Source organism: Phaseolus vulgaris, chromosome 7, assembly GCF_051622355.1.
Source record: "Phaseolus vulgaris cultivar YP4 chromosome 7, ASM5162235v1, whole genome shotgun sequence".
Lineage (NCBI taxonomy): Eukaryota > Viridiplantae > Streptophyta > Magnoliopsida > Fabales > Fabaceae > Phaseolus > Phaseolus vulgaris.
Window position 1 is genome coordinate 11842159 of NC_143504.1, and position 72089 is coordinate 11914247.

Here is a 72089-nt window from a genome sequence, read left to right on the forward strand (position 1 = left end):
AGTTTTATTCTGACAAGCTGATTTCAATAAATCTTGTTCCTTTGCTTGCATTTAAGTGTAACTTCATAACATTCTGTGAGCGGATCTTGGTTAGGTATTACACACCCACTTGTGCCCGGTTTGTCCACTACCTATTTTTCGTTGTGTGTCTCTTTGTATCAAAGTAGTGCAAGGAATTCTACTTAGTAAGGTTGTGCAAAGGTGAAAGATTGAAAATTACATGTTTCCAAATCTGGGTTTTGCTTAACTCTTGTGCCGGGATTTCTCTTTTTGCTATCCTCTCTTCTGCACCAGTTGTGGATTCTGAGTCATTGGTTTTCACTTTTGAAGCTCCAATGGTTTGAACTTTTCGTTATGAAAATTGGGGGAATGGGTATAGTTAGGACATTGATGCCGCCTCTGGATTCATGATAGTCAGGTTAGGGGTCATAGTTGCTGCTTCCATTGCAGCCCTCACAGTTAAGCAGCTGAAGGTGAATAACTCAAGATCAGGTTCTCGTGCTTATTCACCACTTTTTATTTCTTATTATTTCAAGATTTTGATCAATTCACTTCTCAACATGCAAAATAATCTCATCTTGCTTCATGTTGATGACTGTTCCTATAAATAACGCTGACCCTTTATGTTGAACCTAATTCTCTCATTGTGGCTCACTCAGAACATGGTGAAGCAACGTTTAGAAAACGTCAAGATGAGGGTACAGAACAGGAGCAGGTCACTTATTCTACTGATGACGGTCTCACTGCGAAGGTTGTGAGTATATTCGGCTGAAGTTGTAGAATTTAATTTTCTTTTGTTTGCTTTCTTGTCTTCGTATGAATGGAAAATAATGGGAATATTTATTTACTTTTGTGAGATGATTTGACATTGTTGCAGAGGCAAGAAGAAGAGCAAAAGGAGGTTATGTTAATTAACAGCGTAATCAATCGAACCGATGATTTTGAAGATGATATTCCTCCTGAACTTGAAAGCCTTCTATCTGGAGAGATTGATTTTCCAGCACTTGCTGAGAGGACTGATGAGGAGAAGAAAGACAAAGTTTATGAAACTAATATGGATAACAATGCCAGTGAATTAGAACGGTTGAGGAATCTAGTGAAGGAATTGGAGGAGAGGGAAGTAAAACTTGAAGGTGAATTGCTTGAGTACTATGGTTTGAAGGAGCAGGAAGCGGACTTTGTGGAGTTGCAAAGGCAGTTGAAAAATAAGACTGTGGAAACAGATATGCTTAAAATGGCCATTAATTCCTTGCAGGAAGAGAGGAAGAAGCTTCAAGAAGAGCTCACACATGGAGCTTCGGCAAAGAGAGAACTTGAGGCAGCAAGAAGCAAAATCAAGGAACTGCGAAGGCAGATACAGCTTGAGGCTAACCAGGCAAAAACCCAGTTGTTGTTGCTTAAACAAAAAGTTTCTAGTCTAGTGATAAAGGAAGAAGAGGCTGTCAAGACAGATGCTGAAATTGGAAAGAAATTGAAAGCTCTGAATCACTTGGAGGTTGAAGTTGTGGAGCTTAAGAGAGAAAATAAAGAACTTCAACATGAGAAGCGAGAATTAACAGTTAAACTCAATGCTGCTGAATATAGAATTACAGAACTCTGTAATGAGGTCAGAGTCACAGAGTACATGTTTTTTCTTCTGAGAGTTAAACAGATGCATGAAACCGATATTTTAGAATTGCTCATAGTTGAAAAAGTGTATGATAAGTTTTCAGCTACCTAAAATTAGATTTTTTAATCAATAATTTAACGTCAGTGAGTTCTCGTTGTTTACCTTGTCAATCAACTGAACACTAGTCACACAAGTAAGAAATGATGGTTGAAAGTAATAAAAAACCTCAACGGTTGAAAGTAATCAAACATTAACTACATGAGGTTTATAATATAAAAGAAACTAAATCTCAAGTTTTTTTTCTTTATTTTTAGTTAACATTCCTATGTTCTTTCTGCTGTGATCTATTGTATGTTTATTGGTTAATGGGGATCTAACATTTAGAAGAAAATTCTTTTAAAGATGTATATGGATAACAATTATTTTATTAATTGGAAATTACTTGATAAAAATATATTGGGAAAAGATGTATAGTTCTTTCATGATAGTGATAAATTAGTTATTAGTTTTATATATTTTACACGTAATGAGTATAATTCCATTTTGAGATGCTTTGCCTTGAACTGCAGAATGAAATGGTTTCCAAGGAAAAAGAGGTCAGTAACCTGAGGCATGCGAATGAAGACTTGCTTAAGCAAGTAGAAGGACTCCAGATTAATAGGTTCAGTGAAGTTGAAGAGCTTGTATATCTTCGTTGGGTCAATGCATGCTTAAGGTATGAGCTGAAGAATTACCAGGCACCTCCTGGAAAATTATCAGCCCGTGATCTAAACATAAGTCTCAGCCCAAAATCACAAGAGAAGGCTAAGCAGTTAGTGTTAGAATATGCGGGATCAGAGCATGGACAAGGTGATACAGATCTTGATAGTTACTTCTCTCATACCTCTTCACCAGGCAGTGAAGATTTTGACAATGCTTCTTCAATTGATAGCTTTATGAGTAAACATAGTAGTGTTAGCAAGAAAACTAGTTTAATCCAAAAGTTGAAGAAATGGGGCAAAAGCAAAGATGATTCGAGTGCTCTTTCATCACCAGCCAGATATCTTTCAGGTAGCTCTCCTAGCAGGATGAATATGAGTAATAGACCAAGGGATTCCCAAGAATCCTTGAGGCAAAGGAATGCTGGTGATTCTGTAGCCATCACTACCTTTGGACAGAATGATCAGGAAGTATCTAATTCTCCTGAAATTCTAGCTCTTCCTAGCATAAGAAGAGTTTCATCGTGTGAATCCTTAAATTCTGTTGCATCTTCATTCCAGTTGATGTCTAAGACAGTTGCTGGGCATCTGGATGGAAAATATCCTGCATATAAAGACCGCCATAAATTGGCCTTGGAAAGGGAGAAACAAATTAAGGAAAAGGCTGAGAAAGCAAGAGGGCAAAAGTTTGGTGACAATTCAAATTTGAATATGTCCAAGGCTGAAAGAGAGAGGACAATATCTTTGCCATCAAAACTCACTCAATTTAAGGAGAAGGCATATGTTTCTGGTAGTTCAAATGATCATCCTGACAATGCTAAGAAGAATGTCAATAGTCAAACCATTAGCAAGATGAACCTTGTCAACGTTGAGAAAAGGGCACCTAGGGTGCCTCAGCCACCTCCTAAACCATCTTATTGTGCTCCTGCTTGTACACATTCAAATCCTTCAAATGCAGTATCACGTCCTCCATCTGTGCCTCCTCCTCCTCCACCCCCACCCCCACCAGCACGACCAGGTGGACCACTTCCCACTCCACTAGGAAGCCTATCAGGAGGATCATTAGCTTCTGATAAAGTTCACCGTTTTCCTGAGCTAGTTGAATTTTATCAAACACTGATGAAACAGGAGGAAAAGAATGAAACTTCATCATTATTTTCTTCAACAACTTATGCATCTGATGCTAGGAGCAACATGATTGGGGAGATTGAGAACAGATCATCATTCCTCTTAGCTGTACATTACAAATATACCCCGGCTTTGTTATTTTTTCATAATGGCATTTCTATCATTACAAATTTAGAACCTTATTTTTAATGGATATGGATCTAGGTGAAAGCCGATGTGGAAACACAGGGTGACTTTGTCTTATCCTTGGCAACTGAAGTTCGAGCAGCCTCCTTCTATAATATTGAAGATCTAGTGGCTTTTGTGAACTGGTTAGATGAGGAGCTTTCCTTCTTGGTAGGTGCTTCTGTCATTGCTCCACCATCATTAACAAGTTTCTAGAACCTAATGAATATAAATTGCAGATCTTTTGAGAAAGTATGGAAGTTGATTCTTTGTGCTGTTTTCCCCCATAAATTGCATTCCTCCTTTGCAATTTTACATCCAATGTGCATTTTATTCATCTCAACTTATTTTACAAGGTCGATGAACGAGCTGTTCTCAAGCACTTTGATTGGCCCGAAGGGAAAACAGATGTGCTGAGGGAGGCAGCTTTTGAATATCTGGATCTGATGAAATTGGAAAATCAAGTCTCCACCTTCACTGATGATCCCAAACACCCATGTGAAGCTGCTTTGCAGAAAATGTACTCATTGCTTGAAAAGTAAGCGTCACTGTTTATGTTATAGTTTGATGTATACCATAAATACTAGATTAAGAGGGCAATCGTTGATGGATATTTCTTGAAAATTCAATCTAGAATGACTATTATCCAAATAGAATGTAAACTATTTTCTTATGTCTACATAAATGCTGGAGATTCAGACATTTCAAGTCACAAATATAGAATGCGATAAACTTGTTTATTTTAATGTTTCTTGGTGTACGTGTTCCTTGCTATTCTCTATAGATATAGAATGGAGCTTATTTATTCATTCATTCATCTATTTCCGTCTTGCTCTACTTTTGCTTCTAGAGTGGAGCAAAGCATTTATGCACTCTTACGGACAAGAGATATGGCTATTTCGCGGTACAAAGAGTTTGAAATACCAGTAACTTGGCTATTAGATACGGGAGTTATGGGAAAGGTATGCTTCTAAATTACAGAATCAGTTCGTGTTCCAGTTAACGCACATTCTCCAGTTTATATTATTTTCATTAAAAGTGTTAGGCTCTTTATGAAATTTTGTAAATGTATCTGTTTTTTAACCTTTGTACTCTACTTTTTCTCTCGCACTAAATTTCTGCACTTTTCTTAGAACACGTAGGAAAAACCTCGGAAAATGCAATTCTACAATATCTTCAATAGTATCATGTTTACCAATATTACAGAATTGTTCACGTATTGTAATAGACATGCATCTGGTAACTTAGCAGTTGCTACTGGTAACTCTCTGACTGCAGATCAAGCTTTCCTCTGTGCAACTGGCTAACAAGTACATGAAACGTGTTGCATCTGAACTTGATATATTGTCTGGACCCGACAAGGAACCCAACAGAGAGTTTTTGATTCTGCAAGGAGTGCGTTTTGCTTTTCGTGTTCATCAGGTAATTTTAAGGCTATTGGTTTTGGTGTCCCTTCTTCATCCCTCATGAACATAAAATGATTTTGCATAGATAAACTAATATATATATAAACACACACTAATATACCTGAGACAAATTCTATATATATATTGCATCAGCTAATGTTATATACAAAGCAAGAAAACTAGAGTATCCTTGAGGAATAATGAAATATGGAACTGTCAAAATTTGTCACGGGCCAAGTTGGACCCTAAACTGGACTGCTTCTTCCTGCACCTCCACCATATATGTCACTCCCATATAAAACATGAAAATACATTTTTATTCTTCTTGTGTCATCCCATACAACATGAAAATACCTTTTTATTCTTTTTGTGTCACTCCATAGATTTATAACAATTTTAAAAAAAATTATATATATTCCGGATTACATAATCCAGAAGTTAATCGTGGGTTCAGAAATAGCTTCCGGATTATGTTATTCAGAATATATTTTAAATAATGGTATTCCGAATTACATAATCTGGAAACAGCTTCTTGATTATGTAATCCGGAAGTTAATCTCATATTAGAAAAGACTTCTAGGTTATGTAATCCGGAAACCAATCATGTATTTGAAAAAAAAGCTTTCGAATTACATAATCTGAAAGTTAATCTCATATTAGAAAAGACTTTCAGATTATGTAATCCGAAAACTAATCACACAACTGAAAAAAAGGCTTTCGGATTACATAATCCAGAATATTACAGAAAAACATTTTTGAAATATGAAAGATTATGAAGGTGTCAGAAGAAGAACGTATGGAGGTGCAGGAAGAAGCAGTCCTAAACTGTTGGCCCAAGAAAGAGGCCATGCGTTTTTTTTCCTTTAATAAATTAATGGACTAACTCAACAGGTCAGGAATTTTCTTGCTGCACCCTCAAATAAACAAGTGCAACTCTTTTTTAGTTTGCAGGAGGTTTCGATAGAGAGAGCATGAAGGCTTTTGAAGAACTAAGAAGCCGCATCCATGCTCCAGCAGGTGAAGATAGTAGTAACCAGAAACATAGATAGATGATCAACAAAAGATTTGTTTTTTCTTTTTCACACTACCAATTGCTTCTATAACAGCTGTATATGTCATTCCTCTGCCTCAATTTTCATTCAATATACTAAATGTTAATTTCACTCGGAGAAAGCTAATTAAGTCAACTGGTAAATATTTTATGTAATAATTTTAATTTAAATAGAACAAAATTAAATTTATAGGTATAAATAAAATACATGTGATTAAGTTGATATATTTTAAAATATATTAATTGAAAAATATACCCATTCTGTCCTATTGTCAACAAGATTATTTTCTGTCAAATGTATCAGTATGATTGTTTATATACTTTAGAAAAATTAAGCTTCGAATGAGTGAAATTAATGAAAAAAAATGTTTTAAGTAATTATATAAAGATAAGTGTAAAGCTTACAAATAACCAGTCCTTAATAATCTCAATATTCTAGTAATTTTTTTTGTAAAATGTTTAAATATATGTGGCCTAATTTAATTAATTAGTTTAAAATGAATACACTTTTATTTTATATTAAATATTTTAATTGATTAAAAATAATAATGTGGAGTGAGTTAGGTTGGGTTAAACATTTTAGTCCATCAGCTCATATACGTCCTGCATAGTTAATAGTCTGTGCACGCAAAGTGAAAACAAGTCTCTACTAATTATAAATATAAAAAATAATAAATATTATATTGACTAATTTTTTATATTATTTTGCAAATTAAAAATTTATTATTATTTAGAATAATTAGTATAAATAATAAAATTTATAAAATAGTTTTTAATTTAATATTTAATATTAGTTATTAAAATTTTAACCATTAATTATTTTAAATTATAAATTCATTATTAATTTAGTTAAAGATTAATTTAAAATTTAAAGTAATTAATATTTAAAATTTTAATAACTAATATTAGATATAATTTAAAAATTATTTTATAAATTTTATTAATAGTAAAAACTACTTTAAATATTAATAATTTTTTAATTTATGAAATAGTATCTAATTTAATTAATATAGTTATTAATTATTTTTTATTTTTAAATTTGATTTAATTTTTTTTGATAAACTTTAAAATGTAAACTAATAACATGTACATATTATATTAATATTCAATATGTTAATAATGAAATGGTTTGGACAAAAGAAATAAAATAAATTATGTTGAACCTTTTCATAATTAGTTCATACATAACTTTAAAATAATTAAAAAGAGTTATATGACAGAATTAAGCATGTATAACTTCGTTTTAGTTAATAAAAGATCTAATTTTAATTCCTCTTTCTTTTAAAATGAGGTTATGAACAAACTGGTCCAAACGAGTTAAATCTATGTTAATTTTTATATTAGAATTTTTTTTTATTATAATTACACCTTAGCTAATATTTTGGGTGAAATCACTGGTTTAATCTCATTGTGTTTGTATTAAATATTAATAATTTAACTATTGTTGGATAAATATTCTATAAAAGAAAGATTAATTTCATGTTAAATAGTCAGCAAATGATAATACTTTTTAGTAAGGTGTGATTAAGCTTGGGAGTCCTTGCAATTAGGTTGTTGCTTCAAACTATAATCTACCCGATTGTTCCACCTTAACCAAAGTGAATTATTAATGGTTAACGTTGGATATTAATTAGATGGTAATTAATTACCAAATGGCGAACTTACAATACATTAAAAAGACGTGAAAGCTAATTAATTATATTTGTAGGAGCAAATTTTAATTCATCCTCTCTCTATCTCCCTTTCTGGATATAAAGTGAGTTTCAAAGTAAGCATCGAATCTGTTTCTAATAATTAACAAATTAAATTGATCTGATGGATGGTTTATTTTATTTTATATATAATACATGTATCTTTCCTAAAAACTATTTCACTCAAATCAAATTTATATGAAACATTTATAAAAAATTTCACTAACACAATTATATATTAAAAAAAAGTTAAATATATTTTTCGTCTTTATATTATAACGTGAAATTGATTGTCATCCTTAGTCTAATTTTTAGACATCTTCAATTCTCAAAATAGAAAAATTATTGGAATAGATATTGAGGACATCAACTATTTTAACATCTTAGTTTCCATTAAAGTTTTGTTCGTCAAGTAAAAAAAACTGACAATGACATTAAAAAAAACTTGACAATGACATTCAAATAGTTTTCTTATTATAAGTATCAAAATGTTTAAAGTTTGAACTATACACAAAAATCCATTTTACGTGAAATACAGGATGAAAAAAAACATTTAACGCTTACAAAAATCACTATAAATGAATTTTTTTCTTCTATCAACTTCTAAGGTTTATATATATATATATATGCATATATATTAGTAAATATATATATACATATATATATATATTAAGATTTTTTTTTAATGTGAAATCTCTGACCATATTATAAAAATAGGATTATTAGAAACTTTGAACATCCATTATGAATATTTTGTTTCTAAAAAGATTTATTCCATATTGAAAGTAGCAGTTAAAAGTTGGAGTAAGGTTTTTGATTAGGTAAGGTTCCACATTCAGTTTGTGTGTTGGTAGTTATTGTGTAGGAATTGCAATCATAGTAATTGTCTTTGTCTCCATCTTTGAGTGACAATGGCAGTGGATCCTTAGAAGTGGTAATTAGTATCTAAACTTGAAGATGCAGTTTTGACAAGGACATGGCTGGTTGAATAAGTGCATGAACCCATTATTCTCTATGCGAACCAGTACAGTCGGCAAACCCTTTTTTTTTTAAATTTTCAAACACATTAACAAAACTCATCACTGCTTTTCTTTTCCTTCAAGCCTTTCTAAACTATTAACTTCTCTTCGCCATCTACAATAATATACAAATAAATCATTTAATATTTACCAACAATTCTCCATAACTCTTTTTTATATCTATATAATCTTATTAAATCGATTATTGGATGTTTTCTCACCAACTAACTTGCTATTTACATCAATTTTAGATAAATCAGACATTTATACTCATGTAAATTTATAATTAATATTTTTTTTTATAATTTTAAAAGTGTATCATCTACTAAATTGAATCTAGTTAATGAAATATTTAACACGCTTTAATATTTTTTAAAAATAGACTTTGTATACTCAAACTTTAAGCTTAATGGTTAATAAAATTTAATATAGAGTTATTAGAAATAGTTTTAACCAAATTTACCTTAAGAATAATCTGATATATGTTTTACATGTAAATTATATATTTAATATGGGATAAACTTAATAGAAAGACTTTATGTATGTGACTAGGAGAAAAACATTTCCGACTAAGGATTGTGGACATGATGGAAGAAAGATTTGCGTGGGTGAGATGTGAAAATATTTGTAAGACTAAAGAAAATGGTGGTTTAGGAGTAAATGATCTAAGATGTTTTAACATAACTCTAACTAAATAGAAATGGAGATTACGAAAGAAAAAAAGGGGTTTGTGGACAAATATTTTGAAGTATAAATATGGATGAATGAGAATACTAAATGAGTACAAGGAAAGTAAATCATGCATGATATGGTGGAGGGGATCTTAGGAAAGTCAGTGGGTAGAAAAGGAAATCTAGTTCTATAATAATATCGATCTATATGAAAGTGGAATACTAAAGTCCCCTACCTTCAACCCAATTTTTTGCATAGTGGGTTTTCCAGAATAAAATAGCTACTTTTGATAACCTAACCAAGAGAGGTGTTTAGATAGGTAGAATCAAGTGTGTTATATGTGAAAGTAGTGATGAATCAGTCCACCATTTTTTTTTCACATGCATGGTGGCTAATCTAAACTGGAAGATGTGTGATGTGTGATTTGGGATAATGAAAGTGCATCATAATAGAGCCAAACAACATTTCTTAAGATTTCAACATATATGGCTTAATAGCAAATGACTCTACATTTTTGAAAGGTTGTGTGGGTAGCCATAGTATAGAGTATATGGACACATAGAAACAATATCATTTTTAATAACCTTAAACTAGATGGTGTGGAAGTGTTCATGGTTGTACAAATCAAAACTTGGGCATGAGTAACAAACAAACACTCAAATACAATATTCTCTTATTATTATGGTTGATGTTTGTGTCCAATCACATGCCTGAAATCCTTGTGTTAAAATACCTAATGCTGGAAAGAGACGCCAATGATACACAAATGTTAGCGTATAAACAAGAAATGCATATTGTATAAGCAGAAGATAAGGTAACATATTTTGAATATCTTATGAATTTGTAAATTTTTAATGTTTGTATATTCTACTGTGTCCCAATTAGTTTTTTTAAGGTATTATGGTACAACATTGGTGGTGAAGTTTTGGAGGTCACACTAGCTTCTTTGCTCTATTGATAACTTTGTCCAATCCAATGTTTTAAAATCTTGAACTAAAGACTGATAGAAGCATCAATAAGTAATAAATGGTCGGATCAGATTAGAGATTGGGACTCGGAAGCTATAGGTTGGAGCACATATCTTTTAAGCTTACAGAAATTTAAACTTATTCTAAATAGGGTTCTTTATAACCATTTTAGGCTATCTAGCCTAGAAAATACTTGTTTCAATGTCTATGCAAGTAAATCAAGCAAATACAACAAGCGAGAAGAACTTAAGTAATTAAGGCCAGTTTTATCTCAAATAAATAATTATGATTCTGACATTGCCATTAATAATTGTAATAGTTTATTTTGGTTAAAACATGGTAGTAAGGAAACGATTAGACTTTGGAAATTGGGAAAACAGCTAGGTGCTATGTGTTGGGATGAAGGAAAACTCTTGATAAGTCTAGAAGAACTTGAAACAATGGATATGAATTTAAAGTCAGAAAGGGAAGTAGGGGATAATATGGGTTATTAATGATAATACTATATATGAATGTAAGAGGTTTTGGGAGTACTGTGAAGTGGAGATACATTAAGGATCTAATTAGGAATAATTGTGTTAAAATGGTATGCCTGCAGGAAGTAAAAGTGCAAACTTTTAATATAGAAAAAGGCTGATATTGGGTTTTTGTACAATGAACCAATTAACGGGGGCAGGAGGGATTCTAACAGTATGGCACAATAATTATTTTCAATGTTCTAATCACATCATTAATAGATGGTTCATAGTGTTTATCGAGGTCTTTAAGGAGAATAATATCCCAGTTGTTATTGTGAATGTGTACTCTTAATGTAATTTGCAAGTGAAAATGCAGATGTGGGAAGAATTAAAATTTGTCAAACGAAGGGAAGCTTGTAATTCATGGTGCGTCTTGGGGGATTTAATCTCTATAAGAAACGAAGGTGAATGGAGGGGGATAAACCATGATAGAAGTAATAAGAGGAAAGTGAGGGCTTTAATAACTTCATCGAAAGTTTGGAGATGGTTGATATCCCATGTATTGGTAGAAAATATACCTGGTATAAACCTAATGGTAAGGTGAAGAGTAGGCTTGATAGGTTCTTAACTTCCTTTGAATGGTTGCAACATTGGTTGGGTAGTAAGCAATATGTACAAGACTGACATATATCTGATCACTTGCTTTGGTGCTAAAATCAAAGGTAACGGATTGGGGTCCAAAACCGTTTAGATTTCTTGACATTTGGCAGGAAGATAAGGAGTTTGGTAGTTTTGTAAAAAGTAAATGGGAAAGCTACTTGGTTCAGGGAGATAAATTCCAAGTGCTAAAAGAGAAATTGAAAATGTTAAAGAGTGATCTGAAAGGGTGGAACATAGAGGTTTGGGTAAACAGATAGGATCAAACTTGATATCATGAATAAAATACAAGAGTTTGATATGTTGGATGATGTAGATAACTTGGATGGAAATTAAACCAGGGAAAGAAGAGAAAGAGCTTTTGAGCCAACTACAGGTTATTAACATGAAAATTGAATCCATCCTACAACAGAAGTCAAGAGCATTATGGATTAAACAAGGTGATTCCAACTCCAAGTATTTCCATGCGACAATTAAATGGAGAAGGATGAGAAATGAGATCAAAGGGGTACATTGTCTTAGTTCCGACACATGGATGGAAGATCCAAACACCGTGAAGGAGATGGTTAAAGAGTTTTACAAAACTAAGATGTCGGTTATAGTGGATATAGGTGTCAGGTTGGATAACGTTGAATTTAAAATCCTAACGAATTCAGATAACTTGATGTTGGTTGAACCTTTTGAGGAGAAAGAAATTAAGGATGCTATTTGGGACTGTGATAGTAGTAAGAGCCCTGTCCCAAAAGGAACAACTTTCAGTTTTATTAAGAAGTATTTGGATCAACTACACAAGGATGTGGTTGAAGCAGTAAAATACTTTCACAGATAGGGGAAGATACCGAAGGGCTGTAATGCGTCATTCATAACGATGATTCCAAAATCGGAGAACCCCCAATCTCTAGAAGAGTATAGACCCATCTCACTTGTAGGGTGTTTATACAATCAACTTTTTTTTATATCTAATAGAGGGCTATTAGACAGTGTCCTTGTAGTGAATGAGGTTGTGGATGAGTTGAGAAGGGAAAGGAGAAGTGGGGTGATTGTTAAGCTCGACTACGAAAACACGTATGAATCGGTAAATTGCCAATTCTTATTCGACATGATGGGAAGATTAGGGTTTTGGGGAAAAGATACAGTGGATTAGAGCTTGCTTAGAACAAAAAAGTTCAAACCCTCTAGAGACCTTAGGCAGGGGGACCCGATGGCACCTTTTTTGTTACTGACTGTGGCGCAAGGTCTAGTTGGGTTGGTAAGACAAGCGACAAGAAAAAACCTGTTTTTGGGAATAAAAGTTGGGAACAAGAATATATATGTGAATTTACTATAGTTTGTTGATGACACCCTTTTCGTCTGTGAATCCAGTGTGTGAAACATCATGACTATTAAGGTTATGCTAAGATGTTTTGAATTAAGTTTCGGCCTAAGAGTAAACTTCCATAAGAGTAAAATAGGTGCAATTGGAGTACATAGGAATGTGGTGAATATGTACTCTGAAATAATCCACTGCAGCCTAATGGATTTACCCTTCACCTACTTAGGCCTACCTGTTAGTGGTAATCCATCTAGAAGTTCCTTCTGGGAGCTTGTGCTATCAAAGATCAGAAAGAAACTTTCGGTGTGGAAAGGGAGGGACTTATCCTTCACGGGAAGAGTTTGTCTTATAAAATCTGTTATTAATGACATACCGTTGTTTTTCTTATCTTTTTTTAAAGCCCTAGTAGGAGTATGTAAGAAAATTACAAAACTACAGAGAAAGTTCATGTGGGGTTGGGGTGAGGAAGGAAGAAAAATCGCATGGATTAGCTGGGATAACATTTGTAAACCGAAAGAGGAGGGTGAGCTTGTTATAAGACGCATTGATCTATTTAATAAGGCACTCTTGGCAAAATGGTTATGGAGAATGGGATTCTCTGAGTCTGGACTGTGGAAGGATGTCCTAGAGTTGAAATATGGAGTGTGGAGGATGGCAAACTCAAGTACACCGGTTGAAAAGATTATAAATCTAGATGGTGGAATGATTTATCCTAAGTTAGCCTCTCTAATCAAGGAAACAATTGGTTCAACTCAAATATGGTTTTGCAAGTAGGGTGATGGAAGAGGCCCAAGCACAAGCCCAAATGCAACCCACCAAAGAGTAGATTTGGGCCAACCACTAGGGCTATGGCCAAGAAGATCCAAGAAGACTGGAATGCTGCTACTGATGGCAGAGAAACCTTCTTATACATGTTCAAGATGTCATAAACTTTAGTGTAGAGTAGACTTTAATTTCTTGTCAAAATTAGCATAGGAACTTTATTTGTAATTTTTCTTATAATTAATTTTGGCACCTAAAACACCAACCTAGGTAAACTTAGAGTTTCTTAAAACCTCTAAATTTACCAAGGCCGGTCTAGAAAGCCCATGGAGGGGGTGAGCATACAAACTAGACACACCCTTCCCCATGTGCTCATTTAGGCGCTACTTTTGGGAGGGTATTCATTTGAATCTCCCTCCACTTTCATTTGAATTTCCATTCCTCTAAACACTATAAATAAGAGGGCTTGGCTCATGTATTTGCAAGATTAATCAAAGAGTGAATTGCTACCAAAATTGTGCCAATTTTGCTCCTTGTCTCCTACCTCTCTAGGATAGACATTTTAATCTTCATTCTTCACCTTTGCCAAGTGAGATGGCCTCACCACTCACTCTCCACACCTAGCATGCACCTTCAAGGAACCCACACCTCTTAGGAGATCCTTGCACGCCTCTGTCATAAGCTTCCGCCACCATCAATCCAAGTTTCATCAACATGAAGGCACTTCTTCCATCATAGGGTCTAGGGAAAAGTTCAAATTCTAGGAAGACGAGTGGTTAGCAAATTCTCAGCTCAAAGAGAGATATCCCAAAATCTACAATAACTCCCTACTTAAAGATAACCCTATTGGTAGCTTCAAAAGTTTGTTTAATGAGAGGTGGGAGTGGGATTTTTGTTGGAGAAGGGAGTGGTTCGAGTGGGAAAAACCTTTGGTAGAAGATTTTATGACATGTTTGTCACAGGTTTCCCTATATCCAGAAAAGAAGGATTTATGGTTATGGAACGATCCTCCCTCCTACAGTTTCTCGGTAAAATCTGCTTATAAAATGTTAGCAAATCATGGAACTAGGGGTGTAACCGAGTCATTTGCACATCTTTGGAATCTAAAGGTTATGCCATCAACTCAGTTTTATGTGTGGAGGGCTTAATTAGATCGAATAGCAACTAAGTTGAACTTGCACAAAAAAGGGGTTTGATGTTGACGGATACATTACGTGCCTTATGTGGGAGGGAAGAGGAGTCAACTTCGCACATTCTTGTTTCATGTAAGGTATCAACTACAATTTTGGAATATGTGCAATAATTGGTTTAGAATTAGCTCGATAAACCACAATGAGTTGGTTAATCATTTTTGAACAGTTTTCATGTATATGATTTAATAAAGAAGGAAATAGATTATGGAAAAGCCTATGGGTCCCTGTGATATGGTGTATCTGGAAGCATAGAAACAAGGTTATCTTCAATCAAGCAAAGATAAATGCTGTGGAAATCCTTACCATGACACAAGTTCAATCATGGGCATGGATGAGACATAAAGTAAGGAAAGTTTTTTTTTTTATTGGATTTTATCTCCCTTAATCTGCATTAACATGGCAACAAAATAATTTGTTCGAATTAAAAGATTTACTTGCTCTATATTTGATTGTTTTTACTGTTTGGTGTTAATGGTATTGATTGTGAATTTTGTTGCATGTATCATTGTTGTGAAATAGATCTGGTTATGCTTTTGTATCTTTGAACTGACTGAAAGGTGTGGAAGGTTGAGTTTTCTAGTGTAGGGTATGTTATGAATGAGACATATTAGGATAAGGAACAAGCAAAAAGATGGTTGTTATATAGTTAGGACAATATAGAAAGAAGGCAGTCATGGTGATTTTGCTGCAAAGAAGTCATCATAACATGGCATTGGAACCATAAGGTTAAAATTCATCATAAGAAAGAACATTATGGAAAGGTGAGGATGAAAGGTGCATGATGATTGTACAAGACTTGCAAAGGTAACATAGGCTTATCTAGATCATGAAGGTTAGTATGGTGTATTTTATAAGTAGGTTTCGATGTATAATTTTGTTTTGTTTGGAAGGGGTGACTATCCTTTTGAAGCTTAGACAAGTTTAATATAACTTTTGTTTTGTTTTGATCTTAAACATTTTGAAGATTGTAAAAGTCCTATGAAATAGGATATCAGGTGGCGTGGTTGTGTGGCATTTGTATAAGAATACCCCAGAAGTATTCCCTTTAATTATTATTTTATTCTTTTCTGAAGAAAAAAAAGTCAGAAGGCATAATGAAAAAACAATAACATTGGAGAGAGTTAGAACCTATGAAGCTCCGACACAGTTCAGAAGCTCCACTTTCGTGCTTCGGACGCATGCCACTCATGAACATGCGACGAATACCACAGTGTCGGACACACTTCCTTGGATCGACACGACCCAATTTTTGGACATGCCGGAGATGACACGATCCACTTCCTTGCACACGTTTGTCACACAAAAAATTAGTGAGAAAAGAGAAGATAACGTTGTGACAATTTCGTTTCACATAAGCTCACAATTTCCCTACTTTCCCCATTGGAGTACAGTACAACGACAGCGCAGGCTTTCGCTTTTGGAGGCGGGAGGTTGATAGCGTCGAGCAGTGAGGAAATGTGAACGATTTCCAAAATTTCTTTGAAGATGGGTTACATGGGGACGACGACGACATTGTGGCAGAGAAAAGTTTTGAGGTGGTGGCAGAGACGAGAGGTGAGGCAGAGTTGAAGAAGATAGAGGTATAAAACAAAGAGGAGGATGATGGTTCCCACAAAAGTTACTTTTTATTTTAAATTTAATATTATTATTTAATTTATATTTTCAATTTAAATACAATTTATTATATAATTATATAATATTCTATTTTGTATAATAATCATATTAAAATAAAAAAACCTTAAATAAATATATTATAGTATAGTATACTATAATAAATATAATATTATATTATAAAATATGAAATATAAAATAATCTTAAAAAACATAATATATATATATATATATCAATCAGTATCCGTATTCTATAATTTTAAAATTTAACCGTATTCTCGTGTTTATGTCCGTTGTATTCGTATATGTCCATGTTTCATACGTTAGAACCAACACCTAAGAGTGTTGACTAGTGTGTAGCATGTACTAGCCTTAACATATTAAATGTTTTATGGGTTAAGGAAACACAACTCATCAATACTTCAATGTAGGACAAAGTATCTTCATTCATAAAATGTGGAAGTATAAGAATGTCCAAAATGTTCTATGTCAAAAATTGTATCTGAAAATATAACAATGACAGAAAAAATTAAAGATAGTTGGAGTTAATCATTTTCAGATCTTTAAGTAGGTTCTGTTTTTTTTTTTTTAAATGGATTGAAGCAACGGAAATGCTTTAGATTTATCAATTTTTTTTGCTAATAAAAGAATTTCGATCAAATCTTTTAATATCTAAAAAAAATCGTATGTCAGGTGAACCTTTTAAGAAGTGTCCTAATATTGTAAAATTAGAGATGAATGAAATTAGAATTCAAAAGAGAGAGATATTATTGATGTTCATCATTATTTTTTAAAATTTAATAGTTGTGACAAATAAGTTGTCTTAAATCTTATGTTTCAAGAAAATAAATAATATGAATGAGAAATGACTTTTTTTTATTTAATTTTTTTTTGGAATAACTTGATGGGTTATGAAGTTTACATTTAGGGTTACTTACTCTTTTCACTCTTGTATACAAATATTTTCAAACACTCCTCTTTCTCTCTGGATGTTATCATACTCTTTAAATTTTTCTATAAATATTAAAGTTGAGATGACATTCACATGTGAGGGAAACAGCTTTAGTGATAATAGAAGAAATACTAGAGGAAGCTTTGTCTATTATGAATATTAATATTATTTGTTCTCCTGTCTCCGAGTAAGCATTTCAGAATAGGTCACATGAATAGTATCATGCCATGATTTGACACGTGAAAATCAGCACCATCATCACTCTTTCTCTACTATAACATGATGGACACTATTGTATATATGTAAACATATACTGTTGATTTCATTTGTGATAAAAAAAAAAACTGGAATTTTGGAATTTAATAAACATGATTGTTGACTTTATTTTTCAATGAAAAATAGTATTGGAAAAAGATAAATCACATTTTGGTAGCAAGTTTGGGTAGATTTAAATAATGATGTAAATTTCAACCTCACGTAACTTAAAAATGAAAATTACTTTTTATAAATAATTTGAAATATTTTATAATAAACTTTATTGATTGCATTAAAAAAAACTTAAATTTTTAATTTTTTAAGATTAATTTGATTACTTAAAATTATATAACTTTAAAATTTTTATTTTAATAATATAAGGGTAATTAAGTTAAAAAAATCTTCATTCAATATCTATTTTTATACAATTCATTAATAAGAAGGTCGCATTACTGTAAAATCACAACCTAAGTCAAACATAAAAATAAAGTCAATTAACTATTTCATTTGATATCATTCATCAATAACTTATAAATAATTCTTATTATTAATTTATAAATTAATTTTAACTTATAAATTAATATTTAATTAAATAACAATTTAAAATTCTAAAACTGATAATTAAAATCTTGATAATTAATTAAATACATTAAATATTAGATTAAAAATTAATTTATAATTTTTTTATTAAAAATAAAAATTATTTTAAATATTATTAAATTTTTAGTTTATAAAATAATAATTAATTTAATTATATAATAACTAATTTTTTTTAAAATTATTTTTTATTTAACATTTCTTTTTAGTTGTGTTTTTTTATCCGATAGACTACATCAGTAAGTTGTAGCGTGCCTAATAGAAAACATGTTTTCATGTATAACCTTACATATATTAATGTAACAAATAAATTACACGTGACTTACTAAGGTAGTTCCGTGTTTTACCGCATACAACTTAATTCTATTACAATTATGGTTTCACAACATATTCGAAAACTTAAATCAGAATCGCTATAGCCACTACACATGCCAACAAACTTGTTAAACTTCAAAGGTAACCCTAGTGTAGGAACATTTTACACCAGTTTTATGAGACATTTGTCTTGTTATTGGTATTAATATAGATGTTGTAAAATGTGAATTACATATAACACTGGTTGTTTAACCGGTGTTATATGACTATATATTACACCGATTACTCGAGCTAACTAGTGTAATATAAGAGCTTAAATGTGCAGTTGGTAAATCCCTATATAACATCGGTTGACTCGAGTAACCGATGTAATATAGGGTCAGTTTTTGAGTGATGAGTGAGGTCAATATTACACAGTTGTGATCATAATCGGTGTAATATGGTGATCATAATCGGTGTAATATGGGTCTCTGGAGTTCATTTTTAAGTGAATTGAGTCCCATATTACACCGATTATGGTCATAACCGGTGTTAAATGTGCCAATTGTTTTTTATAAATTTAATAAAATATTCCTTTACCCAAATTTATAAACCTGTAAATATAATAAATTCAGAATACTAGCCAGATTGATTTGTATATGTATATTGGAGAATTTGCACTCTCAATCATCCTACAGATGTTAAATTTGTGGTTAGACTTTGTCATGACTTTGAAGTATAAAATGACAAAGTATGTATTAAACTAACATTTTCTTAAGTTCGGTTGCCTCTTTAGACTGAATGTTGTATATTATTTTCGTACAATCCATATAGTTTTGGAGATAAACCTGGTCTACAGTGAAATAAAACGCATTACGTTATAATACAACTCATTTAAATACAATAATAAAAAATAGAAGTCACAATTTCATCAGTTCGCATACCCTGAAAAAAAATTACTTTAGCAAATTGGATATTGATAACTACATTCTCCAACTCTTCGAATGACATAAATGCATTGAGGTCATCAACATAGTTCCCAAATAATGTACACTCCATTCGGAAGTTGTTGTAAATTAAAATTAAAATTGTACAAACACACATTTTGCATTGGTTGTGATGCCGAATATTAGTTTACCCATCAACTTCAGTGGAGATGACATTTAACTTAGTTGATTAACCTATTCTATTAAGCTCTCTTTCAATGCCTACACCTGTCAATATTCCAATAACATCTGTAAAAAAAACGACTTCAACACAGATGGAAACAAATAAATTGAACTCAAAACCATAATAATTAAACTTACCGACTAAGTAATTAGTATCAAAACCAGAGGCTCTTAACACAGACATTGAAGTATACCGAGGTCTTGCAGTTGAGACCAGATAGTTACCTAAAGAGGTTAACTTAGTTTCAAACTGGAAAATAATTTTGTACTGGTGACAGATTGTTCTATACGATCCTACAGTTTCTGATAGATATCAAGTTAGAGAGGATTTTACTAATAGAGGAAGAGGCCATCCACCCAAGCATTTAAAGTTCTTCCTTCTAGTCTTCTAAAAAATTAAAGAAGAATTAAATAAAGAGAGGACCAAGCCTAAAGCCAACAAGAAGACTACAAGCATTCAAGAATGGACTCCAATTAATATCTCTCTTTATAGTTTCTTTTGTATAAATTTGTAAATAATATAGAATAGCTTTAGGATGTGCTAAAGAGAGAAACTTAAAGACACCTCCATTGTATAGAACTTTAGGCGCTAGTTTTAGGAAAAATCTAGAAAGTTGTCTCTTCACACTCCTGTAGGTGCTAGAATAGAAGGAGTTAGAAAGTGACCTTTCAAAAGCTTCTCTTGTACTTTGTGACCAGCCCTCTCCATTATAAAAGGGGTGCTTAGGTCTTTGAAATAAGAAGATTGATTTTTGAGAGTAAAGAACCTCTACCAAATTGGTGAGTGAGTGAGAGAGACTTGTGTCTTATTCTCTTCTAGTCTTATCTTGAGTGAATTCTTGGGCTCTCAAATGGCGGCAACAACAGTCATCTTGAAGCCAACCATCCTTCAAGTGGCGTGCACATTCCAATAGCTTCATCCACATAAGTCCATTTTCCCTTCATTCCAAATTACCCATTTTTGTTCTACTTGTTTGTTTTCACTTTCAATCGGTGCAATCTCTTCCTTATGATATCCTCTTTCATTTGCTGCACTTATATTCAATTTTAATCGGTGCAAATTGGTTGTTCTTGCTGTTTTGGTCACGTCCTCCATGGGTATAATTGCTATATGTTGTGTTCTTGAGTTTCTATCCATGGGTTTGTTGTTCAAAATGGGTTTCTATGTAAGTTTGGCTTGGTTACTTGTGTTTTGGTGAGTTCTTGAATGTTAAGAACATTGATCCAATTCTTTAAAAGTGCCTAATCATATTTCAACTCTTGTTGAATCCATAACATGTTCATATTATATCTCTATCATGTTATTGGAATCACATCAGTTTCTAACCAACAACGACTTCTCAATCTTTCCTCCTCAGCAAGATCTAATGGAGTAGATATTGAGGTAGATTGTGACTCAGGTAATGCTTAAGGCAATCTACTTTCAAAATCTTCCTATTAAAATGAAAAATATTTGTTATCATAGTAATTAATGTATATGAAAAAAAAGTTTAAAAAAAGTTTAAAAAAAGTTTAAAAAAAGTTTAAAGAAACTAACATGTATCTGCCTCGATCTATCATCAACAAAATCTCCAGTGCTCTTCCGTATATGTGTTTGTTGAAACACTTCATCAACATGGACCGAGCGGCCAAGATCCTCTGTCTATAAAGAAAACATTTAATAAATTAAGGAGATAATAATTAATCATAGATTAATATAAAAAAAAATTATATGGAAATTATACCAAAAGAATAGCGTGTTCATGCACACTAATAGATTCTCCAGTGTGCAGACATCCACCTTTTTCAGACAAACGATTCTTTTTAGCTGTATCACATTTGGATCGATACACAGGCATGTTCCACTGTTCCTGGAGGCGGTTCTAAACATTATTGTCAATCCATTCTGGTCGTTTACCTTCTTGGAGAGCATCTTTAAACATTTGTGAAAGGGTGTGAGAAGCCTTTGTATGGAAATTTTTCTTAACATTTTCCTCGTCCTCAACCCTCCATGTGACCTTCCTCTGCAAAACAACAAGAATCATCAATCCAAATTGTAAAATATAAATTTTTTAAAGGGAATAAAAAGAAGTACCTTAAAACGTTAAAAAATATATCCTAGTCATCCTTTGGGATTGCCCCCCATGTTGGTCACGGCTCACTAAATTGTTGCTTAATGGTGACAGTGATGACCTTTGATGCAATTTTTTATGGATAAAACCTAAATACCAAAACAAAGTTAGTCAAAATTATAAGACAATAATAATAAACACTAGTACAAAATACTTCAATAACGACACTCTTTAAAGTCGGTTCAGAAACAACCATCGTTATAAGCAAGGCGGTGGCAACTTTGTAATTATTTTAAATTTTTTTACACTTTTAACGACGGTTCTCTCCTGAACCGTCGTTAAAAGTCGCTATATTCAGATTCAACGACAGTTCACCCACAACCGTCGTTAAAAGTGGTGGATTCAAGGACGGTTCACCCACAACCGTCGTTAAAAGTGGGTTTTTGTTTAATTTCCCACCGGATTTCTCCTTTCTCATTTTCACTCTTGCGCAAAAGAACCCATTCCTTCTTCCTCACGAACCACTTTCCTTCTGGTTGACCCCGGCCTACACCTACACCACTGCACTGTTCGTCGTCGCCCACGACCGACCGCCGTGCGACCGACCACGTGACCGCCGCTCACGACCGCACGTCGTACAACCAGTCGTTCAACCGCGTTCCGTCTCTTGCTGCAGATCGATCGCCACTGTTCCCGCTGTGCGACCGACCGCCATTGTTCTCGTCGCGCGACCGTCGCACGATCGACCCCTTCGACCGACCGCGACCGCCGCACGATCGGACCCTGCGTGAACCGATCGTACTGCCGCACTCCCGCGAGCCACCCGCGTCCCTTCGACCACCGTATCGTCGCGTCGTGAGACCATTGCCTGACCACGCTTTGCGAGCCATGTGACTGCCGTCCCGCAACGTGCGACCGCCGCCTCGCCAACCATGCCCTGCGAGCCGTACCACTGTGCCATTGCAATTGTCCCTGCCGCACCGCTTTTGAGGTTAGTATATTTTTATGTATTATTGAATTCTTAGATATATTTTGAAAGTTTTTGGTTTTAGTTAGATATTGATTCTATATATTGAACGAACTGATTCTGAGTCCGGAGGTGTCCGACCTTCGGCAGATTTGATTTAATTGTCAATGATTATATATTGTTTTGACATATTGAACGCACTGGTTCTGAGTCCGAAGGTGTCCGACCTTCGGCAATTTTGATTTTTTTTAATGATGATATATTGTTCTGACATATTGAACGCACTTGTTCTGAGTCCGGAGGTGTCCGACCTTCGACAATTTTGATTTGTTTTTTAATGATTGCCTTTTGAACGCACTGGTTCTTAGTTTAGCAGTTCTATGGATCGGAGTTGGATTAATACACCACGAATAAGTGATACTTACGAAAAAGGGGTGGAAGAATTCATACAATTCGCATAACATAATGTCGTTAGTTGTAATAATGGAGTAAGGATAAGGTGTCCTTGTGTCAATTGTTTGAATGGAAGGATATTAAGTGTTTCCGAAATTAGAGAACATCTTTTGTGTGATGGATTTTTTTGAAAAGTTATACAACATGGACGTGGCATGGTGAATTGTTAGACTTGCCAAGTGTGCGCGGAGCTTCGGAGGAAGTTCATTTCTCAATGGATGATAGATTAGAAAACATGATTCGTGATGTGGGAACAGAATCTTTTGCTAATGCAGTTTTTGAAAATATGTCTAATGATGCAGAGACTCCTTTGTATCCTGGTTCAACTGAATTCACATGATTATCAGCAGTGTTAAGATTGATGAATTTAAAGGCAATGAATGGATGGACCGACAAAAGTTTTACAGAATTGCTTCAATTGCTTAAGGACATGCTTCGAGAAGGAAATACCTTGCCCAATCGAAATTATGAGGCAAAAAAAATACTTTGTCCAATGGGTATGGAGTACAGAAAAATACATTCATGTCCTAACGATTGTATTTTATATAGAAATGAGTATGAAGATTTAAGAACATGTCCCAGATGTGGCTTGTCACGTTATAAAGTTAAAATTGGTCAGAATGATGAAATTGATGAATTCACAAAGGAAGGTCCTCCTGCTAAGGTTGTTTGGTATCTTCCTATAATTCCAAGGCTTTAGCGTTTGTTCGCAAATGCAGATGACACTAAAAACCTTAGGTGGCATGTAGATAATAGAAAATGTGATGGACTACTTCGTCATCCTGCTGATTCTTTGCAGTGGAAGAATATTGATAAAGAATTTCCTGAATTTGGAAAAGAATCAAGAAACTTAAGACTTGGATTGGCAACTGATGGAATGAATCCCTTTGGAAATTTAAGTAGTAATCATAGTTCATGGTCCGTTTTGTTAGTGATTTACAACTTACCTCCTGCTTTGTGTATGAAGCGCAAATACATGATGTTATCTATGATGATCTCTGGTCCAAAACAACCTGGAAATGACATAGATGTTTATCTTAATCCATTGATTGAAGATTTGAAATTATTGTGGAACGAAGGGGTTGATGTGTTTGACGCGTTTAACAATGAATCTTTCCGATTGCATGCGATGTTGTTTTGTACTATCAATGACTTCCCTGCATATGAGAACTTGTCAGGTTATAGTGTGAAAGGCCATAGAGCATGTCCAATATGTCAAGACAAGACATCTTATGAGCAGTTGAAACATGGAAGAAAAACCGTGTATCTTGGGCATCATAGATTTCTAAAGAAATATCATCTGTATCGTAAATTGAAAAAAGCTTTTAACAGATACCAAGAACATGACATTTGTCCCACTCCCTTAAGTGGTGTTGAAATTTATGAAAAAATAAAAAATGTTAATGTGACTTTTGGAAAAATGAAGAAGAAGCAAACTGTGAATGAAATATGGAAGAAGAGATCAATCTTTTTTGATCTTTCGTATTGGTGTAAGTTAGATGTTAGACACTGTCTAGATGTAATGCACGTAGAAAAGAATGTGTTTGACAGTCTAATAGGAACACTTCTGAACATTAAAGGCAAAACAAAGGATGGTGTGAATGCACGTCTGGATTTGATTGAGATGAATATACGAGAGGAATTGACACCGAGAGAAGTTGGTAAACGTACATACTTGCCTGCAGCGTGTTACACTTTGTCAAAGAAAGAGAAAACAAGTTTTTGTGAATTTCTTAAAGGTGTTAAGGTACCACAAGGCTACTCTTCAAATGTGAAGAGTCTTGTATCTATGAATGATTTGAAACTAATTGGCTTAAAGTCACATGATTGTCACGTTCTAATGCAACAATTACTACCGATGGCTATTCGTGGAATCTTGCCCAAAAATGTTAGGCATACAATCACTCGACTATGTTCATTTTTCAATTCCATGTGTAGTAAAGAGATTGACACTCTGAAGTTGGATGAACTTGAAGAAGAAATAATTGTTATCTTGTGTCAACTCAAGATGTTTTTTCCTCCATCTTTTTTTGATATTATGGTACACTTGGTTGTTCATCTTGTAAGAGAAATCAGATTGTGTGGGCCAGTTTATATGCGACGGATGTATCCAGTTGAACGATACATGAAGATTTTGAAGGGATATGTGAAGAATCAATGTCGTCCAGAATCTTCCATTATTGAAAGATACATTTCAGAAGAATCTATTGAGTTTTGTTCTGAGTACATGTCAAAAGCCAAATGTATAGGAGTTCCTGAAAAAGGTTGGCACTCTCGTAGATTCATAAGTAAATCTTCAAAAGGTGTACATGTCATAAGCAAATCTAGAGAAGAGGTTCTGCAAGCACACTTGTATATCTTGAATAACACTGATTAGGTGTTACCATACTTAGATATACACAAAGACATTGTGAAATATAAAAATCCAAGACAATCAGAAAAATGGGTGTTAATTGAGCATAACAAAACTTTCATGTCATGGTTTAAGCAACAAATAATGAATGATCCATCAGCATCTGAAACATTAACATGACTTGCAAACGGTCTCAAATTTGATGTTTTATGTTGTTCTGGCTATGAAGTAAATGGTTGTTTGTTTTACACAAAGTCTCGAGATGATAGGAGTACAGTGCAAAATAGCGGAGTCACTTTGGAGGCTGAGTCTATGCAGTTTTCAACTGCAAATGATCAAAATCTTGTTGTGGGATCAATGCCTTATTATGGTGTCATAGTAGAGATTTGGGAAGTTAATTATACCAAGTTTACTGTACCTGTTTTCAAATGCAAGTGGGTTGACAATAAGATTGGTGTCAAAGTTGATGAATCAGGAATGACTTTGGTTGAGTTTCGAAAGATAGGTTATCATGACGAAGCATTTATAATGGCACATCAAGCTTCCCAAGTTTTCTATATCCAAGATCCTACTTCTGACCACTGATCTGTTGCGCTACATGGAAAAAAACAACATAATGACCCAGAAGATACAAACAATGACATTTGTGAGATTGAATCACTTACAAGAGCGACCATCAATAAAGAGTACGAGGATGTTGTTGATTTTGTACATGCAACTCGAAATGATCATGATGAAGGAATATATATTTGTATGTACATGTGATTCATGTTTAGTTTTACAATATATTTCATTTTAATTATATTTCATATTCTTGATGCTTATCATATTTGTTTGATAACAGGAACATGGCAGATGATAAAGTTTCTCGTTCAAAAACTGGTAGAGGACCTACAAGATTAAAGAATATGTTTAAGAAGATAAATAAAGATGACAAAATACCTTTGTCTATTGATATTCACAATGGTGTGGCCACTGGGCAATATCCAAAGAAATATAAGAGTTATCTCGGAGTACTGTCTCGTGAAAGGATCTCTATCTTAACCCAGTCCTGGGATCACGTGACTGACCACGAGAAAAACATGATTTGGCAAGATATTTTGGTATGTAACTGTTTTTACTTTGCTCAATCTAAAGTTCTTTTATACTTTGTTTTTGTTTATGAACTAATTCTTTCAAACAATGTAGAGCATTACAAGATCCCGAATGTGGAAACCTTGAAAGCGAAGGTTCTTTCAGATGTGGGTGTCAAGTTTCGTCAATTCAAATCAAAATTGACAACAGATTATATATATGGGGAAAGGAAAGAAGAAAATCCTTGTGCAAAATATGCATCCATTGATGAAGAAACTTGGCAGCAGTTTGTGAATATTCGACAAACTGAAAAATGGCAGGTTAATATCACTTTTATATTTGAATATAGTTTATATTAACGTATTACTAAATTTTGAGTGTTATGATAGGAGGTTCGGAACAAAGCAAAAGTCAATCAGACACATAATGATACCCCACACTTATTGTCTCGTGGTGGTTATAAGTTGGTAGAGCAGAAGATGCTTGAAGAAAATATTAAAGCACGTTCTACTTCCATTGAGGAAATGACTAGTGTAGATTCTTTAAGACCTCCATCCCCACCACTCCGACATGAGATGTGGAAGGGTGCCCGTATAAACCCATTAGGGACATGGAGTTCTAAGTCTACAGAATAAACAGTTGAACGCATTGTAAGAAATATGTTTTCTATGTGTTATTTTAAATTCAATGTGTTGAAGTTTGACAATTTCTTTTCATTTGTTTTAGGATTCTCTTAATGAGCAATCAACACAGGGGACTTTTAAACCATGTGGTCGCAATGATATTCTTAATGTTGCTCTCGGACGACCTGAACACCCTGGATGTGTTCGTGTAGCTGGATATGGGGTTGGGATTCGGTCATACTTTGGACCTCCATCACACAGCAAGGAACAATTGTCCAATGAATCTAGCCAAGAGTATTTACTACAACTACGTGAGCAGTTAAAGGCTGAGGTAACTCAAGAGCTTAAAGAAAGCTTCATGGAGGAGTTTAGTTCACGAATGGAAATGGAGTTCAAAAAGCGGTGGGAGGGTTTAAGACTGTCACAGCAACCACCTATTATGGTAGAAGATGAACCACCTCCACCTCCTATTAAGAAAGTCAGCACTAAAGGGAGTTGTTAAGCAGTTGATCTATCAGGGGATGACTTTGGCTCAACTAGCCAATGCGAATTATATGTTGAGTGTAATTCTTTGACCCGACTCGTTGCCTTGGGTAAGTGTTATGAAGGGGTCACAATGTTACACAATATGCCTCTTCCTTCTAATTTCATGAAGGTCACGATGGAGAAGGTCCTTTATAGTGATCTTGGAGTTCCTGTGCCGACATCAGAGGTCACAATTGTAGCAAAGGCATTACATACTTTTGTTGCCTGGCCTAGACATCTCGTCAGACCTATAGACTCTATGGTATATCTTTGCACTAATACTAATAGAATTATATATCATATATATTACATTCTAACTAATTTAAGTATTTGTTTGTTTTGATGAGTAGCAGGAACCTAAGACAAATTTGACTCTGGAAAAGAAGAAAATAGTCTCCATTGATGATCCTCTGGCGGCATAGGTGGAAGTTGCTACAGCTTTAGATACAACCGTCTTAGAGGTTCCATGGGACGCCAATGTTTTTGGAAGGCATAGTAATCTACCGTTGTACGTTCACATGTCTGATTTGTTGGACCTTCTGGAGATCAAGAGATTAACATAACAATTCTGCAATTATGGATGATGTAAGTTCAAATTTTAAAATCTTTATACTTTTGATTTATTAAATATATTAGTACTAACTTATTGAAATTTAGGTATCTTTCTGGATTATGCTTTGATGAGGGGAAACACAATATATATGGGTTTTTAGACCCTCAAATCACTCAATCAATTGGAAACAAGAAGTCGGAAACACAAACATACATCACCATTGCCTTAAAGAATGGTGGAAAACACATTTATTTTGCTCCGTACATACATGAGTAAGTTCTTATTTATTAAATAATTTTTAATAAATTATTGAAATAAGAGAAATTAATTAACTGATTTGTTATACATGCGTCATTGGCAACTATTGATCATATTTGTTCAAGATCATACCGCTACATGATTTTGCTCCTTGCATAAAAAACCTCCTGCCTATTTTAAAAACATTATAGATAGGTACGACAGTTTCATTTAACATTTATTATTACTTATATATTATATAATGTTATGTATTCTAACATGAAATCTTATTATTTTAGTGCTTACTCTGGATATAATATGTTGTGTGGGAGGAGAACTTCAAACGCACAAAAACTCACTTGGATGTACCTTAAGGTATTTAAAGTATATTTGATCACTTAATTTAATGTGTTTCACTCATTCATTTAATACATTTATTTTCACATGCAGTCCAACAGGCAACTTGAAAATTATGAGTGCGGTTATTATGTTATGCAGTGGATGTTGACTATTTTGCAAGCTGAAATTAAGAAAGGTTGGGATAAGGTAATACCTCAATACAATAAACACTTTAAAATTTGAGATTTATTATTCATGCACTAATTCAAAAAATCTCAAATGTCACAGTTCTTCAACGACCAACACCCGTTAGATTTAGAAGCATTGGAGTATGTGAGAACAACATGGTAAAAGTATTTTGTAACCATGTATAACACTCTAGTATAGATAAATTACAATGACAATTTTTTTCATATATTAGCAAAACTTTTTTGTATAATGTTATAATTTGTTGTATGTAATTTGTATATTTAAATTATGATTTGAAATGTTTTTATTTTCTGGAATTGAAAATTTTATGCAGGTTTGAGATTTCTTAAAAAACAAATAATTTTTTTAAAGCACTACATATAACGACGGTTCCTCTGGGAACCGTCCTTAAAAGTCCCTTATTTTTTTTAAAAAAATAAAAAATTAACAAGTCACCTTTAACGACGGTTCCAACAACCGTCGTTATAAGTAAGGGTTTTAACGACGATTCTAGAACCGTCGTGAAAAACCCACACCTTTTAACGACACCCGAAATAACGACGGTTCTGGAACCGTCTTTAAATGTTGATTTTAACCGTCGTTAATCTACCTTTTTGTACTAGTGAAATTATATAAATTGAATTTTGTTATATTCTTACCCTCCCCCGATAGGCTGAATCAAAGGGCGATCACCAGCTGAGAGGACCTCGTCCTCTAAGTTATTTGTTGCAGAAGCTGAGTGCGTCCCTCCAAGATTTGTATATGGGGATGGTGTAATATCTGGTGGGGTTGATGCATTAGAACCAACACGTGGAGATGGTGTTGATGCAATAACATTTTGTACTGGTGGGGTGGATTGGGTAGCATTTGTTACTGGTGGGGTAGATCCATGAGTTGAAGAAGAAATAGGTGTATTGGGTTGACTGGATGATGGATTTTGGTTGTTAAATCGTGATAACAATTTTATCACATAATTTTTTTCCCCTTTTTTTGGTTGTTACTCGGTGATGGTTGATCAGAACCTCCTGATGACATCTATATATATGGCATGAAATGATAATGAAGGTTATATAAGTTTATCAATGGAGAAAAATATGCTGAATATAGTTTAATAAAAAAATTGAAATAAACAAGCAGAAAGTTCATCAGCAAACATAAACCTCAAATTAACTGGAGTAATAAACAATATGTTAACAACAACAGTACAATACAAGTTCCTACAATAGATATTATTTGTTAACATTGGCTTCCTAAGTCTATTCAGAGCTAGAGATGTCAAAGTCATCTCCATATTCATCTTCACTTTCTCCCTCTTCATTGTCTTCTTCCCATTCATTTGTTTCTTCATCTATCTGATCTTCAAATGATGATACATTGTTTATGTCCACTTCTTCAAGTTGGGCCTCTAAATCTTGTAATCCTGAAACCCTTTCAAGTTCAATAACTTCATTAACATGTGATATTTCATCAACTTGATATTACACTTCAACTTCTACATCATTAGAATCTATACGACCTCTGGGCTTCATTTTGATTGCAACACACCAGCCACGTTTGTCTTTGCGTGATGTTGCATATGGTATATAATAAACTTGTCGAACATTATGTGAAATGATAAAAGGATCAAATGCAACATATCTTCTATCCATTCGAATATCCAAAATACCATATCTGGAATCCACTCGTGTACCTCTTGTTGATGGATCAAACCAATTACAGTAAAATAATACAACTTTGTTATCTAAGGTCGAAGAATTGTACTCCACCTCATATATGTGTTGAATCACACCATATAAATCATCCTCACCTCCTTCTGTAAGACCCTTTACATGGACCCCACTATTTATTGTTTTCTTTCCCTCGCTCCATGCATGAGTGTGGAATTTGTACCCATTCACAAAGAATGTCTGCCACTCTTTTACACACCTTAAAGGACCAAGTGATAAATCTCTTAAGTGTTGGTTCTTCACATTTAAAGGGTCTTTATGAACCTATAAATATATAAATGTAATTATTTTTTTAATGAAATGGTTAAAGAAGTCAACAGAAAGTAAATTATAGAATTTGTTGATACATACTTGTGTCCTAAACCACAAAGGGAAATCTGTATGTATACGAGCCGAAGCATGTGATTCGGAAATTTCATTACATCGTAAGAAAGAGCTATGAATATATAGGTGTGAATGCATTTGGTTAACGATAACTTAATGAATGAATAACAATGTTTTAAAAGAATATCTTGCATGAGGCTTACTTAAGGTATGGTTTAACTTCATTACAGTTGATCAAAATATGAACATGAGCTGAGCTCAATTCTTCATCAGTTAACCAACGGGTGATCTCCCTCCCAGAATGACGTCCAGGTTGGTCAAATACAGATAAGATTGATGGAAGCCTTTCACTTTCAATGTCCACTTCATTTCTACAATGTTGTGGTCTTAACATGAAGTTGTTGAAATAATGTGAACAAAAGTGAGTTGTCTCACAATGCAAATAAGATGCACAAATAGATCCTTCTACCCTAGCCTTATTCTTCATTGATCGTTTAGCATATCCCATGAATCTATAATCAAATAAATATGTTATGATTGATAGTTATACTTCACATTAAATAAAGACTAATAACTCTTATTATTACCTTTCAAATTGGTACATCCACCTATAATGGACAGGTCCACTAAGTTTGGCTTCATATGCTAGATGGATAGGGAGATGTTCCATACAATCAAAAAATGTCGGGGGAAATATCTTTTCCAACTTACAAAGAATTATTGGAATGTTTTGTTCCATCCTAATAAGATCATCCTGTTTTAGTGTTGTAGAACACAAATCTTTGAAAAAATGACTTACCTCAATAATGGGATTTAGAACATGAGTTGGTAACAAACTAAATGCTATGGGATGTAGGCATTCCATGAATACATGACAATCATGGCTTTTCATCCCAAGCACCCTTCCCTTGTTCACATCAGCACATCTAGCCAAATTTGAAGAATATCCGTTAGGCATCCTAAGATCTTTTAACCATTGACACACATGTTTAATTTCCTCTGTTGCAAGTGTGTAGTTTTCTTTTGGCTTCAACATCTTTCCATTAGGATGTGACTTCAGTTCCAAGTCTCTTCAGCTACAATACAAACTTAAGTCCATTCGTGCTTTGTCATTGTCCTTTGTCTTCCCAATCACATTCATGATAGTATTAAAAATGTTATCGAAGAAGTTTCTTTCAATATGAATAACATCAAGATTATGTCTTCATATATTGTGTTTTCAGTATGGAAGATCCCAAAAGATGCTTCTTTTTGTCCAGTTATGCCACTCCCTGTAACCATGTATTCTTTGCACACCACTTTCAGTTACTTTAGGATAAGTCTTTACTCTATTCCAAACTTGTGTAGGTTTGAACTTAGGTGGTGGAGGATCCATGTCAACTTCCACCTTCTTGAACGCATTCTTGTTCCTCCTAAATGCATGATCATTCGGTAAAAATCTACAATGCGAGTCAAACCAAGAATTTTTTTCCCCCATGATGTAATCTAAATGCCTTTGAATGCTCCATGCAATGTGGGCATGCTAATTTACCATGAGTTCCCCAACCAGACAACATACCGTATGCAGGAAAATCATTAATCGTCCACATTAACACTGCCCTCATCATGAAGTTCTCTTTCCTTGAAATGTCGTATGTTGGGACACCACTCCACAATTTCTTCAAATCGTCTATCAAGGGCTTTAAAAATACATCAAAACCAGCCTTTGGATTGAATGGGCCTGGTATGATACAACTAAAAAACATATAAGGTTTAGACATGCACATTTTGGGAGGAAGATTATACAGGGTCACAATTATTGGCCAACATGAATAGAGTGCATTTGATGCTTGCACATATGGATTAAAACCATCAGAGCATAAACTTAATCGCACATTGCGTGCCTCCACAGAAAAATCGGGATATATTGTATCAAAGTGCTTCCAAGCCTCGCCATCACATGGATGACGCACCATTACTGCTTTTGTTGTCATAGTGCCATGTCATTTGTCCCGCAGTCTGTGTTGAAGCATACATTCTTTACAACCTTGGAATTATTGGAAAATAGAACATTGCCTTTACAAGAACTGGTTTTTTGTTACTTGCTCCAGTGTTCTGGTGAAAATACCTTGACTTGTGACAAAATTTGCATTCAAGCAACGCTCCATCATTTTTACCGTATTCGTTATCATAGAAGAGCATGCAACCATCCACACAACAATCAATCCTCTTAGCTTGTAATCCCAACTTTGACACTAGCCTTTTTGCATCATAATAACTTTTAGGCAAACCTATTTTGGTGGGTGTTGCATCCAAAATCATTTTTGAAATAAACTCTAAGCATTGGTCAAGAATATTCCAATTGGATTTGCAAGCTAATAGTCGGACACACATTGATAATTTGGACTCAGATGCCCCTTCATACAATGGCGTATTTGCATCCAACAAAAGCTTATAAAATCTTTGAGTTTCTTCGTTCGGAGGCTCTTCCATGTTATCTACATTTGGTACTCGGAATGACTCTTGTTGCCTAAGAGCATCATACACCATGTCTTCCATCACCCTAACTTGGTCATCTTGTGACTGATTACGTGCACCTCTAGTTATTCCCAAAGCCATGCAATTATCATTATTATCCAAGTCACCTTCTACCATGTCTTCACCATGATCACTCCAAATCCAATAATTAGATTTGAAACCATGTTTGTAGAGATGAACCTTCACAAGTCTTTGTTGAATCAAGTGTGTTCAAGCTTTGAAAAATCCAAATCCTTTGAAGTTTGATGGAAGGCTGGTTGTGCTTGCTGTTGCTGAGGTGTTTTAGAATAGGATCTGGGGTAGATTATCTGTGTAAATCCACTCTCATTTGAATCCAAAGCTTAAGCATTCTTAAACCTTTTAATTGAAAATGTTTTTCAAACTAAGTGAAAAACAACCTATTGTTTTGTCGAAACAACCGATTGTTTTATACTTAGGTGTTTCGAGAAAGGTTGAAAATGTTTTTGATGGTTGACTTGCTGTCAAACCAAAACAACCGATTGAGCTTTTGGGACCATAACAGAAAATTGTTTTGTGTTTTTACTGAGCTTTAAATGATTTTATAATTGAATACCCTCCAGTTTTAAATGCTTTGACCAGTCTTTGAAAGCAATAAATAGTTTGTTCAAATTATGTAACAAACAAGAACTGAGATTTAATCAAAGAAAAACAAATTTGAGTTTTTCACTGATTTTGCTTTTGAAGAGTTGAAGATTGCTTTGATCAAGAGAGTGTGGAATAGGATTTTTAACTTGTATTGATTTCAGATCTTTCTGTAACAAGTGTAATCCTTTTGTACTGTGTGAAAACTTTGTATGTGAAGCTGAGAAGTGTTGTGTGCTCTTGAGGTTGTCAAGATCAACATTCTTGGTAGTGTTTGTGCTGAGCCAAAGGAAGTGTGTGTCTTGAGGGGATCAAGGTCACTTCTTTGGTGGTGTTGTAAGTAATCTAGGTTTGATTGCTTAGTGGATTCCCCGGTGGTTTCTAGGAAGACTGGATGTAGCTCTTGGTTTAAGAGTGAACTAGTATAAACTTGTGTGTGCAATCTCTCTATCCCTTGAACTCTTTAATTTCAGTTTATATTTGTGAACTGGTATAAACAACCGATTGTTTCTACGAAACAACCGATTGTTTTTCTGGTGCTGTGATAAATTGCTTTGTGTTTTTGGCAAACTGAATTCTGAATTAAGTTTTCTTAAAGGAATTTCATTTTAGACTAAAAAGGTTGCGAAAACCCTCTTTAAACCATTCACCCCCCGTCTAGTTTAAAGTCATACATTCTAACAGTCTTTCCTCCAAAATTCTTGTACAATCACACTTAGTACATGGACATCGTATTCCCCCATCATTCTGATAACATTCTTGTTGGCAAGCTTTGGTTATAAACTCTTCCTCTATAACAACTATCATACATCCATCCACGATTTGATGGAAACTGATCCATGTTCTGTTCATAAAGCAATTGACAAAAAGTCAACGATTTTTTCAAAGATCGTGCTATAAACGAACATTTAAGAGTTCGTGTTAGAAACGAACATGTAAGAGTTTGTGTTAGAAACTCTACCTAATTCAACCATATATGGATTTCCATAAGTCTACCTAAATCAGGTATTATAATTAGTAATAAAAGAATATTTTTCATGCATTAAATTACAGGATTTTATACATCAATAATCGTAATGAGAATTTACCCAATGGCAAGATATTGATTGTATTGACTTTTTGAATGATGGCTTTATCACTTATGCCTACATTGACTCAGACAAGGAAGCGAGCCATCAAAAAAGTTCACTGTTATCATTATTTTAAAATTATCAAGTTTTATAGCTAATAAATCCATAGAAAAGTTCACTAAACCACAATAAAAGAAACATAAAAATATACACTAACTCATACAATGTATAATGTATCAATTCACATTTAGAACCACTAAACCACCAAAAAGTACAAAAAAATGTCTAGGTGATACAAAACAGGAAGGTAATACACCAAAACCACAAAGAGCCACAACTCTCCCTACACTTAGATAAGTCCCAAAGTGTGACCTATCACAAAAGAGCCTTGTAATGCCCCTAACAGTGGCAGACAATGAACAGAAAAACAGAGACAAACCAAAGCCCAGCACATTCCCAGCTCAATAACCCAAAAAGAAACCATAAACCAGAGTGAAACTCCTGCAACATGTATGCCAAAATAAATCTGCACGGATTATTTTTTTCCAACAAAACCTTAACCAAAAAACCAGCAACTTCCTGCAATGAAAAACAATTTTTGCATTGGTTGTTATTGAAATAAATTAATTAAAAATATTAGCTTACCCATGAGCTTAAATGGAGATGACATTTAACTTAGTTGATTTCCCTACTCTATTAAGCTCTTGTTCAGTGCCTACAACTATGAGTATTACAAAAACATGAAAAAACATAAATTATTTTACTCTAAACCCTAAACAAATATATTGAACTCAATGCATAATAACTGAACTTACACACTAGGTAAGTAGAATAAAAACCAAAGGCTCTTAACACAAACATTGGAGTGTACTGAGGTATTGCACTTGAAAATAGATCATTACATAAACAGTTTACCTTAGTTCCAAACTGGAATGAATTTTGTAACGATGACGGGTTGTTCTATAAGATCTTGAATTAGCGACAATAGTAAAAAAATTGGAAAGAATAAACATTATCCTCAATAATATCGTTTTAAAATTTATAAATTAGTGATCACCTAACAAAAACATGAATTGTATGCTCTGACAAAGAAAAAGAAAAGTAAATCAGGAATAGAAGAAGTTAAATTAAACTTTGGTACTAAAAAAAAAAAGAATACTTCACCTCCTTATCTTGTATGACCATTTCCATTGAGAATGGAAACTTGGTTTTCTTGACGTCAGCAACAAACCACAAACGAATGACCCTTGCTATGAGAATACAATTTCCATTTTCAGGATTAACATCTTTGATGGAATTCATAATTTGGATGAAACGCGACATTGTAAGAATCAATTATGAAATAAAATGAAAATGCAGAATGAGAATGGTGAACTGTGAAACAAAGAACATATTAACATATAATATATGCAGATATAATATATGCAGAATGGAAATGGTGAAATGTGAAACCAAAACAACATAACGTGATATGAAAATTACATTTAGGGGAGACATGTGAATAAAAACAAAAACTCCATCAAATAAGGATCATGAAAAATGAAACATTTTTTAAAAGTTATAACAGATTGGGAAAAATACATAATCTAAGCAGAACATGTCAAAAAAATAACATCATGACTTTGAAAACTTATAAAAACCAAGATTAAACATAAAAATGATAGGTCTTTGAGAAAAAAAAATTAAATATGGTTCAAAATGATTAAAAGTGGAAACCCTATATAATAAAAAAAGAAAATGACTCCGTTAAAAATTAAACCGTGAAAAACCCTACAATGAAAAAATGTATGCGTAAAAAAAATGAAAAAACCTTAAATCGTTGCCTGAATATACCATGGATTCCGACAATGTATCAAAATAAACATTAACCATAAAAAGGAGATATCTTTGCAAAAATTACTTGAAAATATGGTTCAAAATGGGAAAAGGGGTAAACATAAATACTAAAAAAATCAATAAGACAAAGATTGAAAACAAAGATTACACATAAAAATGAAAGGTCTTTGACAAAAAAATATTGAAATATGGTTAAAAATATATTAAAAATGAAAACCCTAGGAAGTCAAAAAAACAAAATGACTCCTTTAACGATTAAACCCTTAAAAACTCACAATGAAAAGAGCAAGGCATAAAACAGAAGCAAAAGATGTTACCTCGGTGCTTGAACATACAGTGGATTTAGTTTCACTAACATGGAAATGAAGAAAAACCTATGGGAGTAGTGGTGGCTATAAAAGAATATAAAAACCCAAAATGAGAATGAAAGAGAGAAAAAAGTAAAAAATTAATAAAAAAGAGGAAGAAGCGGTGAAAGGAATTCAAAATGAAAATGAAAAATGGAACACATGTAGATATTATAGAGTGTCATTTATCACGCCCATAATGCATTTGAGATTCCTATTTTTGGTAAAAATTGCACTGTTTTAATTTTGATTTATTTTAAACTTTTTTTTTCTGGTGTTATCATTTGTCAAAAGTATCCCTGAAATTACCTCCATTTGTATTATACATAGATTTTACATTACACAATTTCTTATTATCTAGAGAGAAAAATCACTTTTACTTTTTTACAATACTTTATTTCAGTATAAGAAGAGATCATTATTGTTTTTTCCAAAATAAATAGGACTTGTATGTGCAAAGAAAATGTTAAAGTTGATACTTTTGTTCCTTTAAAAAGTATCTCAATTGACAATTATGTTTATGTTCCAGTTGATGAACAGAAAAATTGTTATGGTAATTATCAATAATATATTTAAAAAAATTAGTATTTTTATCTATTTTTATTTTTATCATGTATAAGAGTTAAAAATAAGTGCAAACAAATATAATGCAAAATAATTTAATATTAAAAATAAATAAAAAATACACATTATCTTTACCATTTCATCAATATATGTTATTTTATTTTATATTAAAAAAAATGATTTAATTTTGTTGTGAGTGGTTGAGATAAATAAGTCTTATCATAGTTAATAACACAACATTATTTTATCTTAGTAATATATATACTCATTTGAATTCCAAGATAACATCAAACTATAATTTCACCAAATATTTATTTTATATTATTTTTTATATAACAATATAAATTAAAAAATTAAAAAGAAAAAAAAAATATTTATTTACAACCAAAAAAATAATAAATATTAACATTAAGGTATATATATATATATATATACTAAACTGAGCAAATATAATTATAAATCTTCCAAATAAATAAATAAAATGATGTTACACACCTTAACGAGGAAGTATAATTAAAATAAGATTAACAAAATAAATAAGATGAGATTAAAAATATCTTATTGAGAAAATATAATTATAAAATTAACAAATAAATAAATAAATATAATAAGATAAAGGACTTAGCAAAGATTTTGTAAGATTAATAAATAAGTACATGGAAAGAGATTACATACACTTCACTAATCACCAATAATTATACATTAACAAATAAATAAACAATAATGAAGTTAATAATATCTTATTAAGTAAAAATAATTATAAGATTAACAAATAAATAAATTGAATGAAATTAGAAATACCTCACTCAATAAAGATATTTATAAAATAAATAAATTTATAAAATAAATAAATAAGATTATACAAGTCTCATTCTCTTACCTTAGATAATTGTAGTTTGATGTACTAAATTTTACTAATAATATTTGTATTTATTTATTTTAAACTTTTATAATAATTAGAGCATGAAAATTTATTTTTTAAATATATGTTTATCTTTTTTCACTTTAAAAAAATCATTAAATAAAAATTATTTTTAGAGAAAAAAAAATAATTAATTTTTATATTGGTTAAATTAGATATTATTATAGAAAATAAAAAAATTATTAGTATATAAATTACTTTATATTATTAATAAATAATTTTTAAATTAGTATTTAATTAGCTATCAAGGTTTTAGCTACCAACTTTAAAATTTAAATATTTGATAGCCAAAATTTTGGTAGGTAATTAAATATCAATTATAAAAATTGTTTATTAATAATAGAAATTAATTTAGATATTAATAACTTTTTAGTATTTAAATAATATATAATTTAGTTAATATAATAACTAATTATTTATTATTTTTAAGATTAGTTTTGATTTTATAGTAATGTTTTGTTTGAAGAGATAAGTTAATCCTTATTTTCTTTAATTTTTTAATATTTTTACAAATTAAATTAGTCTTATAATATTCTTAGAAAATAATAAAAATATTTTAATTATCTAAATATACTATAATTTAATATATTATATTTGTAAAAAATATTGTATTACAAATTTTAAGTGTTAAATTATGTATTTTTGTTTCACTTTTGTCCTACATTTCTCTCTCTCCTTTTCTTTCTATTTTCACCCTTTGCATTTGTCACATTTTATTCGTATTCCATTTCGCTCACATGCTACCCGCACCCCGCGGTTCAGCATTTTTTTTTTCATGATGTTAGTAAAGGAACAAGCTATTACAAGCAAATTAAAGTATTGCCAAAAGCTTTGATTATAATATAATTCAAAATTCATCATTAAATCTTTTAATAATGTCTCCATGGTACTGTAGTGCATTAGATACTCGAACATATTTTAACTTTATTAGTCTATATCACTACTAAATTATTAAATATAAAATAATTTTAAAAACAAAATTATTAATATTTAAATTAATATTTAATTAACTATTAACATTTTAGTTATTATCTTTATAACATAAATAATTAATAGTTAATATTTAATTAGATATCAATTTAAAAATTATTTATTAGATGGACATCAATATTTTTTTTAGATAATTAATATTTAATTTAGTCACTAAAGTAATTAATTATTTTTTAAAAATTAATTTTTATTTAATAAATTTTTTAGTTTGTATATGATATATATATATAATTATAATTATAATGATGAAAAAGAAATATGTTAATGAATTAACTAACTTTAGTTTGACCGATAAAAATACATTTTTTATTTGATGTTATGCAATGTATTAGGAATAACTTTTATAAGAACAGATGAGTTACCCCTTTTCATATTTTTCTATTTATCTTAGTTTGTTTTTAGGTTACATGCGTTGAATTTGTATTACGAAAATAATAAATGTCTAAAAGAATTGAATCGTGTGTATATATAATTTATGAAAAGCGTGAGGTATACGATTAGAATATGGTGGCATTATGCACATCAAGTATCACTACCTTTTTCCTGTCCCTCATCATATCACTGAATTACACACATCAACATCCCAAAGCACCACTTTAAAAAGATCATGATAAGGAAATCTTATCACCCTGCTAAATCTAATTCTAATTACGCCTCTATAAATGTATTACATTTTTTTTCTGAATATATTAGGTAATCTATTCATACAGTTGTCAAAATATTACTAGATGAAATTTAATTAATATATAACTAATAATAAATACTTTGCGCGATTAGTTCTTTAATTATAAACCATTATAGTAAGTTTGTTGATTTTACCTTTTTTTACAGTATATTGACTTTTATATTAATTATTTTATAAATTATGTCAACAATAATGATTTATTAATGACAGTGCTTTTTTCTACCCTAACAGATATATCGGTATTTAAACAGTTTTAAAAACATTTTTTGTTCATATAATAAGAACTAGTTGTTTTATGACTCTTTGGTTTGTTAACTTTTTTATTTTTCAGATGTAAAATAAACTTTCAAATTTTTCTTAAGATTAATTTAAGGGTTCATAAAATATATAAAAGTTTTTATATTAGACATCACTATGCAACTTGACATCTAACAATCATCTGTCATCACATAAAAAAAAAGTATTATTGAAAAGAAAATACAAAAAAAAAATATGGAAGAACTAGAACAAAACTTATATGTTAACAAAAATGATAAATAGGTAGGCTATACCTATTCATAAAGAATTCTAAGAACAAACTAGATGGAAGCCTATTATACCAAATAAATGTTTTTTTATGAATAAATCCTAAATTAACCAACTTATCGGCACACTTATTCCCTTCACGAAAAATATGAGTAACCCTAAACCTAATTCTCCCACAATAATTAAGTAAGTATTACATCGATTACGGAGCATCCACAGAACACCAGTCGTAGCAGTAAACGCAGGACAAACCAAGGCAGAATCATATTCAAGCCATACATTAGTAAGCTCCATCTTTTGAGCTTCCTCCAAAGCATTTATAACTCCATAAAACTCAACAACCATAGTAGTTTGAACTTCAAGAAACAATGAGAAAGCACCAATAAACTCTCTCATACTCCCACGAAAAATACCTCCACAAGTAGCAAGACCAAGGTATCCCTAGCAGCCCCATCAGTGTTAATTTTAATCCAGCCTTGTGAAGGGAACTCCTATCTAACAGGAAGAGAATGAAGAAATTTACCAGTACGAGTATTAATATCAAAAAATTTAATCACGATAAAATCCAACATATCATTATTCATTGAAGCTTTAGACGAATTTCCCACTAGAAAAGTTAAATCTTTAATTATCGAAATAGCCCAAGAAACATCAATTTTATCCTGAAATCTAACATAATTCCTCATACACCATATCATCCAAATAGAAAAAGTTATCCCAACAAACTTAATTAATTTAACCAAAGGACTAGCATCACTCTTAATAAAAGAAAAAACATAATCCTTATTAGAGAAATGAGAAGTAAGAAAAATTTGTTGAACCCAACTCCAAATATGCAAAGCATTAGAACATTCAAAAAATAAATGTTGAATAGATTCCTCATGCTTTTCACAAAGCGTACACATAGAACATATATGCAAACCTTTATTCTGAATATGTTGATTTGTAGGAAGTTTCTCATGAAAAACTTTCCATAGTACTAGAGTTTTGGAAGGCAGAATATATAAAAACCAAATGAATTTACCCCAACAACAGGGAACACTTGGTTCTAAGAAAAAAGTCCTAGTCGATTTAAGAGTGAAACGACCAAACTCATATAGAATCCAATTAGGAATATCCTGATCCTCTCTAACCATGATATGATTAAAAAAGTGAGGCATCTACTGTAAAGACAATGGAATATTCCAATCACAATCAGTCCAAAATTGAGATACTATATTCGGAATGATAGCACCATCAGATAACCCTGCAATATTTTCTAAAGAAGTAGTAGAGCACCATTTATCATTCTAAAAATTAATAAAAGTACTTGTACCAACAGTCCAAGAAGTATGGTCAAGAATAGCATCATAAAACTGCTTAATTTTGGGCCAAATAGATGAGGATCTATAAACCATTGTTAGCTTATATTTTGATTTAAGAACTCTGTCTTTTAAAAGAAAAGATCAAGATTTGTTGCTATAACAAAAGAGATGCAACACGGAAACTTTTGAGGAGATCATCCATCCTAGTACTACTCCATTTCATTTAATTAATTTTTTACTAATTAAAAAATAATAATATTGATAGATTATAATTGATAATAGAAGGAAAGAAGTTTGTAACCATATTTAACTTGGATAAGAACAAGAACGTACTTATTCATGAAATGTTTAATTATCTTTTGACAAATATGCTGATTTTGAGCAGTATATTTTAGCATAGTTCTAATGTGAAAGTAAAGTTTATATAACTTTTATAAGGAATGGAACAATCCAATTATCTTCATTAATATATTTTCTTTTCCTGATAAAAAATAAATAAAAAATATTGTACAACTTTTATATATATAAATATATATATATATATATATTATTTGCTCTAAAAAAGTGGAAAGTTCTCGTTTGCATATTTTTGAAATGAATGCTATGATGAACCACTTCTATATATGGATTAAGAGTGAAATTTTTCTAATTCATGCAAAAACACCATACATCTTAATTATACATGAATAACCTCAGTCCTTTTATCTTGTTCTCTCTTTAGGAACTCATCCACTTTTCTCCTCGCTAAAAACATTGTCCCTCATCCACTGTTCTCCTCACTCAAAAACTTGTCCCATTGCACCACGACTTGGTGTCTGTCCATGTGAATCTCCATGAAGTTGAAACATGTAGGAGTCGAGAAGGTGCACAATCATGTGGAGTTACTTCCATGCATCACCAATTTCAATGTCCTTGTTGTGATGATAGCTAGTGATAGAATGACATGAGTTAGGGTGAGAGACAAGGCAGGGAATAAAGGAAGTAGTCAAGAGAAGTCATTAGAGACATTAAAGAGGAAAAAAATATGTAAAGATCGTATAATAATATTTTTTTTTAATTTTGAATTGCCTTAAGATAGTAAATAATAGTTCAATCTAACACACACATATACATATATAAATAAAGTATTTAAAATTGTTATTTGTATTATTGTGAAAGGAAGTGATGATGAAGATATATTGAATGATTATCCCCTAATCTGGAGGATACGTTTTATCGGCCCACAATATCTACGTTGATCAACATCCACCCACCTCCATCTGAAGAAACCAAAGAATTACTTGTCTCATTGACGAAAACACACATATAAAGTACTTTTAAATGTTAATTGAGGAACCATAACCCATCATTGCTTCTACATGCTCCTTGCTTTTGTATATCCACTATCCATCACAAATTTATAAATCCCCAAACTCATCATTAGCTCTCTATATTTTTTTACCACTTCAAATAACAAACCTTTAACGTACAACACACAATTCTCTTCTTACTTTCATCTTTTACAAACTCTAATTTTTCATTTCGAACGCACTTACGTAACTCAACGTTTATACTGTACGAATACATTTTTTTTTTAATTATTCACTATTGCTCTAATTATATGTATTTCAAAATATTATTATTTGTAACAATAACAATAATTATTCTCTGTATATATATCCACATCTTTCAACAATACAAAATTTCTTTCAAATTTGTTGCAAGAAAATCATTTTTGTATATAGTATGAGTAATTATAAATTATATGTATTTAGGATAAAATGTAAAAATATGGAAATCAAATGGGATCATCAGTATTATTTCTTTTAGTCATAGATCATCATCATCATTATTATTATTATTTCTATACCCAGCTCTTATCATACCTTAACAATTACTAAAAGAAGTAACTTTCTAATATCAATTTCTATATATTTATTATGTGAGAGAGTAATTAATATTTCTAAAATATTAATTCTATTTCTTTTTAATTTTTAGTCCTCCTTCTCTCGTGGAGAAGTATTATAGAAAAGAAAATTGGATTTTTTTTTATGAATTATGTAAAAGAAAATACATATGAATTATTTTATAAAAAATAAACACTCCTTTAAATTAGTACAAACATTCGTGATGATTCAATTTGAGTTTTTTTTATATTATATAAGAATTAACTAATCTTAACAAGATTTAGGTAAATTTGAATAAAGTATTATTATTATTCGACAAAGAAAAAGGAAAATGAGAAGAATAAAAAAAATCTAATAAAAAACATTTACGAGAAAAACATGTAAATATTTTTTTCTCTATAACTATAACTTTTTTATAAGAAAAAACAAGAAATAATATTGGAAACAATTTTTTTCTACCATTGTTACTTCCTAATAATGCTCTTAGTGTATTTCAAATGCAAATATGATTTATATTTTATTAAAATAAATTTGAGCAGTCTTAAGTGAAAAAAAAAATGAGGGGCAGAAATCGTCCAATTTAATGTGTAATGATTTGAAGATAAATAATTGATGCGTAATGATTTTTGTTTTCAATCAATTAAAATTTGGTTGATTTTTTGTCATCATATTGTTATAAATTAAATTATTATATTTTAAAGTAATTTTATATTATTTTATATAATTTTTTTGAAAAAGGGGTTTTAAATTTTTAAAAAGGATAAAATGAGATCGATAATACAATAGAAAGTGAATATTTGAATCTAACATTTCACTTAAAATATTAGATATTTTTTACCCTCTTACACGTAATAAATATATGAAAATTAACATATAAAATAATAATTTTTAAACATGCCCTTCTTTTTATTATTTTTTAAAAACATAACAATATTGACGAAACAATTTACTTATAATTTATAAGAATTCATGCCTCAAACTTTATGCGATTAGTAGTAGTAGTGATGAATTGTTCCCCTGATACATTGATTTCTTGTAATGCGTAAATGAAGAAAACTTTGGGAAGAAAAAACAGAAGATAAGTGTATTTTTCTGTATCCAGTGGCTACATACCATATACAATGCAAAAGTTACTTGCTAATAATAAGTTAATAACAAAAATCAATTTGCCATATCATTTTCTGAGTTGACAAACTTTTATGTGTTGAATTGTTTACAGAGAGAAAAAGAGAATATCAAGAAAAATGCGGCTGATGATAAATTTGAATCTAATGAATCCTTTCACATTTCACATTTTCAACCACAACCACCGGGTTACGATCACTTCCGATGTGAAAGTGTGTTTATTAATCTTCACTCCCCAGAGAGAAATCATGCTTTGACGCTAACCAAACGCATCATATTATTATATATCACTATTCTGCTTCAACTAAATCTTTTCAGTATGTGGTGTGCCGTCTCAGCTACTCATGTTTCAACACGAGTTTCCTTTTTCTCTTTTATAACTTTCATGAATCTTTACGTTCAAGAAATCACCAAATCATGGTAATCACAAAAAATCAAATGCACTGAAAAGAACTCCAAAATCGATAGTATTCACTTTCGGTAACTCAAACAATGAACTTATGCCAATATGAAGATGATCTCATATATATATTATACACAATAAGTTGGTCAATTTTGATCGAATTCTGGTTCCAATATAGACCACGAAAGGAAAATGGGAAGAAAAGAAAGTTAATCAACAAAACAAAAAATATTTAGTGGTAATCAGGTTATATCATTATCAAGCTTCCACTACTAACCATTTTTTTTTTCTTTTGCAAAACCTTTCTGGTTGAACTGAGAATCAACCGATGATCAATGGTGTAATGGGTTTGGACCAGTTGGCACGCGACGCTTCTCAACCCCATAACGTGGATCAATGTCTGTGTCTGAAGGATCAGGGTGCACTGCAACACCCGGTTGGTGATGTTTATGATGGTGCTTAAAGAAAGGAGAGAAGTCAAATTTGGTTGCAAGAAATTTTCTGCCCACTAAAAGGTGATGAGATGATGGTATTGAGTGAGTTGGTTGTGTGGTGTGGTTCTTGTTGATCTTGGACTTGAGATTGTAATACTCATGAAAAACTAGCAATAGAAGGGACATCAACAAAAGAATGTGAACTGCTTGAGAGATTTTGAAGGCCATGATGGAAGAAGGAGGTGGCAAAGGGTGGTGAGAAGGGGACGCATGGAAAGATATGGAGAGATGGAGTTTTGAGAAGTTGGATTTGGTAGATCAGGGTTTAAGATGAGAAATTGTATGGGGGAGTGTTGAAATGTGTGAGAATTGGTCTTTTCATTGAAACATCAGTTTTTAGTAACTTTTATTATGGTTTATTTTCAATGAGAGGAGTGAGGAATATGTGGGAGGTAGAGGTAGACACTTTCCCCAATGGAAGTTCCTTAGAAATAAAGGGAAAAAAAATACTCAACTTTTAGAATCATAATGTCAATTGTCAAACCTGGAATTATGTATTATTATACTTATTATTATTCTCTTGTATAACCTAGATGCATTTGGAAAATTAGTATAATTAAGATTACCTTGTGTGTTTCTTGTGGCTAAGTCCTAAAAAAGAGAATGAAATAAAGTAAGAGATGATTGGGTGCAAGGAAAGATCCGTGCTGGTTTTGAGTGTATTGCAACTTAATAAAAGGGTGGGGAATGTGCAATCCATATTTTCTATCGGCAAAGCAATCTAAGAACTATTTCACAAAGGTAGGGGACAATACAATCTTAACTGTTGCATAAAAGTGAAGGACAAGGTAACAAATGAAATTATCTGAAAAAGTTCATTTAGAGAGAGGGACTATAATTATTACTTTTTTTTTTCTTTTTTCTTTTGTTATTGTATTCATAATTCAGTCTTCTATTCACTTGTTTTCCACACTATGGATAATTGGGAGGTTTTCCATGTTATTGATTGAATTAAAGATTAAAAAAAAATTAACTTTTGAGAATAGTTTGAAGAACTTATATTTGAATTTACAAAAGTAATTTGTGACATTTTCATAACTTTTTAATTCATTTTAACTAATTTCACAATAAAGCTTAGGAGTAACTTTTTATTTAATAGAAGAACTTGATAAATACTTAATTAGTTAACTTATTTAGCAAAGTGTAATTAACTATATATAGTATAGTAGTTAGTCAAACCAAAACAGAAAGATTAATCAATAAATGGATGCTATTGATAAAAAGTGTGCATCATTTATATGTAGTAAAAAGCATCTATATGTATAGTAAACAGTATTTTTCTTATCACAAAAAAGGGCACATGTGTGTGTTGAAAAATAACTTTTACCATGAATTTGTACTAGTTGAAAAGGTATGGCCAACCTCTTATTGCAATAAAAGTGGGGAAAACCTGGAACAATTACTTGTAGATATTTATATCTGCTAGGTTGTACAAGTTAATTTCCTATTTTTAACTATAATGTTGAGATGCAGAGTGTATCTCTCATCTATTTATTTTGTAGATTCACTTCTCAATAAAAAATAACAAGTATTAATAATTATATCATGTTCCATTTATTTTAAGTTGAATACTAATGTAATGGCCATGGAATTTATCCTTGAAATTCACACAAAGAAGTTACTCTACACACTAAATTAGCTATCATCTCAAAAGCTTACCCTATGATTTTTTTGAATTCAAATATAAATTGTATGTATATAAAAAGTTATTAGTTGTTATATTGATTAAATTAAATACTATTTTAAAAATTAAAAAAAAATATTAATTTTTAAATTAGTTTTTATTAATAAATAACCTTTGAAATTAGTATTTAGCTACAAAGTTTTTAGTTACCAATTTTAAAATATAAATAATTAGTAGTTAAAACCTTAATATCGGATTAAATACTAATTTAAAAAATATTTATCAATAATAAAAACTAACATTTTAATAATTGATTCTATTTTTAATACTTATTGTTTTAATAAAATAAATAAGTTATACATTTTAATATATTAAATAAAGAATAATTTTAAGATAATTTGTTTCACTTAAATTGTTCAAGAAGTTATATCTTTTATGATGAAATTATAAAATGCATATAATGCAATTTATTTTATAATTTATCTTCAAGAGAATCTTATGTTTGATTTTTCCTTGAACAGAAAAAACAGAGAATAATGAGTAAAGATTTCATAAATAAATAAAAAAATCCAATATCATAGGAAAACCTCAATTCAGTACTAAAAAATTATTGAAGAAACCAATTTTAGGTAAAAAAAAATTAGATACTAAAAAAATTAATTGATATCTAAATTATATATATATATATATATATATATATTTGTGTGGATGTATATTTCATTTTTTATAAAAGCTTTCATGTTGGGCATTATTATACAACTTGACATTGACACCTCAAGTAACAACAATCATTTGTCATCATATAAAAAAAATATTATTAAAAAAGAAAAAAAAAATACACAAAAAAATGGGGGGACTATACATATTCATAAAGAATTGTAAGAATAAACTAGATGGAAAAAAAATAACAACAATCATCTGTCATCACATGAAAAAATTATTATTAAAAAAGAAAAAAAAATACACAAAAAATATAGGGGGACTAGACCAAAATTCGTATGTTAACAAAAACGATACATAAGTAGACTATACATATCCATAAATAATTTTAAGAACAGACTAGATGGAAAGAAGTCTATTATACCAATGAAATTATTCTCTATGAATAAATCCTAAATTAGCCAACTTATCAACACACGCATTCCTTTCACGAAAAATATGAGTAACTCTAAACCTAATTTTCCTGCAGTAATTAAGACAAGTATATTCATCGACTACGAAGCATTCACGGAACATTAGTCCTAGTAGTAAACGCAGCACAAACCAAGATAGAATCACATTCAAGTCATACATTAGTAATCCACATATTTTGAGCTTCCTCCAAAGCATGTATAACTCCATAAAACTCAACAACCATAGTAGTATAAACCTCAAGAAACACAAAGAAAACACCAATAAACTTTTTCATACTCCCACAAAACATACCTTCACAAATAACAAGACCAGGATATCCCCTAGCAGTCCCATAAGTGAATAGGTTTTTAGTTCCCTATTCTTCAAAAAGAGAAAAAACCTTAACTTCAATAAAACAAATCAAATATTTTTCTTATTTTTCTTGTCTTAATTTTCAATTTATTGAGTGAAAAAAATCATCTCATGAGAGGAAATTAATTGAGTTAACTTTTAATTGAATGAAAATATCATAAATTTGAAATTTAGCAAATTCCATAAAACTAATCTACAATTCAAAACTATAAATTCTAGCATCCACATTCACTTTTAAACATCAAAATAAGGTTGTTTTAAAAGCAAACTAATATTAATACTCATATAAATAAATAAAAATGTCATTGAACATACAAATTAATCATTCTAAAACTCAATATCCAAATTCAAGCACAAAAACAAATATATAAACAATCAATTCTCAAAACATTTAAAAAGAAAATCTTAACGAGCCTAATGTGATTTGGAAACTATAACTAGTATGATTCAATTCAACTATCTAACCAAAATCATATTCAAAATTGAATAAAATTCAATATCCACCCATTTAAATCTAACCATACGTCAACAAAGTCTCAAAATTTCAAACTTTCTATTATATTCCTAACCAACAACAAAATATCACAACCTTTTTAGTTCAAATATCTCAAAGTATAGCATCAATAATATAAAATACATCATAAATCAAAATTCACTTAAAAATAGTTTTTCTTACCTTAATTCATAATTCATGTGCCCTTCAATGATTTACTTCAATTTAAAAAAAAATAAAGAATTTTTAATTTGTGTCTAGAAATTTTGATTAACAAATAGGGTACGTTAGTATAGACATAAACTAACCAAGACGAGTCTTTTATTCTTAAATTTCATATGTATCACAAATCTCTATCCATGCAAAATGAAAGAAAATAAAACTAAAGATTTGAAGGAATAGAAAAAAAGTTACTTAAAACATAATTTTCTTTAATTTATATTACTATATTATTAGTTGTTCATAGTTATGTGTGATCTAATTGTAAAATAATGAAGACAATTCTAAAAAAATGAAAGAATATATAGAAAAGAAAATAAACATCATAACCTAAAGGATTTTGGAAAAAAACACAATTTTACCACTAGGTTTTTTTTAATCAACAACTTTTTTTATAAACAATAAAGTACTTGAGGTACTCTAACTAGGATAAAACAATATTTCCACTTAATAAATTACAAATGGTGCTTTAACATATAATTTAAATTGTTATTATTATTGCAAAAACTTTATACTGATTGTTGGTCATAACTATTAGCATATCACCTCGAGCTAACTTGAGTATCAGCTGGATTGGATCTGATTTGGATTCAATTTGACCAATTCAGTAAAATCTAAATTTAATATTTTAAAATTTATATTCGGTTATTTAACTTATTAGGTTAATGAGATATGAGTTGTGGGTTAATTTGGATCAAATTTAAAAAATACTTTTATTTTAATTCTAAATGAATGAAATAAATATATGAAGTATTTAGTAAAAATGAATGTGTGATTTTAATAAATATTTTTTAATAAACTATGACTTTAGATAGTTTACTACTAAATTTAAAAAAAAAATTATTATACCAAAATAAAATTTAAAATATACCTATTAATTTATAAATATGAAAACATTACATTTGAGTAGGATCAAATATCTATAAAATTATAATTCTTTTTTCTGAACTCAGCTGTTATTATACATGTTACTCAATTTTAGTCGAATGATTTTTTTTCTTATGCCTACTTTCAACACCACTTCGATTACGCTAACATTCATTGGCTATTGATGAAAATTTAGCAGTAAGAAATCATTATATCTTTACCATGCAGTATAAATTTATGAGTAGTCAAACACTTTAATTAGTATAATGCATACAACTCTTAATCCATTTTAACTTAACAAATACTCATTTATCATGCAAAATCAACCATCATTTACATCTTGATTAAATTATTATCCTTTTTTCAATCTTCCAAAGGGGAGAAAAAGAAACTCACCCAATATCACAATCTAAACTTGATGCTATACAATATCTCTTAGCAATCTTTAAGGTTTAATTTTACAAACAAAGAAAAAAATTGGAAGAGGAAGGTAAATGATGAAGAGCTGGAGAAGAGGTAGAATATGGTTATATTTTGGCTTTTGATTCCGGCACCCAATAAATTTGAACCTGCTTCAATATCAATTTTAATTAGTTTTTAAATAGGAGTGAGAAGATAGGAATAAAAAATGCAGTTAAAATGTATTTCAGATTTGGTATTCTGAAATAATATTCTGAATTTGAGTTTTTATAACACTTTTTAGATTAGACTATTTAGAACAACTTTTTAGAAATAGTCTTTTTGAAATATATTTTCAAATTTTATTGTTCAAAATTTTTTTTAGAATATATTTTTAGATTTTATTTTCTCGAATTCTTTTTTTAGAATATATTATATATGTTTTCAATTTGACTTTCTAGATATTTTGATTTTTCAATCCTATTGTATAATGAAAAGAATCTATTTCAGATTTAGTTTTTCATAGTGTATTTTTTTAATTTTGTAGTTTTAATTCCAGAATGAAGGGTAATACTGAAATTTCAAAAATTAATAGGGTACAAGTTAGAATTCATCGGGTGTACAAAAGCAAAAACCTTATATTTTTCTAATGCAAGGAAAGAGTCCTGATCTTAATTTGGCAATTTCTCCCTACACCATATTATTTATATCATTTAAGACAGGCACCTAACACAAAATTTAAAACCCAACATTATCATTTGCTTCATTTTTCTTATGGATGAAAAAATCTAGAAGTGATTGTTATATATTTTAGATTTTGATATTCAAAAGATCATTTTCGTACTTCATTTAAACTTCTGGATGACCATATCTGGAAGTTAATTATGAGCTATGGATTTTTATATCCGGAATGGTGTGCTGTAAATGGTGCTGAGAATCGAGATCCAGAACTCATTTATGTTTGTTTACGGATCCTGGTATCCAGAAGGTCATTTATGATGTCCAAGTAAGCTTTCAGATAGCGAAACCTGGAAGTAACATATTAGTTCCAGACTTGCATATCTAGAACTTTATGATTTGATGTACGGATACGAATATCTTAAAGGCAAAAAAATTTAAATCATTAAAGGCAAAACAAACATTTGGGTGTGAATTTGAATCGATATGGTGCAAGGAGAATCAACCTCTTAATTTTAACACATTTTAATCCCTAAACTAACCCTTTCTCTATTTCTTCTTCGACCAATTCTTCCTACACCATATCATTTCATATTGACACCCAACATGTTCATGTGAAATTACTATAATACCCTTAATCAAGTAGAAACTAGGTTACATTTAAGTGAACCCAACATTTAGTACCCAAGTAGCAATCCAAAATCCAAAAAACCATTCTGGATATTGATATCCAAAACTCAAATACTCCTTTTGGATATAGGTATCCAGACCTCATTTCACTTCCGGACATGTGCATCCAGAACCTTGAATTGGAAATAAAATTACCTTACGGATTTTTATATCTGGAGGTATTGACATTGCCTTCCAGATTCATGCATCCGTAAGCCTATATCCAGACTTCCAGATATCGTCATTCAGGAAAAGTGCACCTCAAAAATGGTGAAAACAAATATGCAATGTGTTTTCTTACTTCAAAACAATGTGTACCGCAACTAAGAGTGAAACTTTTCCTCCACCACCACACCAACATTATACCAACACCAACTCCTCTGTAGCTAAAATGGACACCAAGCTCCTATGCAATTTTCTTCAAAAAGAAAGAAGACAAGGACAAAGTTGAGTTTAAAAAGTTATGTTAGGTGTACATAAAAAATATATGGTGCAAGGAGAAATTGTCCTCTTCTTCTTCATAATTTATATTCAACCCAATAACTCTGAGCCCAATTCTTTCTAAAATCTACACACCATCCATGCAAAACACGTATATATTTTAAACATATTAGTAAATAAATTAAAATTTATTAAACATATAATATCTTTAAATTATTTCACACGTCTATATTAACACACAAAAACAAAAATCCTTAAAAAAAGTTTACCACTCTACTTCTTTTCACATAGTTTTTCCTATGTTAGTTGTGCTTTTTTATAATAAAATAATAGTATATTATATAGTTTATTATCATTACAAACGTATTCCTATTTAATGTTGTTCATATTATTTCATTAATTAAAAATATATTAAAGTAATAAATATGTTTCTTATAACACTACATAATTTTAATTTCTTCTTTTCCAACTATTGACGTTTTATTTTAATTTTACTTTAATGTATTTTAAGAAAATAATTAATCAAAAATATATTTTTTTGTCTTTTTAATTGTTTATTTTTAAAAAAATTCTTAAAATTATAAATAAAATATAAAAGTTGTCTAAGACTTACAAGATATAAAACAAAACCGTACTACATATTCACAATTGGACAAGTTTAGGTAATTTAACACTTATGGATTAATTTTATTTGGTTATCTAAGCCATTGTACTACCACATATCATTAGCAAAGTCATAAATACAGAAATACACATACTTATTTGTTAAATCAAATCCACGACTTATAAACAAAAAGTAAAACCGTATTTGTAAAATACAATTTTTTTTCTGTATTTTATTTAAAATCTAAAACGGTAATTAAAGTCGTTGATTCTATGTACAATTTCATTTATGTAAATTCAACCTTGACTATCGCAATGAATGAGGGTTTAAATATGAATTTATGACTTCACGTAGTATTAAATTTTTAAATATTAATTTTAGATTAAAAGTGATATAATTAAAATGATACTTATAAATAGAAAAATCAAATATTCAAAATTCATTTTAAAATAATCACTATATCTCTAGAAAAAAAATTCTTTTCTTTTTTTTTGTCTTCTAACTAGATTTGTAACCCTGACCTTCATGAAATTTACAATTAGAAGTTAGCTTTGGACTCCTAAGAGTGAATAGAACAAAGTTGTCCAATCATATATTTTATTGTGTTTTGCATGTAGTGTATGTAACTTTAGGATTAGTCTCTATTAGTTCAGTGTCCTGGTGATGCGTTCAGATTATTGATCAAGACTATGTGGTACATGTTAGGTTATCATTGCTTTCTTTAAGAGTTGAAATTTTGTGTGAGTACTCACACTTCTAATCACGTAAGGGAAACTAGTTTTACATTTCAATAAAATTCTAAGTTCAAAGATTTGAATATGAAGGTAACATGGTCACAAGTTCCTAATTTCTCTCGCATGATTGTTTTATTGAGTGAAATATATGTTATTTGATTAAAATACTTTGAAGTTTAAACAATTTAAAAAATGGTTAATTGTTTGAGATTGATTGTGAGGTGTTTTTGAAGTTTGAAAGTCTAAGAGTCATATGTTGAATTGTGATTTCAATGAAAATAAAAGATATATTTGAGAATTTTAAAATCGTAGAAATTATTTGATAGTCTTGAAGTTGCAAAAGTTTATATTAATGTTGGGTAGAAAATTTGATATGGTTTTTTAGTTCAATTGAGTTAGGTGAATGAAACTTAAAAGCAAAAATATAACAGAAATTCAAGCTTAGTCTTGGTCCAATTTTCTCTCAAGCAAAGAAATTTTTGCTCAAACAAAAATTGTATTGTAACTGAATATGGTCTTAACCTTATTTTCACTCAAGGAATTTTCACTCAAGCGAAAATTGTACTACAACTAAACCTGATCTCGACCTTATTTTTGCTCAAGTGAAGCAATTTTTACTCAAACTAAAAGAAATTGAAAAATATATATTTTAAAAGGTTGTGATGGTTGCTTATTGATTTAATTAAATTATATATTTTAATTATATATGTATTTGAAACAATGATTTTATGTGTTTGTGTGATTTTTTTTATACTCTTTAATTGTTTTGAAAATCTAAATAGTTGTGTGATTGAATGGTACATTGACGACTGATATGAATTATGAATCATGTGAAAGTGTGAATCAAGACATAGTATTTTCAAGAAAGAAAGTACTATGTTGAGATTGTTTAGGATGTGCACTGAATTAGAGATTCGTCTAAAAGAGATATCTTAATTGTACTAGTATATTGGAGTCATATTGATACAAACCAAAGCAACCAGCAGATGACTAAGGACACATCAAGCATCTCACAAAAAGGTCAGTCATCTCAGTATACAAAGTCGGACTCCACCAAATCTCGAGAAAGCATCAACGGAAGAAGAAGCTATAAACCAGAATATCAGAAGTTCTTCCTTCTGGTCTTTTCCACAAGAGAAAAGTTACGTAAATAAATTGGGCTCACTTTAGGGGTCCAAATAGTAAAGATAACTTAGAATAAGGTGTCTTTAGCATAATAGGGGGTGTAGGTATCATTTTAGCTTGTTCCTAGCCCTTTAGGAAGGAAGCCATTTTGACCTAGTTTCTATAAGGACAAGTCTATGATGCGAGATTGACTTAGTCAAACCCTAAGGCAACCCTTTTTTTTTTCTTTTTTCCCATCCTACCCCTCTTGCTTGTTTTCCAAGGCTCTTTACCCTATAAATATAAGGCCTACCCATTGTATTTTACATGTTGAAATTAATAGAAGAAAAGTTACTCTGCACAAATTGTGTGAGGTGTTAGTGAGGCTTGATTCCTCTTAACATTTAATTCTTATCTTGTGAGTAATTGAGAGTTCTCAAGTGGCGGCTAACAACACTTATCTTGGAGGCCAATCACACTCCAAGTGGCATGTTCCCTTTCTCAAATCCATCACATAAGTTTTCTCCTTCATTCATCTCTTCTACCATTTGTCATTCTGATTTTACTCTTTGTGTTATGTTCTTGCTTTGTTTCATTCTTACATTCGGTAATTCTTTTTTGGTTTTCCTTTCCATGTTCTTTAATTTATCACCTATTGGCATCATATTCACCTTGTAATTGTCTTTTCCTTTTGCTCTTGTGAAGTCAACCTTCACACTTACTTAACCACTTGGTTAAGTTTGTGTCCAGTGGGGATCTTCTTAGAGTTCTCACCATATACTTGCCTAAAATCTCAATCTATGTAAAGTGTCACACCATAAAATGAACAATCCTAAAATCAACTCACATCATGTGGTTATCAAAGCTTAGGTTCTTGAGATTATTTTGCTTTGAGTTGATTGGCACTTTACATTCAAGCACCTTTAATTTATTGCCTTTAAATTCAAGTACCTTTAATTTCGTGTCTTTAAATTCAAGTACCTTTAAATTCTTGTCTTTACATTCTTGAAATTTAATTTTCAACCCATTATTTTCCTTCCAACTTTCATTCGGCCATTTTATTTTCCTTAGCTTTGTTTTGCTTTTGGATTGTTATATTTTTAGTCTTATTGTGTTATTGCCTTTTGCTTTGAGTCATATGTTCATTATTGTTCTAGGAGTCCTTACTTTAATTCTATTTACTTTTCTTTTAATTTTGAAAGTTTAAGAAGTAATTAGAAACTTGTTTTAGTAGAAGTAGATTTAAAGTTCCAAACAAAAGATTTCAAGTGTTCAATTATATTGAATCCCAAAATTTTTGTGAAAATTGGAGTTATTGGAAAATGACCTTTTTCATTTGAGAGTTCTCAACCTCAAGAAAAACCTTTTTTGAGAGGATAAAATTCTTTTTTAGTGCTTCGAGTGTTCTCCTATTGATTTCTTTTCACCAAAAGTGATGCAAACTTGAGAGAGTGTTTTCTAACTTCTATTTCACTAATTGTTTGTTCACTTGTAAATTATGTATCATCTATATTCAGGGAAATCTTCTAAACCATAATCTCCTCAAAAGGCACGTCTTTTGGGAGAGCTTGAGGATTCCCAGAGGATTTTGGCCCACAAAGAAGACAAAATGCGACAACTAGTGGAAAGAATGCAAAGGCTAGAGGAAGTTCAAGAGAGGCAATCTCAAGAAAGGAGATGGCAGCTGCCAAGAACAACTAGACATTCCATGCACTATGGGAATCAAGAACATAATTGGTGAGTGCACAATTTTGAGAAATGGCACAATCAACACCAACCACAACCACAACCACAACCACAACATTCTTTTGATTTTGTAAAGTTACCTAGTTTTAGTGGGACCAATGACCCTACTTTGTATTTAGAATGGGAAGTTAAAGTTGAACATCTCTTTAATGTGTATAAGGTCACTGAGGACCAAAAGGTTAGGTTAGCTTCCCTAGTTTTTTTTAGACTATGCCATCCAATGGTGGCAACAAACTGTAATGGACATTGGGCTAAACAAGAGGTCAACCGTGGTCTCTTGATATGATTTGAAAACATGTATGCACACGCAGTTTGTTCCTCCTCCTTATAGGAAGGAGCTCTTGTTGAAGCTCCAACGGCTTCATCAAGGACCTAGGACGGTAGATGAATAATTTAAAGACTTAGAAACAACTTTGACTAAAATTAATATGCATGATAATGAAGAGTCAAAGATAGCTAGGTTTGTAAGTGGTTGAGGAGAGAAATTCAAGATATTGCAGAATTATATGAGTACTGTTCTTTAAAGAAAGTGGTTCACCTAGCCATCAAGGTGGAATCACAACTTTTGAAGAAAACAACTTTCAAAAATACTCATAATGATGACTTCTACAAATCTTCATGGAAGGATACAAACAAAAATTCTATAAAAACTTCTCCTTCCAATTTTTCAAAAGAAACCACTTCTCACCAAAAAGTTTCTAAACACAATCCTTCTACCTCTATCCCTAAGTCACCCACCAAAACTTCAAGCAAAAAATGTTTTAAATGTTTAGGTTTTTGACACATAGCTGCCAATTGTCCAAATAAAAGAACCACAATGTTACAAGAAGTAAATCTAGACCAAATTCAAACAAAAGCCAAAAAAGAAAATGAAAAAGAAGAGGAAAGTAAAGTGGGTCTCCTCTTGTTGACTCCTAAGAAAATCATTGCACCTCCTAGGTATACTTCTTCCTTATCTTTTTCATTCCCAAATAAATCTTAATACTTGACATCTTTGTTAAAGAAGTTTAGGGATGATCTTCAAAAACCTCCTAAAGGTTATCCACTTCTAAGAGGATTTTCACAAACAAATCATCTTTTCCCTAAACATTATCTACAACGATGGCCTGTATCTAGAATTGACCCATGTGAACTCCCCAAGCTTCATGAACATAAGTTTGTTTCACATCCTAAACTTAGAAATATCTTCTCTGGGAACAAACTAACTATGTTATTTGCAGGAGTTCTAAATTTGAGGACGAATTCTTTCTAACGTGGGGGGCATGATACAAACCAAAGCAACCAATAGATGACTAAGGACACATCAAACATCTCACAAAAAGGGCAGTCATCTCAATATACAAAGTCGGGCTCCACCAAACCTCGAGAAAGCATCTGGGAAAGAAGAATCTATAAACCAAAATATTAGAAGTTCTTCATTAGGCTCACTTTAGGGGTCCAAATAGCAAAGATATGCTAGAATAAGGTGCCTTTAGCATAATAGGGGGTGTAGGTATCATTTTATCTTGTTCCTAGCCCTTTAGGAAGTCATTTTGACCTAGTTTCTAGAAGGACAAACCTAGGATGCGGGATTGACTTAGTCAAACCCTAAGGAAGTCCCTTTTTCCCTTTTCCCATTCTACCCCTCTTGCTTGTTTTCCAAGGCTCCTTCCCCTATAAATAAGAGGCCTACCATTGTATTTTACATGTTAAAATTAATAGAAGAAAAGTTACTATGCACAAATTGTGTGAGGTGTTAGTGAGGCTTGATTCCTCTTAGCATTTAGGTCTTATCTTGTGAGTAATTGAGAGCTCTCAAGTAGTGGCTAGCAACATTTATCTTGGAGGCCAATCACATTCCAAGTGACGTGTTCCCTTTCTCAAATCCATCACATAAGATTTCTCCTTCCTTCTTCTCTTCTTCCATTTGTCATTCCACTTTTACTCTTTGTGTTATGTTCTTGCTTTGTTTCATTCTTACATTCGACAATTCTTATTTGGTTTTCCTTTCCATGTTCTTTAATTTCGCACTTATTGGCATCATATTCACCTTGTAATTGTCTTTTCCTTTTGCTCTTGTGAAGTCAACCTTCACACTTACTTAACCACTTGGTTAAGTTCGTGTCCAGTGGGGATCTTCTTAGAGTTCTCACCATAAACTTGCCTAAAATCTCAATCTATGTAAAGTGTCACACCATAAAATGAATAATCCTAAAATCAACTCACATCACATATAGATGAAGATTATTAGATGGTGAGACTCGAAGGAGGTTTATATGACTAAGTTTGCAGTTTGAAAAATAATTGGTTTGGCATGTCATATAAGGAGACTTGATTTATATGTACATGTTGTTGTGTGGAGAGTTATCACAATGGAAGTAATATGACAGATGCATATTTCTTAGTCAAATTAAACGCACAAGTCTTCCATGAGTAAATTCAAGTGTTTATGTTAGTGGATGCCTGGCGTATTGAATATAAATTAATTAAACACTTAATTGTTAATATAACATAATGGATACAATGTGATGATTCATATGTGTGTGATTGTATTTATATTTTGAAAATTAGTAATACATCAATTATATATATTATTACTTTTTCCTTTATAAATAAAATTATGTGTTTATGATATATTAGAAAATAAATTATTTTACAATTATTCAAAATTATAGTATAAAATTAATATATAGAAAATAAATTATAAACATATAAATATGTTATAATTACTTTTAATAAAATACAATATTAAAAAATTATTTATTAAAAAATATTCCTATTAAATAAGAAATTTATTACGTAATAAATTTGGTAATAAAAAATATAATTATATTAATTTGGTATTTTCTTTGTTATCACTAGCGCAGAAATGCTAATCAAATGCGGCTATTTTACATTTACAAATGCGGCTATAGAGCCGCATTTGATTAGCACGTAGTCGTAAATCAGAGAAATACAAATGCGGCTATAGAGCCGCATTTGTAAATACGATTTACAAATGCGGTTATTTGAAATAGTCGCATTTGTATATTCTTCTGAATGAGCTGGGGTTTTAGATTTACGAATGCGGCTTTGGTAAATAGTCGCATTCGTAAATCACTATTTACAAATGCGGTTATTTACCAAAGACGCATTTGTAAATCTTGCTTTTTGATTTACAAATGCGACTTTGGTAAATAACCGCATTTGTAAATTGTGTTTTTTTTTTTAAGTTCAATTCGTATTGTCCCTAAATCATATAAATTAACCTACATATAATGATCAAACCCAGTCAGACTAATACAGAAATATAGAGATAAATTGAGAGAATCAAAATGTACATTTACAATAGTAATCAAACATAATAAAACCTACATTATTGATTAACTATGGTAGAGTTATAAAAATTTATGAAATATGTGGACCAAGACTCTCTGACATATGAAATGCCTTCCGAATTCATTGGTGCTTCGTCTGTGAATAACTGCATTGCAAAATATAGTTGACATAAATTAGTTTTTAGATATATATATATATATATATATATATATATGTTCAAGAATTATAAAAATGATTTAACATATCATTACCTCTTTCCAACTAGTTTTAACACCTAGTCTTATAATGGTAATCATCCATTGCATAATGTAATAGCCACACTCATAGCTTCCTGGTTGTATATTACACTATAATTCAATAAAAAGTAATATGTTAGTATATTGATAAACAATGATAATAGAGAAAGAAAAAAATTACAAACCTTTATTCTTATCCAGTTCAAATTATTTGAACTGGATCGACCTTTTATGATGTTATATCCACGCCATGAATTGGTTAATACAAAAAACCTCGTTAGTAGATGGTTAATTAGTAACATATATACAAAGTTAAGTTTATAATGTACTTACGTATCAATGATATCCTTAAATTTTGAGATGCTTGTTGAACCATTATAAATGGCTCATCTCGATACCCTATCTTTCGAAAGTCCACTAGTGTGAATCCTGAATCATCAATTTTAACCCCACTTTTATTGTCAACCCATTTACACTTGAAAACTGGAACGGAAAACTTAGTGTAGTCAACCTCCCATATCTCTTCTATAAACCCATAGTATGCCATTGATCCAAGTACTGGATTTGTATCTTTCGAAGTCGAAAACTGCATTGACTCGGCTTCAAGAGTAACACCATAATTTTGAACTGTACTCTTTTCATCTATGGACTTCGTGTAAAATATACAATTATTCACTTCGTACGCTGTACATGAGATGACATCAAACTTCAATCCAGCAGCCAACCAGGTCAAGGTCTCTGATGTCGTTGAATCCTTGAACACCTCGTCTTTAAACCAAGGCATGAAAGTTCTATTATGTTCCATCAAGACCCATTTCTCTGCTTGTCTTGGGTTATTTGCCTTCACAATGGCTTTATGAGCTTCTATGTAACGTATAACTTCATCTGTGTTATTCAATATGTACAAATGTGCTTGCAAGACTTCTTATCAAGATTTTCTTACAATATTCACACCACGTAAACATTTACTTGTAGAACGCCTGTGGTGCCATGAATTAGCTGGAACACCTATTGGATTTGCTTTTGTCATGTACTCTGAACAAAATTCAATACTTTCTTCAGCTATGTACCTTTCAATCATTGAAGCCTCTGGACGATAATGATTTTTCACATAACCTTTCAAAATTTTCATATACCGCTCAACAGGATACATCCATCTTAAGTACATTGGTCCACACAATCTAACCTCTCTTACCAGATGCACCACTAGATGAACCATGATGTCAAAAAAAGATGGAGGAAAAAACATCTCCAACTCACACAAGATAACAACAATTTCATTTTGAAGTTCATCTAGTTTTGAAGGATCAATGACTATACAACAGATGGAAGAGAAGAATGAGCACAAACGGGTTATGGTATGTCTAACATTTTTTGGTAAGATCCCACGGATAGCTACCAGCAACAATTTTTGCATCAAGATGTGACAATCATGAGACTTCAACCCAATTAACTTCAAATCTTGCATTGACACTAGGTTCTTCACATTTGAGGAATGTCCTTGTGGCACTTTCACACCCTTTAGACATTGACAAAATCTAATTTTTTCATCTTTTGACATTGTGTAACAGGCTGGGGGCAAATATGTACGCTTACCCATTTCTATGGGTGCCAACTCGCCGCGTATATTCATCTCAAACAAATCTAAACGAGCATTTAGACCATCCTTCGTCTTCCCGTTAATGTTAAGAAGTGTACCAATTAAGCTATCACACACATTCTTCTCAACATGCATTACATCTATACAGTGTCTGACTTCTAACCTCGACCAGTACGGAAGATCAAAGAAGATTGATTTCTTCTTCCAAATATTTGTCACAGATGACTTTTTTTTTTACTTACCGAAGGTGTGGTCTATGTTATTTACCTTTTCGTAAACCTCAACACCGGTTAATGGAGTTGGTGGACCACTACCCTCTTGGTGTCCATTAAAGGCTTTTTTCGACCTCCGGTAAGGATGATGACTTCTAAGAAACCTCCGATGCCGAAGATATACTATTTTCCTTCGATGTTTCAATTGTTGAGAAGCAGTGTCTTCTTCGCATATTGGACATGCTTTATGACCCTTAACACTATAACCTGATAAGTTACCATATGCCGGAAAGTCTTTGATGGTGCAAAATAACATGGCATGAAGCTTGAAAGTTTCATTAGCAAATCCGTCAAATACTTCAACACCGTGGTCCCACATTAACTTCAAATCTTCAATTAGAGGACTTAGATATACATCAATATCATTTCCTGGCTGTTTCAGACCGGATATCATCATAGACAACATCATGTATTTTCGCTTCATGCACAATCCAGGAGGTAAGTTGTAAATAACTAGTAAAACAGGCCATGAACTGTGATTTGTACTCATATTACCAAACGGATTCATTCCGTCTGTTGCTAAACCAAGTCGGATATTTCTTGATTCTTTACCAAACTCTAGAAACTCTTCATCAAATTTATTCCACTGAATATAATCAGCTGGATGTCGGTACATGCCATCACATTTCCTCTCATCTACATGCCATCTAAGATTCTTAGCATCGTTTGGGTTTGCAAACAAACGCTTCATCCTTGGAATGATGGGAAGATACCACATAACCTTCATTGGGGGTCCATGCTTTTCTATATCTTCAATAGTATCATCATCTTTTTGTTTCAACTTATAACGTGATAACCCACACCTCAAACAACTTTTCAACAATTTAAAATTTTTCCGGTATAATATACAATCATTAGGACATGCATGTATCTTTTTATACTCCATACCCATTGGAAAAAGTATCTTTTTGGCCTCATAATTATGATTAGGTAGAGTATTTCCCTCTGGAAGCATATCCTTCAACAACTGAAGCAATTTCGTGAAGCTTTTATCAGTCCATCCATTTATTGCCTTCAAATTCATCAATCTTAACACCACCGACAATCGTGTGAAGTTAGTTGATCCAGGATACAATGGAGTCTCTGCATCGCTTGACATACTTTCATATCCATGCGCTTTTGCAAAAGACTCAACTCCTACATCACGAATCATGTCTTCCAATCGATCATCATCTACATCATCGTGTACTACTTTATCCATGGTGGACCCCACGTATTCTTTAGTTACGGAAACACGTGGTAAATTTAATAATTCACCATGCCATGTCCAAGTTGTATAAGATCGAAGAAACCCATCACATAGCAGGTGCTCCCTCATTATATTAACATCCAGTATCATTCCATTCAAACAATTAACGCACGGACACCTGATCTTTGCTCCATCATGACCACTATTAATCGCGTTACGTTGTGCAAATTGTATAAATTCTTCTACTTTTCTTTCGTACTCCTCACTTATACGAACAAAATTCATCCAATTTCTATCCATATTATATATTCTAGAACAATTAGAATTTTTATATTAGTGTTCTATTTCACACGTTTGCCGAGGGTCGAACACCTCGGACTCAATACCAGAACGTATTATTGCTAAATATAACATATAAAGTAACAACTAACTACTAAATAATATAAATTACATAATACATAAAAAACATACAAATTCAAATTATAAATTATAATAATATAAATTTTGAAAAATACAAATTATAATACATAAAAAACATACAAATTCGAAATATAATAAATACTAAATAATATAAAATTTAAAATACACAATAAATTATAATAAATAAAACAAAATCCAAAAAAATTTAAAAAATTTAAAAACCAACCTTGTGGGTGAATGTTGTTGGTGAAGAGTGGAAAGGGAGAAAGAGGAACAGCGGCGGCGACGGAAGCAGTGGCGGAGCGGGGAGCCAATGGAATAGTACCTTCGATCAAATGCAGCAATGAACGAGAAAGAAACTATGAAACTGTTGAGGCGCATAAAATTTTTAGGGTAAAAAGAATTTACAAATGTGGCTAAACGTAAAAATCGCATTTGTAAATCAAGCTTTTTGATTTACAAATGCGGTTATTCAAATAGCCGCATTTGTAAATCAAATTAATTTCAAAAATATCACCGCATTTTTTACGAATGCGTTTAAACGCTGAGCCGCATTAAATAAGTAGCGCTATTTTATAATTTTTGTGCTGTGTATCTTAATTAAGAATAAAGACTAAAAAAATAACTAAAAAATGTTAGGAATTTGAAGTGACTAAAAATATGTGTAACCTGTATCCTATTATTTATTTTTTCATGTTATTATGTTTTTAAAAAGTATAAATAAACCTATGATTTAACTTTTAAAATCGTCATTCATAATCAGACTTTACCAATTTTAATAATTTATTCAAAATTTGCTCTAATCTATATATTTTTAAAGAAATTACACTATATCATTTAAAAAGTTGAAAAAAAATACCATGTGGGGATTTTCACTATGTAAGTAATGTGGGGTGAGTCATGTGTGTCGGTCCGCGGCCTCCTACTAAAAAATGCGAGGCGGACTCACTATGTTACTCTATTGAGGTCCACTCCGCATAATTTGTTGTTCACGTTGTAAAGTGAGACGGATAGCCCGCTAGCCCACATAAATAAAAAATAATTATTTTATTTTTTCTAAAAAAAATCATATCTCACTCACATTATTATTGTAGTGTGACATTTATTTATTTTATTTAAAAAAAAAATAATATAAAAAAATATGTTTTATTTTAATCATCTAAAGAAGTTAATATTAAAAAAAGAGTGAATTTAGTTTGAAGTAAAATTTTACATTTAAAATTTGTTAATAAAAAATAATATAAGAAGAAATTTCATTCAAACATTTTGTAGCAAAACTTTGATAAGATACTCTTATACATTTATATACATATAGAAAGAAAATATATGCAAAACAAAACTTTAATTATTTTTAATCAAACCTTCTAACAACCATCATACTAGGATATATTTATAGTTTTTGTTTTAATTGAATGAATTAAAATAAGGATGCAATTTTAATTTTTCAACAACAGAAATAAATTTTAATTTTAAAAAAATATATTTTTCTTATGTAGACTGACCCGCAGTTACCTCTTACGCAGGACGGGCCAGTGAAATGAGCCCAAACTTCTTCTGCGGGATGTGCCAACCCGACCCACATTTTGCAGGCTAAATGCGGGACGGGCCAGCTCGCATATCCACCCCTAATTTTCATAGTACCTCTTTTGATTTTCCAACTACTACGTTTTTTTCTTATAGAAGATATCCTTTGCTAGAATTTTCTTCCTCTACACTCATAATTTCTAGCTGCACCTCCATAAATTTTAAAATAACCATTCTAGTGACTTTCGATTATTGGTTTTAAAAATATTTCAAAACAAATTTTTAAAAATTGTTAGGCTTAGTTTTGTGTTGAAATTTAAATATTTTAAGGTTGAAAATCTTCACACACTTTTATTCATATTGACCATCTTTAAATACAGGAAATCTTTTATTCATATTGATCATCTCTAAATACAGAAAAAAAAATATAGTTAAAAAATGATAATAATTCCACCTATTAATTTGAAAATAAATAAATAAATAAAACTATGTATAAATTTAATAAATTTCCACAACTATTATAGTTAAAACTCATAATAATAGAATCTTAATAATTTTCCATGTATGAAGAAATGATTATTGAAAGAAATTGTATTAAGGTTTAAGTCTAATTTATGATTTGGTTACAATGAATCCAGTATTCGAGGAATAATTATGTGTTATTTAGAAATTAAATTGCAGTGTTATTATCATGACTAAGTAGGTATTGGTAGGCATAGTGCATCGTAGGAACTTAAATATTTTAGGGTAGAAATGTTCACACTTTTATTCATATTGACAATTTTTAAATAAAGGAAAAGCATAACTAAAAATGATAATAATTCTATCCATTAATAAGAAAATAAATAAAAATAAAATTAGCTATAAATTTCATATGAGAAAAGAATGATTTTATTTTATTTTTCGTAAATAAATATTGAAAAGAACAAGCTTCTTTCCATGAGCACACGCCTCAAGGTTCTAGGTTCTTTGTAACAGATCCTACAATATTATAAAGAGATTGAATAAATTTTAATTTTTGTAACTCAATAAATTCTCATTGTAGGTAGTTGAAAGGTTTGGGTGTCTCAGTTTGCACTCTAAACTTTATTGATTTGCATACTCGTTTTCTTAATGCTAATTGATTTCAAATAATAAAATTTCCAACCTAGGTTTCCAAAAAAAAGGAATACATAATTGCATTTCTTGGAGTATATAAGTAGCAATTAACTTCTTCATGTCCTCATCCAACAAAGTATACATTATTATGCCTTTTTCTCTAAAAATAAATTTATTTTTCAACTTGGTCTTGGCACATTTTTAATAAGACCTGATAAGATCTCATGCCACACAACCACAAATTATAGCCAAGTGTGAAAACATTCAACTTTCTCCTTTTTTTCATAGGTTGCGTTTAAAACCTTCTCTAATGTTTTCCAACTGGAAAATAAGTTGCATTATTTTGATTTTTAAAATTAGATGAAAAGTTTCTGCATTGGTATAATTAAGCAAGAAAGAATTCTACAACTCTTTGAATTTTGGTGAAGTGTACAATTTTTCCTGTCATAACCTTGGTGACCAAACTTGAAAATAGTACTTGGTGCGTGTCTCTGTCACTTTTGCTTCTTTTTTTTTATATATTTTCAGCCAGTAATTTATTCTGGTGTCAAAATTTAGAAATCTTGAACTAAAAATATTCCAAAGGACCAATCAGCCATAACTTAACAAAAAAAAATTACAATTCAATGTAGACTCCCTTTGATTTATTATAGCTTTTCAGTTTGTACAATGTGTTAATCACACATTCATCAAATAGAAGAAATGGAAGAAAAATAAACAAATCACATAAAAAAAAACAAAGAATAAAAATTTTAATCTTTTACCTTCATCATTTCATTCCTTTCTCTATTAAAGTCTTTTTCTTGTTTTATTCTCTGTTTCAGAAATCAGTGACCTAACCTTCCCCATAAATATGAGGTTTTTCTCTAAAACCTAAAATTTCCTATGAGAATTCAATAATTAAGGAAAATAAAAACTAGTAAAAACAGAAAAGAAACATAAAAAATAAAATCCAAAATATAACAAGTAAATCCTCCAGAAATTTCATCACACTTGTTTTCCTTTTTTTATTCTTTTATTTTCCATCTTCTAGAAATGAGGGTTGAAGGGCTAATCAAATACAAATGGAAGAAAAATAAACTAATCGCACCAAAAACAAAAAAAAATAAAACTTTAATCTTCTATCTCTATCATTTCAATCCTTTCTCTCTTAAAGTCTTCCGCTGCTGAAACTGTTTTGCTTCTTGTTTTATCCTATACCTCAGAAATCAGTGGGCTAACCTTTCCCAAAAAAGATGAAGTTTTTCTCCTCAGATAAACTATAATGTATAGTCACCTCCTTTTGTTTCGCACTCATTTTTCTTATTCGGTTCTTTCTCGTTTCTTGTACCTGGAGGAATGATATGAAATGTTGAGCATTTAAATATTGGAAAATTGGCTCCAAACTTCATATTTCAAATTTCATTGTGTACATATATGTTACAGACTTGTCTTCTTTGACACAATTAAGGTCCTGCAACATTGACTAAAGAACGACATTAAAGAAAAAAAATATCAAGTATATATCTCAGTTTCGATAAGACTTGTAGCAGAAGATGATTGGTTCATTTTTCAGGCGTACAAAAATAAGGCAAAGATGAGAGACTAATGCAAAGAGTCAGAAAGACAAAAGTGGTTGAGATGCAGAGGAGAAGGAAAGGTAAATATGCAGTCGGATACATGGACAATTTTTTTATGCACCACGTATCGTGCATATAGAGAGCCACAATAATGTGTCATGAGTGTCACGTGTAAACAAATCTCTTTGTGGTAAAATAATATTTTTGATTTTTTTTTCCAAATTTTATGGTGGTGACACGTGTCCAAAGTTACCCTATGAGTAGATTCCATTTGTATTATCTATAGATATGTATAAGAATGAGCTTATTAGTACAAGCTTTTTGGGATATATATGATCACTTCTAGAATAAGCTTATGTCAAAAGAAGTTATCTTTCTTTTTTTTTTCTTCCTCTCAAAGAGTCCAGTGGAGAACGAAGGTGCAACAACAACAACGCAATGACAACATGACAAAAATAGTGATGATAGCATGAACAACATGATGCAATAAGGGAGGGTTATTTTTGTCTTCTTAGTAGTATGCGGTGCATTTATTAATAATGGGGTGCAGGAAGAAATTGTCAATTTGTTCTGCTATACCTTGTGACAAAAATATATAATAGATTGGACTACCACATTACTTGGCTGGTAATTTCTTCTTGGATCTCCATAGAAGAAGTGAAATTACAATTTTACCCTATTTTTCATCCTTTTCATTGAGCGTCACACCACCACATCCATCCTCACCTCCAATTTCCACTGTTAAAGCAACTTCCCACCTCCATCGCCACCGGTCATAGTAGTCCCCATTTCCAACGTTACCGTCACAACACCTCCCATGTCTAGCACTACTGACGCAGTAGCCCCTTATCTTTACCATTTAAGAAAAAAAATATATATTTCGAATTCTAGAGTTTAAACTACAAAAATTGTTTCCAAATTGTAGAATTCATAATACATTATTCTTAATTGTACATTTCTGAATGAAATTTTTGTATTTTGAATTCTAGAATACAATTGTAGAATTCAAAAATTCAAAATTATAAATTTTAAAATGGATAATTTTGATATTTTTGAAAATATGAAATACGAGAAAAAACTATGGAGGTGTAGGAAGAATTTGCCTACTCTACTCTGATGTTTAGTTGTAAAACCCAACTCTTTGTTCATATCTTAAAACATAATTACCTTTATGAATATACAAAATTAATTATTTCCACATTGATTAAGAAAATTAGTTTATTTTATGTGATATTTTTACTTTCACAAAAGTACTTTTCCCAAATCACTCAATTATATTTATTCATAATTATGTTTAAGTTTGAATATAACGGTATAGTTGAAATAATAGTATCAATCAAAATTTGAAGAATTGAATTTTTTTATATTTAACTAAACTATAAGTTGTTTCTTATATTTTGATATACAGGGAATTTTCCAGGAATACTCTTTTTCTCTTCTTTTTTAAAAGTACTTTTGAAAATATGAAAATTTAAGAGTTTTCGGAAAAAATGATATAATGCAAAGGAGTGACTGTGAGGGTAATAAGAGTGTTTAGGAAAAATAGGAAAAAGTAAGGACAATATAACATTTTAAATAAAAGAAAAGAGGGCAGTGTGCATTGTAAAACGGGAACTGTAAATAGTAGGAGCCGACACATTAATGCAACTTTGTACTCTAATAGACGGGTTTGAAGAATACTTAGGTGTATCAAAAGAATAAGGCAATTTCTTCCTGAACCTCTATATTTTCTTCCTGCACCCCTACATTCTTAAAAAATACCAAAATTAACCTATAAAGGTGTTTTTGGAATAGTGATTCCGTAAGCAAAGAATATTTTTGGAATAAAAAACCTGAAAGAAAAAAAATCATTATGAAATATCTTTTTAATAACACATTTTTTTTTTTAAATTCCGGATTGATAACTCCAGAATTCATAAAACATGTTGTGGAAAAGATGTTGCAGAAATATTTTGAAAAGAACCATTCAGAAGTCATTTTCTGAAAAACAGTATTCTCTGAAAAATGATCGGGTGCAGGAAAAAATTTGTAGAGGTGCAGGAAGAAGTTGCCAAAAAATAATAGCCTAAAGCCCAAAAAAAGTCTATAATTTTTTCCTTCACCTTCAGTGTTTCTTCCTTCCTTCCATAAATCTTTTTATTCCAAAACTACCTTTCAGGAAAAGGTGTACGGTTTTTTTTTTTTTCGCTTCCGTTCGTAGGACTTCTAAACTCTAAAAATTGGAATATAATTTTGTATTTCAAATTTTAGAATTTGGAATTTTAGAATCCGAAAGAAGGAAAAGAGGCGTGTCAATGAAAAAAGGATAAAGTTATCATTTCACATCTTTTATGGAGATGCAGGAAGAAGCATGGAGGTACAGAAAGAAATCGCTCTAAGTAGTCGGCCTTAAACGGGCTTTGTTATTTTCATTTTTTTTTAAACTTCATTTCTTCCGACCCTTTATTTTTTGTCTTTCTCCTGCCACCCCCCACACTCTCCCTCTCTCATCTCTCATCTCTCTTGCACACACAGTCTTCGAAAGAGAATCCAACAAATGTTGTCACGATGCTGCAATACTTTTTCTATTCTCGGTTTCAGATTTATTTTATCGAGAGAAAAATTCTGTTTATAGTCTAAATTACTTTTTTGTTACCTATATTTTCTTTTATAAAATCATGATATCTCAAATAAATTGGTATATTAAAATTACATGAAAATCCTATGAAAACAATATATATATATATATATATATATATATATATATATATATATATATATATATATAACATGAAGGACCAAATCGAAACTTACGAAAAAAAACAGTTTCCAAAAACTAAAAAAATGCAGGCATCAACAATCTATATTAAATTTTGAAATTTTCATGTTATTGATCACCATTCTTCTTAACATGTGATTCGGGGTAGTGAAAGCAATAATACATTCCTTGTGATTGTAAACACGTTTGATATTGAGCTTCTTGGCTCTATATAACTCTTGTGAAAATTATTATTAAAAAACTAGCATCCTTTATAGCTTGGTTGTAATTCTTGGTGATCAACTCTCTGTATAACCCTCTTATAGTCTTAAACTTTATAGTCATAAACTTTTTTAACAGATGCAAAATCTACCTTTCTCTTTAGAATTACATAAAAATTGTGTTGACACTTTTACTATTTTTGTTTTGGATATCCGACAATATTTTAGGTGGATGATGTCTCTAAGTTTTTCTCATTTTGAAAGAATTGCATGTATCTCCCACTATAATAGGGAGAGGGAATGAGCAAACACAGAAGTGGAACTTAGGATAGAGATGTATGAAATTTGTTTGGGAAACACATTAGAAAGTATATCTTATGCAAATATTAGGGGAAAGAGGAAGAAGAAAACTTATGAGGAAGAACAAGACTCATGGAAGTGTGGGATTGTAGAAAATGAGGAGTATACACTAAAGTTAACTTATAATATTTTGCAGGATGATAGTGGTCTACTTAGTAGA

At 31.1% G+C, this 72089-nt stretch overlaps 3 protein-coding genes and 2 pseudogenes across 5 annotated transcripts in view; 2 read left to right on the forward strand and 3 right to left on the reverse strand.

The window, feature by feature from the left end:
- The window catches only part of LOC137828389 (protein CHUP1, chloroplastic), a 6382-nt gene extending 213 nt beyond the window's left edge, over positions 1-6169 (forward strand). The window contains exons 1-9 of one of the 3 annotated variants that reach the window (XM_068634942.2): positions 1-492; positions 660-754; positions 878-1606; positions 2179-3543; positions 3640-3771; positions 3957-4138; positions 4451-4562; positions 4879-5022; positions 5951-6169. The exon at positions 1-492 is cut by the window's left edge and continues 213 nt beyond it. In XM_068634942.2, the coding sequence (XP_068491043.2) occupies positions 408-492; positions 660-754; positions 878-1606; positions 2179-3543; positions 3640-3771; positions 3957-4138; positions 4451-4562; positions 4879-5022; positions 5951-6055 (2949 nt within the window). In that variant the 5' untranslated portion in view covers positions 1-407 and the 3' untranslated portion in view covers positions 6056-6169. The remainder of the gene's footprint in view (positions 493-659; positions 755-877; positions 1607-2178; positions 3544-3639; positions 3772-3956; positions 4139-4450; positions 4563-4878; positions 5023-5950) is intronic. The other 2 variants (XM_068634943.2, XM_068634944.2) reach the window with 2 other exon arrangements.
- Positions 6170-10915: 4746 nt separating this feature from the next.
- LOC137829042 (uncharacterized) lies at positions 10916-12351 on the forward strand. The gene is made up of 4 exons (XM_068635836.2): positions 10916-10993; positions 11242-11460; positions 11588-11770; positions 11839-12351. The coding sequence occupies exons 1-4, from the start codon at positions 10916-10918 to the stop codon at positions 12349-12351; spliced, it is 993 nt and encodes a 330-aa protein (XP_068491937.1).
- An 8723-nt stretch (positions 12352-21074) lies between these two features.
- On the reverse strand, positions 21075-30066 carry LOC150025784 (uncharacterized; annotated as a pseudogene).
- A 221-nt stretch (positions 30067-30287) lies between these two features.
- LOC150025785 (uncharacterized) lies at positions 30288-35043 on the reverse strand (annotated as a pseudogene).
- Positions 35044-45479: 10436 nt separating this feature from the next.
- On the reverse strand, positions 45480-46717 carry LOC150025786 (CLAVATA3/ESR (CLE)-related protein 12-like). The gene has a single exon (XM_090305196.1). It carries the CDS (start codon positions 46519-46521, stop codon positions 46192-46194), a length of 330 nt encoding a protein of 109 aa, XP_090161322.1. The 5' UTR covers positions 46522-46717; the 3' UTR covers positions 45480-46191.
- Between the last annotated feature and the right edge of the window lie 25372 nt (positions 46718-72089).

Bases quoted from the DNA above. Each gene is read 5' to 3' on its own strand.
- LOC150025786 (XM_090305196.1), bottom strand. From the start codon at position 46,521: ATGGCCTTCAAAATCTCTCAAGCAGTTCACATTCTTTTGTTGATGTCC.
- LOC137829042 (XM_068635836.2), top strand. From the start codon at position 10,916: ATGAATGTAAGAGGTTTTGGGAGTACTGTGAAGTGGAGATACATTAAG. The intron at 11,461-11,587 runs GTAAGGTGAAGA...CTAAAATCAAAG, and splicing joins TACCTGGTATAAACCTAATG to GTAACGGATTGGGGTCCAAA. The intron at 11,771-11,838 runs GTAAACAGATAG...TGGATGATGTAG, and splicing joins GGTGGAACATAGAGGTTTGG to ATAACTTGGATGGAAATTAA.